The 66,950-nt window shown below is 42.7% G+C and overlaps 1 protein-coding gene across 3 annotated transcripts; it reads left to right on the forward strand.

Annotated features, from left to right (window-relative positions):
* The first annotated feature begins 1,434 nt into the window (after positions 1–1,434).
* On the forward strand, positions 1,435–60,639 carry gli1 (GLI family zinc finger 1). 3 transcript variants are annotated; one of them, XM_061785184.1, is made up of 14 exons: positions 1,435–1,785; positions 38,360–38,625; positions 46,345–46,448; positions 49,156–49,388; positions 49,958–50,050; positions 50,144–50,342; positions 51,555–51,717; positions 51,876–51,983; positions 53,120–53,260; positions 53,342–53,491; positions 54,108–54,272; positions 54,364–54,606; positions 55,005–55,317; positions 55,706–60,639. In XM_061785184.1, the coding sequence occupies exons 3-14, from the start codon at positions 46,387–46,389 to the stop codon at positions 58,234–58,236; spliced, it is 4,401 nt and encodes a 1,466-aa protein (XP_061641168.1). In that variant the 5' UTR covers positions 1,435–1,785; positions 38,360–38,625; positions 46,345–46,386; the 3' UTR covers positions 58,237–60,639. The 3 variants fall into 3 exon arrangements, with proteins under 3 accessions (XP_061641168.1, XP_061641167.1, XP_061641169.1); XM_061785183.1 differs by lacking the exon at positions 38,360–38,625; XM_061785185.1 differs by lacking the exons at positions 1,435–1,785; positions 38,360–38,625; positions 46,345–46,448; positions 49,156–49,388; positions 49,958–50,050 and having other exon boundaries at positions 50,269–50,401.
* Positions 60,640–66,950: the final 6,311 nt, after the last annotated feature.

The raw sequence follows: 66,950 nt of genomic DNA on the forward strand, positions 1-66,950 counted from the left end.
AGACGGAGAGAAAATCATAGCCAATAGAAACAAATAGTTACTTAAGCGGCCGGACACCACAATGGGGCTCTGTCATTCCCTCTTCTATTTTGATTGGTGATACGAGGGTACGTTTGGCTTGTTACATATGCATAAAGCATGCTTAGAGTCATCCCAGCACGCTGCCAAAACAAATAAGACTACCGACAGAATCAACTAGCTGCACTGGCATATAGATGTGTTAGCAATGTTAGCAACACACAATGGTGGCAACTACCCACAGAAAACGACTTACCCTGACAACGAGATGCGCTAGCAATGTTAACAAACCACAATGGCGGCTACTACCCACAGACAGTGACTTATACTGTTAACGAGATGCGCTAGCAATGTTAGCAAACCACAATGGCGGCTACTACCCACAGACAATGACTTATACTGACAACAAGATGCACTAGCAATGTTAGCAAAACACAATGGTGGCGACTACCCACAGACAACGACTTATACTGACAACGAGATGTGCTAGCAATGTTAGCAAAATACAATGGCGGCAACTACCCACAGAAAATGACTTCTACTGACAACGAGATGCGCTAGCAGTGTTAGCGACACACAATGGAGGCAACTACCCACAAAGTCAACTAGCTACACTGACAACTTGATGCGCTAGCAATGTTAGCGACACAAAACGGCGGCAAATACTCACAGACAATGTCTTACACTGACAACGAGATGCGCTAGCAATGTTAGCAACACACAATGGAGTCAGCGCTATCAAATAGCAAATACATAGTATGTCTGAAAAAATGTAAAAAAATTGTGTACTTCAAATCATAGCTTCATTGTTATCATTGTTATCACAGCTGCCGATGCAGCTCATATTATTTTGGTTGTCTTTCGACTGCGCCAATGTGTACAGCACTACGCAAATTTGGTGACACGCGCGCACAAACACACGCGTAAATCAGATCCAGTCCGGGTTTTGCCGTCGATTCTGGAGCAACGTGTGCATGCAGCATCCGCACATACATGCAGGCAGGCAGCCACACACGCTTGAATTTACAACTTTAGAAAACAAAACAAAACAACACAAAAACAAAAAAACACTCACATATTCAAATGCAAATTACTATACGTGCTTGATTTGATTTATGACACGTGTAAAAAATAAAAAAAAAACTTTTATTTTTTTTATTTTGTAAAAGTTATTGAGAAGTTGTGTGTAACTTTTTTACCAGCGTGCATTGCGAACGTTATGGAAGAGTGAAGGAGAGACGCAGCATCGTCTTGTCTGTTCCTTTTCTTTTCTTTTTCTTTTTCCTCCAAGAAAAACAACCCAAAAAAGTGAACTTCCTGTTTCGGGGTGGTCCGCAGAATGTGGAGGCATGGAAGGAGGGAGGGAAGGAGAGCAAGAGAGAAGGAGGGGAGTGGGGTTGGGTTGGGTTGGGTTGGGGGGCGCATTTACGCATTTGGAGGAGCCGAGCGAGGCAACTTGCGGGACTCCCTTGTTGCTGTCGAACATGGGCCGCCGACGTTGTTGCTTCCACTTGGGAAGCCGAGCGACGACGTTAGCCTAAAAAAAAAAAAAAAAAAAAAAAATTAAAAAAAAAAAAAACAAGAGAAAGAAACCAAAGAAAAGAAGAACAAGAAGAAAGACGGGCAAAGTTTTAAACAAAGAGGATAACACCGCGCGTGCGTGGGGAGAAACAATCCGGATTTGTCGCACATCCGAGCGCACAAGGAGCGAAAAGTGGAACTCGCAAAGCTCTTCCAGGGACTTTGGGAAGTTTGATGCAGGCTGAGGTAAGGAAACTTGACTTTTTTTTTTCCCGTCTGCATCACTTCTTCATCTGATGGAGTGACTTCAGTTGGTGCACTTTTTTTTTTTGGGTGGGGGTCCATCAACTGTCGTGTTTTTCTGTGTGTGTGTGTGTGTGTGTGTGTCCAACAGCTGTTCCTTGTAACCTGAAATGCTTGAGGTGCCAATATCATTCCCAAATGTGCCCCCCCCCCCTTGCCTCTCCCCCCTCTGTCTTTTTTTCTTTTTTTTTTCCCACCCCCCTTTAAAAACAACACTCCTGCCTGAAGATGTGCACAACCACTAGGTTGAGGCCTAATCTGAATTCAAGTGGGTTTTTAATCTCATTTGTGGCCAGATTAGGACCCTTACTGGATTTAATAAAGCACGTATTTATTTACTGCAAAAAGTCCTAACACACACACACAAACACACACCACACTTACGCACGCAGACACACGCACACACGCACACACACACACACACACACACACGCATGCATGCGTGGGCTGGATGGTGCGTACACATGCAATAGAGATAACTCAATTGTTTTGCATTCAAACAACAAGGCGATGCATTCGAGGTGCACATTTTTGCAGCGTTAAATACAGCGTCTATTTTAGTCCCCCATAGCAAATAATGGAAATTGAACTAATCTGTCCAGCTGTCACCGTCGTAAAACCTTTTTTTTTTTTTTTTTTTTTTTTTGGAGTTGCGATTTAAGCATTCTTGATTTGTGTGTAAAAATTGTGAAAAAAAAAAAATAACATTACAAAGTGAATGAACCATTGCTAAAATCTCTCACCCCTGGAAAAGATTGTACGGTAACTGTCATACAAAGTGAAGAAGAATCTGTAGAATCAACAAGAAGAATCTGTAAGACCCCTCGCATCAATTTGACAGAGATTTCGCTTTTCCAGTTTCTTCACAGTCAGACACGTGTAAAAACAAGTACAGCACTATGTACACATATCACTTTTCAATATTTGTAACCAATTTTTAATAAATGAGAAACCCACCACACATGAAAAGCTGGGGTGGAAAACAAATCCATGTTTCCTACTGCTTTTATACAGAATGTCAAAGGCATTAGGTATGCCTAATGGAGGTTGGGACTACAACATTTTATGCAAATTTAGTCTCCAAAAAGCCAAGGAAAAAGTATTTTAACAATTTGACTGCAGTTACTGTATCCTCTCTTCATGGTAAAGAGTGAAAACAATAATGCATTCGGTCTTTATGTGAGTCACAGGCGTAAGACACGTAATGGAAAGTTTTAACTGCGACGTTTTATGCAACTTAAGAGTCACCAAAAAGCCAAAGAATTGCATTTTAATATTTTTTACACCCATACAAGTTTACCTGCTGTTTATATGAAAATGTCAAAACAATAACGCACTCAGTCGAAATTTTTAGTCACAGACATTTTAGGTCTTAAAAAATATACTTTTATAATCAACTATTCTATGTATAAGCAGTTGAGAAGAAAGCCCAGCACTATCACACTACAGAGAAATGAATGTGAACAGCAGCAAGAATCGTCAGCGGCATTGTATGCCATCTCTACACTGTAGGAGAAGTTGACAGTCGAAAAAAACACCAGCAATGGAGTGATAACTCTCGATGATGACTAATGTATAAACTGAATTTTATGCAATACGATGAATACCTGGGCAGCAACAACAGTCAGCAGCTTTGTTTTGATTGACGTCATAAGTAACGCTACAAAATGACTTGGAGTTGACGTTATGTGGCCACATGTGAAGAGCTTGGCGGGGTGGGGTGTGTGTGTGTGGGGGCTTCCTCACGCCCCCCGCCCCCCACACGCACCCCTGCTTTTTATCAAGCGTGTTAAGGCCAAAAGGCTCCTTAATGGGAACTTGTCTTCAACAAATAGAGCACACACAGGAAGGAGTCGTCTTCCTATTAGCGGCCACGGGAGAGAGCGAGGCCCACCGCTCGGCTTTTATCAGACGCCAAGATAAGTCGCTTATCAGCATACAGAGCGCTGATTGGAGGGTTCACGTGTGTGTCCAAGGTAGAGGAAGTTATCACGCAAGGTAGGGGGTGGGTGGGGGGGATAGTGCGTCACGTGACACGAGAGAGGCAGACGGCAACAAGCGGTGTGTTTTTGTCCAGATTCCATTTTGGGCCGAAACGTGCCACGTGACGCCTGCGATACTGCCCCGCCACCCCCCAACACACTTCTTCCTCCCACCTTCCAGAGAGAGAGACTAAGGAGGGGGAGGGAGAGAGCGAGAGAGTGAGACCACCCTCACTGGGATCACAGCCCCTCAATCAGGCCCTTTCACACCCTGTGAACCTGAAACAATCAGGCTTTAATAGCCGCTGTCTGTCTGTCCAAAGAAGTACGCGGGGACAGAAGATGACGACGATGCCCGCGAGTTCACTTTTATTCCCGTTCCGCTTTTTGCTCAGCTCGCTCGCTGCCTTCCGCCTTGCCGTCGTCGTGACAGAAAAGCCAGAAAAGCCTCCCTCTGTACTCCCAGACAATGTTAAGTGAATGCAGAGATTCATTTGTCAATACACTACACAGTGAAACCTTCATGATGAACCCATTCCAAAAAGCCAGCCAAAAACCAAATCAGTGGAAAAGCAAACCATAGGAAATAATGTAAATCCAATTAATCTGGTCCAGACACCCACAAATATTAAATAATTAAAAAAAAACACAACACACATGGGGTGTACATCACAATTTTGGTCTGGTTCTCAAAGGAGCACCAGAGATTGTTGCTTGGTACTCGTTTTTTTACACAACCTACCCGACCTCACTGGATGAACTTGAAGACTTACAGTACATGACCACGCGATCATCTTATTTGGCACAATTCTTGAGGTCGGCGGCCAACAATCTTTTTTGCACCATGGACCAGTTTCATGTAAAGCCATAACGCAACGAGACCGAAACGTCTGCCTCATGGTTGCCGCTCCACGCTCAGCCATTGTCACCATCTCGTGAGTGGCACCGTATGTGGGGAGTTTTTTCGTGTAGCACACTCAAAGAAGAAAATGCAAAATGCTTGGTACGCAAATGCACAATGAGACACTTGAATCTACAACCCCAATTCCAATGAAGTTGGGACGTTGCGTTAAACATAAATAAAAACAGAATACAATGATTTGCAAATCATGTTCAACTTATATTTAATTGAATACACTACAAAGACAAGCTATTTAATGTTCAAACTGATAAACATGGTTGTTTTTTAGCAAATAATCATTAATTTAGAATTTTATGGCTGCAACACGTTCCCAAAAAGCTGGGACGGGTGGCAAAAAAGAGTGGGAAAGTTGAGGAATGCTCATCAAACACCTGTTTGGAACATCCCACAGGTGAACAGGCTAATTGGCAACAGGTGGGTGCCATGATTGGGTAGAAAAGGAGCTTCCCTGAATTGCTCAGTCATTCACAAGCAAAGATGGGCCGAGGTTCACCTCTTTGTGAACAAGTGCGTGAACTTAAAAATAGTCGAACAGTTTAAGAACAATGTTCCTCAACATACAATTGCATGGAATTTAGGGATTTCATCATCTACGGTCCATAATATCATCAAAAGGTTCAGATAATCTGGAGAAATCACTGCATGTACGCGGCAAGGCCGAAAACCAACATTGAACGCCCGTGACCTTCGATCCCTCAGGCGGCACTGCATCAAAAACCGACATCGATGTGTAAAGGATATCACCGCATGGGCTCAGGAACACTTCAGAAAACCAATGTCAGTAAATACAGTTCGGCGCTACATCCATAAGTGCAACTTGAAACTCTACTATGCAAAGCAAAAGCCATTTATCAACAACACCCAGAAACGCCGCAGGTTTCTCTGGGCCCGAGCTCATCTAAAATGGACTGATGCAAAGTGGAAAAGTGTTCTGTGGTCCGACGAGTCCACATTTCAAATTGTTATTGGAAATTGTGGACGTCTTGTGCACCCCTGCCTACGACCATTGTCTTAGCACCCTGTCTTGGTAAAACGTTTGTACTGCAGCTAAGCAGTGACGTATGAGTGGCTGTCAAATAGTTACAAACCCAATTTAATTTAACCCACTAATAACAGATTTTTTTTGTTTGTAGTTTAAATACTTGTTTGAAGGTTAATGTGAAAAAAAAAGTTTTGTTTAAGGCTGTCCTCTTCCTGTTAGTCATTTTGGAAATGACATCATTGTTGGCTGGCCAACAGATCCAGAGAGCTGTTATTGAGGCCCCTGCTTTGGAAGGGGAACTATTACTAAATATTTTCAAAACATTGCAAAATAGGTACGGGGATGCTGCAATCGGCTACAGCACAGTCAAAAAAGGGGTGTCCAGGATCAAAGGCGAAGAAGTGACCTCCATGACTAGCAAAGGAGCTCATGAAGTCATCTGTTCCGTTGTTATTATGCTGTTATTAAATCGATCGAGAAGGCGGCGGCGTAGCCTCTATGTGGAACCGGGAGGAAGGCTGATTACATGATCACAGCATGTGACTAAAACGGACCAATCACGAGAGATGATCTCCGCGGCATTGAGCATCCATCCCCCATACTGACCCGATATGGCACTATATGATTGTCACCTTTATGGGAACTTTAAAAGAAGGAGTTTGGGGTCAGCACTTGTCCGATGACGGAGAAGTCAAGCAAGCTGTAAAAATCTGGTTAAAAGCACAGCCTGCTGAATTTTACAGTGTTGAGAAAAAGAGAGATTACTATATATTGAAAAGTAGGGATGAAATCCCCACATTTTAGACTTCATTTCATTGCGGATATTGCCTTCCTATTGCAATAAATAAAGCCATAGGAAAATTGGGCTCATTGCAAAAAAAAAAAAAATCAACGAAAACCAAATCTTAGAAAAACTGCGGCATACGAAAGCCGAGGTTTTCTCAAGCAATGTTTGGATGTGTGTGGGCGTATGGTAGCTGCTGGTGTGTGTCCGTGGTTGATATACATCAAGAGCATATATTTGAAAGCAGGATCCAGGTGGCACGCTCCTCAGACTTGCCAGACTTGGCAGAGTTAGCGGCACAGTTATTTCTTCCCTTCCACTGGACTGGATTTCTCTCTGCATTCAATCAGAGCAATGTGCTTCACAAGAATTGAGTTGGAAATTGTACACCCCAAAAATTACGCACTCCCAACAAAAAAAAAAAGCGAGTGGTGCTGATGGACGTGTTGTAGCAAACATACAATCGCAATCTTTCAATATTTCAAAGCTTGGGCAAACAATGGGTTGAAATGAAAGGATTAAATTTGCAGATCAAATCCACCAAATATGCCCGTTTTGTTTCCGAGGCCATTCCTTTTTTGTATGTAATTCTACAAAATGACCGTGTTGAAACATGACCTGGGGTGTGTGTAGGCAGGATGGAGATAGTTGTGTTATCTTCTTCACAAGAATTTAGTTGGTGTTTTGTGTGAAAACAAAAATAGTGCTGTTAAATCGGAACATGTAGTAAGTCGTTAGACATTAGAGAAAAAAAGAAAACAAAAAAAAAGAGTGAAATTAGAGCAGTTTCGGTTCGGTTTTTCACGGTACAGATCGGCGACTACTGTGTGTAAGCCAAAAATCGTTAAGCACTAGTAATAGTAAACAGCTCAGAAACAGAATCGCAACGGTACTACTAGTTTAGAGCCAAAGTAGATTTGCCACATTTTACTGCTCCAAAATGTGAACGTAAAGGCCTCTTTATACTCCTGCGGTCGTGCGGCCGACAACGCCCCCATTGCATCACGTGACCGACGAATTGGCCCGTGCGGCCCCTCTGCGCTTGACGCGCACACGGCAAAAATTGTTGCTGCGTGTCGAATGCCGCGGAGATCTCTCGTGATTGCTCCGTTTTAGTCACATGCTGTGATGTAATAAGCGCTCCTCCCGGTTCCACATAGCACCTACGCCGCCGCCTTCTCGATCGATTTTGCAGCATAATCAAACGTATCATCTGGTCATGTAGGTCCATTTGTTCGAGCAGACTCTGTTCCGCGGTCGCCATTGTTGTTGGTTTGTTCCTTGTTACAGAGGAAACTCCACCCTGTGGTGTCCTAGCCAATACTAGCCGTAGCGACACCCCCGACTTGGAGGTGAACTGCAGTACATTTTCAAAACTGCGCGCGTGGGTTGCGCTCGAGTATAAAGGCAAACTACGCGCGGGACAGCCGCAGTGAAGTAAGTGCGGTCGCCGCCCGCGCGAGTATAAAGAAGCCTTAAGAAGGCTAACGGAGGCTCGCTCACGTCACGCGTGTCTGGCCATGGAGCTTGCTGACCAATAAACGTGTTATCTGAGTGGAGATATCGTGGACTTGCCAGCTTTCCTCGACATGCCATGCCCCTGGTGGTAATGTAAGACAAACAGACTGATACTGGTGATTGAGAGGTCTCAACTCCCTAAGATCATCAGTTCGGCACTAATATTAGTCCTTCGCAGAGGATAAAGAATATATGACTGAGTACTATTGTCTGTCTACATGTTTCGCTGAAACGTTTGCGTTCAAGCTGTTGCTCAAAGGGTGCACGCACCGCAACATAGATGCTTTTTAGCATTAGCATTCAGCTAGCAGGCTTAAATGCTAAGCTATGTGGTTGTTTTCAATACACATGTTGTACTGTAATTCTCTTTTGTTTAGTTTGACAGTAAACTTCAACTGGGAGTGGCAATAAACAATGTGAAGCCTCTTTTTTTGGAGAATTGTTAATATGTTTAAATATTTATGTTCACATATTTTATTATATTTAAATGTAAATTTTACAGTCCTCCAAACAGTGGATTTTTTTCCTTTTATTTTTCAAATCATTTTGTACTTTTTATCTATGCAATGAAATATACAGTCTGCATAAATCTTAATGCCTCATTGTTTTGACTTAATTTCCTTCTTTAGTTTTATTCTTCTAATCATCAAGTGGTGCGCCAAGGCGGGCCACGTCAAGTAGATCCGATGCCATAACAGGAAGTCTTGGTGAGCGTGACTTACGACCGCAGTCACCGATACGCCGCCACGTCAACCCGCCGCGGGTCAAGCGGCCTGAGATTTATGACCGCGACGCGCTCGCACTGACGTCCATTCTGCAGACTTTCGTTGGCCTCGGGGCTCCACGCGGAATGTCACGGACACGCCGGGATGATTCCGCGGAAAACTTGACACCTTGAGATGACGTGCCAACGATTTATGATGCTCTCAGAGGTTAAGGTCGACGACCATGCCTCAGATTTCGGTTAGACATGAATTAGGGTTTATATTGGATTTTGGGAATGCCTTAAATGATGTTTTTGGAAGATTGCATCCAACTTGGGGGACTCTCCATGGAAGGGGAACTAACTGAAATGAGATGTTGACATCCTACATGAAATTGGGCGGACGTCTATTATAACAGAACGAAGAAAAATGTCTCAAGGACCCATGCGCAAAATTACAGAGGAAGTCGAACATTTAGGTTGGAAGTTGGCATTTTTCCCAAATTCCAGAACTCCTACTATGGGAATTCGTCCAAAGCAGCCCCGATCGGAAGCAGGTATACTAGACATATATTTGAGGCTAAATTCCAAAGCTTTTTTATGTATGCCATTGAATGTGGGTGGATCATGGCCTCAAAGTTTCACGATCATTTTGAGGATTCGCCTTAAAACTGCAGTCCAATGCTTTCTAATGAATGCAGTTTGAATTTCACTCACTCAAAGCAATGTGCTTAGCAAGAATTTACTAGGCATTGTACAAACATTTCTTTCCAGAGTCTTCAGCGGGATTCCAATGTTATTCATACATAGTGCGAGCAATGTGTTTCACAAGAATTTAGTAAGAAATTGTATGAAAAATTAAGCGACACTGTGCCGCTAAATCACAATATATTCCTAGCAGTTGGTGTTTGAAATTAGACCATTAAATCTGAATGTTTTTTTTAACTAAGCTTCGTTGAGCAATCCCCCAAATGCATTACTTTTTGTATGAAATTCTACTAAATAACAGTCGAACCACCATGTTGTGTGTAGGCAGGATGGCGACAACTGCGCTAACTGCGTAAACAGTGTGAGCAATATGCTTAGCAAGAATTTAGCAGGAATTTGTACAGAAAACAAATTGCACGTATGTTAGGGTCCCGAACGCAACCACCCAAAAGTCACTCAGTCGCGCCCCTTGAAATGTTGGAAAAAAACTTGGCCCCAACACCAGTTCCACCGTTCTACACGACAACTGGTGGACATGTCTATTATAGTCTCAAAAACCCATGCGTGCAATTGAACAGAAAGTCGGCCATTTTGGTTCGAATGGGCATTTTGGGAGAATTCCAGGGCTCATACTCCTACGAGGGAATTTTCCCAAATAAATCCCAATCGGCAGCAGGTGTCCCAGACTCAATTGTAAAGCTTTTCTCTGCACTGTCGTCAAAATTTGCTCATTTTGATGATTGGCCAGTGTTCTTTATGTCGAAAAAGAAACTTTTTTTTTTTTTTTTTGGAAGTAAAACGAAACACTATGATTGGCCCCGGATAAGACAAAACTTTCCATTTGTATTAAGCGTGCTATGTTTTGGAAAGGGAAGAAGCATTTGACAGTGAGAGTGAGATGCATGTTGTTTTAAATGTGCAGCCGCTCCAGTGTACGCCCATGGGCCGCCGCTGCTGCTGCTGCTGCTTCTTGGGTGGGCTGCAGGGAGGGAGGGAGGGTAGACGCCGGAGCCAAAAAGCAAGGGGAAAGTTGCCGACTGCTGGCCTGGCTGCTCGGAGAGCACGACTGCTTTTTTTTCCCCTGCTGGAACACATTTCCAACTCAAGCGTTCCTGGCCCCGGCCAGCCCCGCCTGACTGCCGCACACTTGGCTTTCTGACGCTTGTTGACCAAAGATGTTTTTCCGCTGTTGTTTTACACGACTATCTCAACCTTTCTCCCTTCATTATATCTTTCACAGTTAGTGTTTGACTGCCTTGATCCAGCAGTTTATACTGGGGGGGAAAAAAAGAACAGCTCAGAACTTGGATCAGATAGGACATCATTGTGGCTCCTCTCTGTTTTGTTTGTTTGGGGCCCTCATATAGAATTGATGACATGGAAGAACAGCAAACATTAACAACAGTAGGAGATGCACTGAACTTCAATAATGCAAGGAGCAAGCAAGAAGCTAATGTAGCAGTCCTTTCAAGCCAGTGGGGAATGAAAATCAAACGTTGAAACCTACTAAAATAAAACGAGTAATAGTTCTAAAACTGCTCATTCATCTACTTGAATGAAACATAAACCTACCCTTTGTTCACAAGTTACAAGCACACGGCGGCTAACCAGTCGACAGCTAGCTAGCTAGAAGCTAATGTAGCAGTCTGTGTCTTTGCCCTTGTCAAACAGCACAGACATATAGACTCAAATGCAGGGCAACAGTCACAGGATGTCTACATCAAACTCGTTCACAAAAAGTTGGTCAAATCCAACTTGGAGTCCATCGCGCTAATGTGAATGGGGTCGAAAAACCCCCCCAAAAAACAAGAAGTTGAAACACATCAAAATAAAAGCAAGTAACAGTGCTACAGAAGTTCTGCACAGTCATTCATATGACTGACACATAAAACTCTACCTTTTGTGCACAAGTGACAAGCACATGGTAGCTAACAGTCAGCGGTTAAAAAGCGAGAAGCTAACACAGCAGTCTACGTCTTTACACAGTTTTCCTTCTCGTCATACGGCACAGTCAGTTGAGACCAGTCACAAAATATCTAAATCAGTCAGACCCAAAGTCTTTTGTTCACAAAAAGTGGGTCGACTCAGGGTCCTACCAGAGCTACCGAAATAAAAGACCTACTGTTAACACGCTTACGTTTGTTCACGAGTGACATGTACATGTATACTGGTCGGCGGCAAGCTAGCAGGACGTTAACGCAGCAGTCTATGTATGTCTTTACTCAGCGCTCCTACTTGTCAGACAGCACAAAGAGATGGACTCAAATGCGCACACTAGTCAGAGGAAGTCTAACTTGAAATCATTTGTTTACAAAAAGTTGCTCGCTCCCGGCTGGGAGTCCTATCAGGCTAACGGGAAAGGGAGGGAACGTCTTCAGTCGGTGCTTCACCTTGTCAAAAAGCACAAACAGATGAGACCAGTCACAAAATATTCAAATCCAAGTCCTTGGTTCACAAAAACGTGGTCAGTACTTCTGTTTTAAAAACATATAGATCAACAATGACGTTGTGAAGCAGTAATAGCAGTGTGGTATCAAGAGGCCTAAAGGCTGTTAAGTTTACTGCGGTGATTATTTGTCGCGAAATTCAAATTTTGAAGTTACAAACACAACATTTCCATAAAAGTTACACCGCGCACTGGAGTTTCCTCCTCCTTGCAGTCTGCCATCTCGTGCGTCGGGCTGCTAATTGACTCTGAAGGTATTACGGTTATTGGTAGGCTTGTAAAGCGCGTGGCCTTTATTAACAAGACAAGGAATAAAAAGGCCCAAGTGGGGCCAGCACTGGTGCTGACCCCACTGTAAGTGATCGCGGCAAATGAATGAGGGTGTTCCTTTGGAGTGAGGAGGGGGAGAGGGCGCAGGACATCTGGTCCCGTTTGCAGAAAAACGCAGACACTCCCCGATTACATAATTGTGCCTATTAATTACACTGAGGAGGGCCCTCATTTCCTGTTAGCCAAACATGCCAGTAAAGAAGGGGTTTTCATTTGATCACATGCGCTTCAACATAAAACATGGCCATCTGTGAAAAAAAAATCAAACAGACCTGCTTTGGTGCGTAACCGTATGGCAACTTCTCCGCCATATTGAATGTGGAAAAGTGGAACGACCGGTGAAGATGCCACATTCAAGTCCAACTTGGAGACTTTTTCCTCTGTTAACTTGACCTATATATAACCTGTACATCTGAATTGGAAAGAAAACAATAATAATATCGAGAGGGGAAGTAAAAATAGACAACTGAGATCACGTGGTTGCACAAGTGTGCACACCCTCTTACAACTGGGGATGTGGCTGTGTTCAGATCAGAATTAGCCGATCACCTTCAAACTCATGTTAAAGGGGAGTCAGCACACATCTGCCGTCATTTAAAGTGCCTCCTATTAACCCCAAATAAAGTCTGGCTGTTCTAGTGGGCTTTTCCTGACATTTTTGTAGCCATAGCTTACAGCTCAAACTATGGTCCGTAAAGAGCTTCATTTGAAATGATTTATTTTCATCTCATTTTTAAAATTTCAATAAAACCTGGCATTTGGCATGGGGATGTTTAGACTTTTTATATCCACGGCATTAGGAATAAACATTTCGAAACACCATCTATATAGTTACTTATCACTGGTGTCAGGCTGAAATCGCCCATGTCCAAATGTAGTCAATCTCATATTTTTTCACAAATCTATTCTGGTGGTCAGTTCCCATGTGGGTATGTTATTTTTACAAATGATTGACCAATATAAAGTGTTGAAAATGGCTTGCTCTCTTTGATGATGCAATGTTAATGCCTCAAAAACAGGCCGTTTTGTGATTTGTTTCCTGAACTACGGTTTTGGAGATACGAAGATTCTGCCCGACGCCAACGATATGTTGACTTTAGTGCCTATCTGTTCCTCAAATATACAGTATTAATGTTCTATCCACTGACTTGCATTAGCGGTAGTTTATGGGGCAGGTCTGACACATGCAATATGGTGGATGCGCTGACATAATGCAGCAAGCAGCAGGTCAACCTTCTCAATATGGGAGTCTCGGTATATTTGATGTTAATAGCAAACACCAGCTGCGTGTTTTTAACCGGTCGTCGCGGCGGTGTTGCTGGCCACACACAAAGCTTTCCCCAGGTCGTTCCTGCAGGAATATGGCGTACGTGTTGTGACTGGATGGACACAGGTGTGACGGCCGCGGTGGGTTTCACACCGCCGCGCCGCTGAGGAGAGCTAGTGTGCTTGTGGAATGTAAGGGTTAGCGGTTGGCGGGGGGGGGGGGGGGGGGGTAAACCAAACCAAGAACAGCCCTCAGAAGACAGCATACCTCTGGCAAGCCCCCCAAAATAGGAATGTTTATCCTTATCCCCCTTCTGCATATATATTAATTTGCTTTCTAATGAAAATTGCAAAAAACTGCCCATCATGCGACCAAAGAAAACCCAGGACTTGCACTTTAAATCGCTTTGTGTGATAAATATTGATTCTGAACATCCCAATGCAGGGCTCTACACTAACGTTTGCACTAGTAGCACTGGTACGACCACCCTTTTCACTTGGTCGCACCAGCGCATGACTTGGTCGTAGCATTTTTTTGACGAGGTACAGCATGACCATAGCAAACCATTATTTCGTATGAAAAGAAAAAAGAAAACTTCCTTGGTGTCGCTAATCATTTCACATGAATAATAAAAGCGAAATTTGGATTTTGCAGTTTGTTTACAGCATCTTCCTTGGCCCATGTACTACTAAAATTGGAGCACGATCCTTTGGCGTGGCAAATAGTATCGCAACGTGAACGATGTCTCATAGCGATCCAGAGGTTACTCCCATGCCGTGACGCGACCTTCTCCTGCACTCGCGTGAAACAAATGTTGGAATGACAATGTGGCTGTCACAGCTGTTGTTGTTTCAGGTCCTCCTCCTGTACTTCTTGCTCCTCTCGCTGGATTTATACTCAGGGGGAGGTGCACGTGGCGGGGTTGGCCGACACGGCACAGGAGCTCACTCTGTGGTGCACCTGCTAGAAGTCCACGTTTGAGGAGCGTAAGCAGTGGTACTGCTGCTGCTGCTGGTGGTGGTGGTGGTGGTGGGTGATTTGCAAGGAAGCCGCTTGTGAGAGGCTTTTCCCCCACTCTGCTGGTAGCACGCCGGGCATTTTTTATAGCAGCACGCTCAGCTGAATGAGCAGTCGGCCACAGCGGGGATCCGCGCGCACTTTTGCTTTTCACACTGAGGACAGTAGGGAGCTGTCAATCGAGGGGCCCCGCTTTGGGGATTGGCTTGGTCCAGTATTAAACGAGATTTGAATGTTGTTCAGATTACTCCACCGTCCCCCCAACCCCTAAACAAAAAAATAATAAGAAGAATTTTAATGATTGATTATTTAGTAAGAAGGTGTAAATTACATAAGTTGTGTTGAGAGCTCATTGAAAGTTCATATTGAAGCACTTCAACTACTGCTACTACCATTACTTCTACTGCTACTAATTTAAATAATAATACTGCTACTACTACTACTATTTATATTACTACTTACTTCTGCCACTCCTACTCCACTAGTACAAATAAGAATAATAAGAATAATAATGATAACATTACTCCTGCTGCTACTCCAATAACTGCTATTACTGCTTCTATTTAGTTCTACTACTACTACTACTACTACTATTGTTACTACTACTAGTACTGCAATTACCACAACTACTGCTATTGCTACGACCACTATTACTAATGATAATATTAGCAGACAATAATAATGACAATGACAATATTTGCTACTTATAAATATCGCAACTAGTGCTCCTGTTTATAGTAATACTACTATCATTACTACTGTTACTAATACATCTAATTATACCGATACTACATTTATACTTCTACTCCAGATAGAATTGCTAACAGTACTGCCACTGCTTTAAAGAAGTATAACTTCTATTAATCTTGCTCACCTCTACTACTATTACTGAAAATAATAATAATACTGCTGTTAAACTACCACCATCATTTCTACAACTGCTGCCACTACAACCACGACTACTTCCATCAACTGCTACTCCAAAATATACTTCTATTGCAACTACAACTACTGATACTACCATTACTGTTGCTAATACTGCTATCACTACTACGACAACAACTTCTCCTGCAACTACTACTACTACTTCAACTAAAAATAATCATTATACTATTACTATTACCACTATTATTATTTCTACTATGGCTTCTACTGCTATTGACTTCTCTTGCAATTACTATTATTTTCTTAGACCACTAGAATTGCTGCTACTACGACAATTACTACTGCTGCCGCTGCGACTACTACCGAAACTGGGAGTGCGACTTCTTGTTCTGCTACTACAACTGCTGTTACTACCACTACCCAGATTTTTTTCAATGAACATTACTGCGACTACTGCAACTACTTTTACTGCTACTGGTACTGCTACGACGTGTAATGCGACTACTTCGAGAACTGTTACTAAGTTCTGCTCCGATCAATAAAGTACCTACTTCTACTCTTTTCTAGTACCAGTACCACCACAACTGCTATTGACAATGATAAAGACAGAAGTACTGCAGTTTTGCACTTAACACGTGTGTGTGTGTGTGTGTGTGTGTGCGTGTCTCTCACAACAACAAGTGTCTGTGGACCACCATTGTCCTCCAAGCTGATGACAGTGCAGCAGGTTCCCACTTTATTGGACTTTTCCGGACCACTGGTGATTGCCCCAGCAGTCCGACCCCCTCGTCCACCACCACTACATTCCCGTTCTTCCCATTCAGCAAGCGGCACGGCAGTTGCTGCGCCGTGGCACATTTATTGGCCCTTATTAGGCAGCACCTGTAGTCCATTTAAAGGCATACAATAGAGGTTGTGTGTTTGTGGCTTTGTATTCTCGCCGTGGTGACAGAAACACTTCTTTTGACATATTCGGTCAGTGAGAGAGCAATCCATGAATGTTCAAAGTCTACTGAAGGAACTTTTTCATCGGAGCTTTTTGTTGAAGGTTGCCTTCTGACGTGAAAATGGGGTGAGTTTGTGTCATATTGGACAGTTGCGCTGAGCATTGAGGGTCTACCGATCAATGACATCGGTGCAATCAGTTGGCATCAAGCAAGAAAAAAGTCTGACGGCTTTGGTGACAAAAGTGCAGACAATAATGTTTCGGCAATACAATGTTGAGCTTTTGTACATTTAATACAAAGTAAGAGGAAATCCAGTGTTATTGATAAAGAACATATACAGAGCACTTGAACTGCAAACGCTAGCGCAAAAATGAAATGTGCAAGCTTTACAGCTTTTTACTTTCCCTTGTGCCCACAACCTAGTAGCATTTTTAAAATAACATAGGTAAAGATAACAGCAACTCAAAACTAGGACGTTTTTTTTTTTTTTAAGGTCCACTTTGAGACACGTTTTCAAAGTTTGCCTATTCAGTCTAATGTTACATTAATGGTCGTTTTTATATCTGTCTACCAACTAGGGCTGCAGCTATTGAATGTATTAGTATTCGAGTATCCTGCTAAAAATGTTGTTGAATAATGGAGTATTTGGATAAATTAGATTATTGCTAGGTTAAAGACCAATTATGAATCCACAAGAAGAAATAAGACATTTCACTTACAAAATGAACGACCAATTGTTTTTCTTTTTTTTAAATAATCAATCAATAATCTTATTTCTGAAATTCACATTGAGCAGCAAACTATTGTCTAGAAATATTTTCAGTGAGGCAAGAAAACAAATACATTTCAGCATTTTTTCTTCTTAGCATTTCTTGTAAGTATTAAAAAAAAAAAAAACCCACATAAGGCCTTAATTAAAAAAGGCATAAGAAGCCTATTGTGCAACTTCACTTGAGCAACTAGCATTTTAGGATGTGACATAATACAATTCGTGGCTGTGCGTTAATGAGCTTAGATCAGACTAACTCAATTAAAATGAAGATGCAAAAGAAGACACCTCGATAGGAAACAAATGTTACCATCATCATTTTTGTTTGTTTGTCACTCGCAATCTTTTTGGTTTTCTTTTTCTTTTCGACCAACCGTACTTGACTCAAAATGTAGCCCCTTGCTTGTTAAGCACTGTGAGATGTGTCGCAGCTTGACAATGAACTCTTTCCCGCCATGAACAGGCAGCTACTGTATATGCAGACAGCATTGGAAGGCCCTGGGAAGCGGTCAAGGAGAAAGCAACTCGCAGCAACACAAGAACATCACAAACTTACGAGCTGCTGTCGACCACATCTCATGCCAACGGCGTCTTCCCGGACAAACTTTTCCTTTACGCTTAGGTCACACTACTCACCCCCCCGCCTGCCCTCTTGAAGTCGTATACACAGACTGTATTTAGAGAAACAGTATCCTACTCGATCAAACTAAGAGGGCTGGCAGTAACTACGATAAATAAGCGGGTCCCCAAGGCAGAGAAAAAGTACTCGAAACATTCGAGTAGTCATTGTAGCCCTCCTACCAACTGCTCGGTTGTAAAGCTCACTGTGCCTCAGCCATCTTTACAGAAGGCCCATGTTTCAGCACATTTTGTTACTCGGTCTGAGTTGTGGGCGTGGACTGTATTCTGTTGAGAAAGTGTTGTCAATTGAACATCTCGCGGGCACCACGCTACTTGGATGTATTGAAAGGAAACGAGAAACACACAACTGAACAAAAATATCAACGCAAAACTTTGGTATTTGCCCCAATTTTTAATGAGCTGAATTCAAAGAGCTAAGACATTTTCTATGTACACAAAATGCCCATTTCTCTCAAATAGTGTTCAAAAATCTGTCTAACGCTGTGTCAAGAAGCACTTCTCCTTTGCCGTCATAGTTTAACCACATCACAAGATGCTGATTTGACAGCATGATTACTGCACAGGTGTGCCTTGGGCTGCCTGCAATAAAAGGCCACTCTAAAATGCACAGTTTGACTGGAGGCTCAGAAAAGCAGCCAGCAACTGCTGTGACGCATCTCCTTCGCATAGAGTAGATCAGGTTATTGATTGTGCCCTGCGGAACTCCACCGCAGTGACCGGGCGCAGTTATCGGCAGGAACTGGACCACGCTGTGGTGTACGCCGATCCAAAGCATCCCAAACATGCTCAATGGCTAACATGTCCGGCGAGTACGCTGGCCAGGCAAGAACTGGGATGTTTTCAGCTCTCGTGAAATGCGTACAGATCCTTGCAGCGTAGGGCTGTGCATTATCATGAGGTGATGCTCACAGATAAATGGTCCAAAAATGGGCCTCAGTGTATCTTCGCGGTATCTTAACATTTGAGAGAAACTGTGTACATCGAAAAAGTCTCAGCTCATGAAAAATGGGAGCAAAAACAAGTGTTGCATTTATGTTTTTGTTCAATGTAGTTACATCCAGGGTAGCCGCAGATCTTGTGTGTGTGTGTGTATATATATATATATATATATATATATATACACACACACACACTTCTTATACCAGGATTCAGTAAGTTGCTGTAATACTAGTCATTTTTCATAGAGGATAAAGAGTATATCCCTGTGAATATTGTTAAATCTATTGTTGATTCATGTTAAATCTAATTCTGTTGTTTCACCATTTGTGTTCAAATATCCGTTGCTGGAAGGCAGCGGTGTCAAAGCTTTTGTCGTGGGCCACTTTGTACTTATGGTTTCCCTCAGGGGGCTGTGTTAAATGTTCAATCTTCAATTGCAGTCATTTAATTGCCTCATCATATTATTTCATTTACACAATACATAAGTTGATGGGTAAGTAGTTTTGAAATCAGAAGTGAAGGATAATAGCTTGACTATTGTTCAAGTTACTGTATTTTCCAATATCTAAAAATTTACAACATCACAATTTGAAATTTTAGTATGGATTTTAGAAAGGAAATCGTGGAAGTTGACACACTTTGATTTGCTTTTGCGGGCCACATAAAATGAGGTGGCGGGCCGGATCTGGCCCCTGGGCCAAAGGCTGTGAGAGCATCGTAAATACGCAATTATCTATGCTAACAGTTAGCATGCCAATGCGATTTTCCAATATATGTTAGCATTAAGCTAGTGGGGTGGTGGGGGGGGGGCGCTCTTAAGTAAACGTAGTTTGTTTTAAAAACGTGTAATTTTCTTTGTTTTATGTTTAGTTGAACAGTAATTGACACAACTTGAAGTCTGTTCTTTGATCAATTGTACACTTTTTTCCCAAACTGCCGCTGATTATGAAGTGACTTTGATTGCGTTTACTGCCACCAAACAGAGCTCGCATTTAAGGTTTGCACTCGCGAGTCAAAGCAAACCAAATTGGCCGAATGACAGTTCGTAGAAGTCGAGTCACTCGTGTGTCAAGGCACCACTGTTCTTTTTAACGGCAAGGCTACAAGGTAACTGAGAAGTTGACGAGATTCCTTCTCATGTAGTCAGTGGAGAGTCAGTTGCTCTCAAAAGCCCTCGCTGCCAAACCCCATCCCACCCCACCCCAGCCCCACCCCAGCCCACCGCCGCTCGTCTTGTGTGTCCTGGCTCACACTCGGGCTTCCTGTGGGATCGAGACAGAGCCTGAGGGGCAAGGGGACGCTCTGTTTGCAAGCAGCTCGCTCGCATGCCGCAGCTTGTCGGAGACGTTTGGCGTTGAAGAGCCCGGCGCGTTTGTGTTCCTGCGACGCGTTGTGTCTGTCAGACGGGGGATTTTCTGATGAAAAGTTTGCAGGACTTTGCTGAAGTTGCCTCAACACAACTTTTCCACTCAGGGGAAGCGGTGCCTATGAAACTTTTAGTAGACCCTAAAATATTGACCTTCTCCTATTGCAATGGAAAATAAACAATAGGAACTGGCTCATTCCCAATTGTCTGCTCACTCACTGCGACAGACAAGAAAGTCTCTCATTAGCATGTCGTCGAAAGCGCTCGCCTTCCAAGTGGCTTTACTTTAGCGTCCTGCTGGTCGGCCATTGGGGCGGACTGTTGATGCGTCTGCGGTGTGTGGCTTACCACTAGTCATTGCCTGGAGGGCCCTTCTTGTCCCACACACACACACACACACACACAAACTAGTACATAGCTAAACATCTTAACAAGATAAACAGCAAAATAACCATTATTGATTCTTATATATGAACTTCAGGCAGCACGGTGTACCCAGTGGTTACAACATCTGACTCACAGTTCTGAGGTTGTGGGTTTGAATCTACGCTCCGGCCTGTCTCGGTGGAATTTGCAAATTCTTGGGTTTTCTTCGGGTAATCCGACTAAGCTCGCACATTTCGAAACCATGCATGTTAGCTTCATTGACCACTTAAAATTGGCCATGGGTGTGAATATTTTTATTTCTTTATTTTTTTCATCCAGACGAGAGCCTTGTGACTGATTGGTGGCTCCGCCTCTCTCCCAAAGACTGCCGGTATCGGCCCCAGGTCACCTGCGACCCTAGTGAGGATAATTGGTATAGAAAATGGACGGATGGATCGACTTCAAGATAGCAGTAGCCTACATTTACATATCGGCATGTTAGCCGTGCACACTAATGAGACACGTTTTATCCAAGAGGAGATTAATGCTGCAGCAAAGTGGAGAGTGCAGAGAGTAATACAGCAGCGGCGTACTGTATGTGTATGTTGTGTGTTTATTTTTGTCATTTCCAGCCGTGTACAGTGAATCCCAGCTTATTCAAATTCACATTGACTGAAAGCAACCCTTAAATGCTGAAAAACAGAATAATTGAACACCATCAATTGGCATTCCCTGCACTAAATCCATTTCCTGTACTTTTGTTACAAGCAAACAAGTGGAGGCCTCACAAATCCAAGCCACAATACGTCTCCGGGTCAACAAGGATCTTGTTTTAACCTGTCAAGTGGTGCTTTTTTTTTTTTTTTTTTTTTTTTTTTTGCGAGCTGAGGGGGAAGTGAAATTAACGGCGAGCAGATAATTCACTGGGCTTTACGTGTCCTCTCCTCTCAGCAAACACTGTGGAGAGGAAGCGTTCTCAACTTGGAGTGCTAGCGCCAGAGCTCTTCTGCTAACTGACCCAGGGCTGTGAAGAGCGCCACATAACAGGCGCCCACACTGGCTTTTGTGTGCACGAGGGTCTTTACATAACCCACATAACCAAGCACATTGTCTAGCAACCAGTTGGCTGCTGAAGGGTCTTGTAAATGGGGGAAGGGGGGACCCGCTAGAGCCTGGGGCCCAGAGGCTAGTGGCTCTAAAGCTAGGCCTTGAGAGCTATCACATTGGAAGATTTACCTGATCTCATCCGACACGTTTTGTTTGTCTACACCAGAGGTGGCAGACGTAAGTAGAAGTAAAGATCGGTAAAAGTAGAAGTACTGATTAGACAGTAAGGACATTTTGGGTTTGGTTGTAACAATACTTCTTAGCAATAAATGTTGGAAAGCCTTTTTATCACCCTTTTTAAATGGTGGCCCATTTGTATTTGTGGGATGAGGAGCAGAGCTGAGTATGTGGCTTACACCCTTGAAAAATTTGCCAAACAGCTCTGCTCCTCATCCCACAAACGCGTTTATTACAAACGTGGAACCATTAAACAGGGTACTAGACAGGCTTTCTAGCAGTAGAAGAGTTTTTGCCAAGAAGCATTCCTACAACACAAATATTCTACCAAGCACAAATGTCCTACTTTTTGTGCAATGTTTCATAAAAATGAATTTTTCACTCTCAATTGTCCATTGTCCGACCGCTATTCACAAGGATAGGAAACCAGCCCTGGCCCGAATTGCAAAAATCCGTGAGTAATTCACGCCCATGCACAAAAGATAATTGCCTCTTGATGCAAAGCACTTTTTTCCCTTATTAGACAAGGCTATGACCTGACTAAATTAAGCTCCCAAATATGTGGGGGTTCACTGTATACAATACCTATTTTGATGACTTGGCACAACAGCCTTAAAAATGCGATTCCATCGTTCATTAGCTTTCATAGTGTTCAGATTTGTTAACGTAAACTGACTAAAAACAATACGGTAAATTAGCCTCTGATAACAACGAAAAACATATTTTGTTACCTGCGTGTTTTTTCAGATTACAGGTAGTTGCAGATTTTTTTTAAAAGACAGGAGCTTGTGGTTTTTTAGGTAATGAGCCTAGTTTGACAAAGTAAGGAGTATAAAGTATTGATATGTTTTAAAATGTAGGGAGCAAAAGTAAGAAGTCCTCGGAAAAATAAACTTTCCACTTAAGTACAGATACCTGAAAAATCGACTTAAGTATTTGCACTTCCCACCACTGATCTACGCTGATGGAAAAACGGCCCTTTGGCCAACGTAAATTGTTCCTGTTAAAGAACCGCCAACTCGCTTAAGGCCACAAAGCCCGGCCTTCTTCACCCTGCCTTCAGCACCTTTGGGCTGCCGCCAGAAATCCCTTGGAGCGCCCCAGGTCGTTGAGGTACAATTTTCCTTCCCGGCTCCCAAAGATTCTTTGTCGATAGAAGTTTTCTTTTGGGGGAGAAAAAGGAATGTTTGCAAGTCTCTCTCATTACACACAAACACACACACATCTTTAATGAATCCAATCTGACATGTCAAGACTGAAATATTTCACCGGTCACAACGATTTTGGGCCCAGTCATTTCTAAGATGTTAATTTGTGGATGCTGATTTATTACTCAACAGATTTTCGACCCCGAGTGTCCTCAATCAATTAGAACATGTGAATGTTATGGAAAGGTTCATTTATTTCAGTAGTCCAATTCAAACTGGGACTAAACACATGGGAAAATATTTTCAGAAGAATTCAGAAGAACTCCTACCTAATTTCTATATTTAAAAATATTTTTCAGTTTCCTATGTAATATGAAAAATTCTGGGTTTTCCTTAGTTAGCTATAATCATCAAAATGATAAAAAATGAAATCATTAAATATTTCACTCCGTGTACTGAATCTACAAAAATGTCCAACTTTATTGTTGTAATATTTTGATTTGAATGTGAAAATACAACATTTTACCTGGAAAACAACTTTGATCTAAAAAATAAAGTTTTTATTTATTTATTTTATTGTTTTTTTTGGTTACAAAAAATACACAATTTTGGCATAAATTGTGACTTTGATCCCAAAATATACCAAAAAAAATGTTCTCGCGCCATGTCGGCTGATATAAGCTCCATTTTACCCGTCACCCTAATGAAGACAAGTGGGTATGGAAAATGAATGGATTCATAAAACCATTGATCAATTGTGTTCCGAGTGACAGACTCTCACCGCTGTGCTGTGATTTCGATACAGAGGCTCATTACCAGCCCCACACTTCGCCTCCGATCACATGCTAATGACCCATTTATCACTGACATTTGATGCCGCCGTCATTCTTAGCAGCTCCCTGCCAGGACAGAGGAAGCTTTTACAGCTCCGTCCTGAGTTTTCGCCATTGTCCGCTAATACACAAAGACAAGGTGTCCTGATGGCCACCGGTGGCCACCGTGTAGGTCCCCGCAAGGCCCCTCGTTGGAACACGCAGGATTTCTCGCTATTGTCAGTGTGGCTAGAGTATCAAGGCTGCGGAGAGGGGTGGGGGGGGGGGGGGGGGGGGGGGGGGGGGGGGGGGGGGCTGAGATGGGCTAGTGGATTGGGGTTGTAGGAGTGCTTTGAAAAGATGTGTGAAATCACAGTATGGGTATTAAGGGTCTTGGCTCAGTTGGGGGTTTATTGTGTCAAAGGCTGAGCCCCCTACCGGCATCCATGATCTCCTCCATTGACACACAAGCGCTGCTCCGCTCCTTTTGCGTCCCCCCGCCTTTGTCACATCTTCTTTTTCCCTCTCACTTTTTTTTCCTCGCCGTTGACGGCTGCCCCCTTCACTGTGAGCGGCTGTCAGAGGATTCTGGAGAGTCCTACCGTCTTCTAGTCGTCCCCCCCCCAAAAAAAACAAAAACTTAGATACCAAGCAATAAATACAGTGCAGCTCTATTCAGTTAAGTACGCTACACATTTTTAAAACGAAGGGTCCCAAATATCTGGCCTACATGTGTTAGTCTGATTTGTTTGATTGGTTGATCGACATCCAATATGCCGTAGATACTGTATAGTCACCCCATCTAACGCTACTGCCTTTAGTTTTCAACGTTTCAGTCCCTACAGTAATAAAATACAAAAGGATATTCAGCAAATGAAAGTCTAAGGTTGGAGGAGACTGTTTCCGTAGATTTTAAATGACTATGTCCGGACTTCATCATATTATCGGTGCCTAGAAATGTGACATTTGTAGCCCTTTCCCTCCAAAGTGTAAGAGACACTGTGCAATCTCGCTAATGGAGCCCTCTCCCCTTTGGGGTGATTCAGACGTGAAGTAGTGAGAGTGTTTGAGAGCGGTCGGTGAATTGTGTGTACATTCACCTATTTGCTTAGTGTTATCCAGCGTGTGTGCGAGGCCATCGGGAGTCGCGCGATTGTCAATAGTAGAAGTCTATAAAAAGCCGTCGTTGACAAAGTGAGGACAAACAGCCGCAGTTTGTTCAGGATTTCCTAACAAACACTCGACAAGGAGGACCGGAGAGGAGCCCAGCGAGGCAGTGAGGATGTGGATCAAGTCGTTGACGGCTTTCTTTCATCCAGACTTTAACAAGAAAAATACCCTTGTGATTTGCAAATCGGTCTTGGAATTACTTGGAATTTTGAAGGATTTTACACAAAAAGTAGACTGACATCTTTTTATGGCTTTACTTTATCCATGTCAAACCGCTTTATACGTGTCACATTTTATTTGACGTTTCATAACGATTTCAGTCCGATAAACACTTCGACAGACGTCCTCCGTGAGCGCAGGCCACAGTGCGCCAAATGTGCGGCAGGCAGGAAGCGAGGCAAAGCTTGTTCTAACCTAAAAAAACTACCACGCTTGCATCGCACTTTAGCTCGTCCTTGTCAGGACGTTTGCCCTTTTCACTCCACTCCATTGTTGCGGGAATCATCGTTTTCTCTTTGTCACTCATTCCTGCGGCACTGTGTCATGCTTTAGTCCCCAGGGCAATTGTCTTTAAGAGCACCTGTTATGTAGTCGGTGAATGAGAACGGTGTCCCTCGGGAGGGGGGAAGACGCCACGGTAGGGGCGCCGCACTAGAGCCCTTGCGCAAACAAAGTTCTTAAATGAAGGAGGGAGTCATTTCAAAATGATGGCTCTCCACTAGTACAATGTGAATCCCTCCCCCCACCCTCAAACTTAAACTGTTTTCACCAGTACCCTTGGCTGTTCCATTATGTGGCCTGTGCTAAATAATACCCTGGTCTCGCCGTCAAACGCACTAGATTTGGGACTAGATTTCCACTGGGGGCTACATACGGAGAAAATGAAAGCAGGACGGGGGCCGTCTTTCACCTCGTCTTTAGGAAACTTACTAAAACAAAGTGACGAGTTCAAACGGCGTCGTTCCACGTTACATTTCCTGACCCAGAAAAACCGAGGTCATGAAACTCATCAGTGAGATTGGTGTTAGTGATCAGGGTCGCAGATTTTACAAGGAAGCCTGTAAAGCCGATGTTGGTCACAATCAAGCGGGTCGACAGAATCTTGAGAATCTCTCCCTTTATTAACGAGGAGGATTAAGAGCTGATATAGGGTTAAGAGTTCGTTCGAGAGACTGTAGTCCTCGTACACTCAACTGTTATTCATTTTCATTCACGAGGCATAATCCCTCCTATTTACTACAAGAAAAAAAGCAGTCAAAATGGAACAATACCCGCAATGGGTACAGTACGGTGTACTTATTTTGGTCCAGTTACAACAAAATATCCAGACTGCACTACATTTGGGAGAATTTTGGGCTTCCAACATAGTAAGAAGAGTTTGGGGAAAGCCTTTTAGTTGCCGTGCCACTGTGATTATTACCCAACTGAACTGTGCCTAAAATTGGGACAGTACAGAACAGTTAGTATTTTGGTACACTTCACAAAAAATATCTCAAACGTACTACATTTTGGACAATCCTATGCTTCCAACTTTGTGGGAACAATTTGGAGAAAGGCCTTTAGTCACTGTACCAAAGTACAACACAACAGTACCCAAAACTGGTACAGTACGATGGAGTTGTATTTTGGAACCCCTCGCAACAAAATATTTAAACAGTACCACTATTTTGGACAATTGCATGTTTCCACCGCAGCACGCGACCCGAGTGAGGAGAAGCGGTGCGGAAAATGGATGGATGGATGTTTCCCCCTTTTTGGAAATAGTTTGCAGAAAGCCTTTGAGGTTGCCGTACTACTGTACTTGGTACCCAAACTGAACACCGCCCAAAATTGGTGCTGGTACTTATTTGGTACTCTTCACAACTTTGCACCACAGAAATGCAAAAAAAAATATATCAATTTAATGCTTCTAACTTTGTGGAAACAGTATGGAAAAGGCCCTTTTCCCCCTTGAGTTCCAGTGCACAAATCGAATGTGTAAAGGTGCACTTGGCTGAGTTTGGTGTAGAAGTACCTGCACAGAACCTCAAACTCGAATGATCAGATGCACTCTTACATCTTTTCATAAACTCTTCACATTTCCAAAGTCTTGTGTTTGTGCAGTTGCCACATACTTTGGTTCATATAGTTTGAGTGGTAAACCGGGAAGGAGAAGGTGGGGGGGGGGGATTTGAAGGTGGAGAGTGATTAAAATTCATCCCACGGTGCAAACAAAAGGAGGAATGAAGACGAAGGAGGAGAATGCAGGAGAGAGCGATGAAGGGGTGGTGGTGTGGTGGCGGTTGGGGTTTGTAAAAAGATTTGGGGGTGATCTCCCTCCCAAATGGCCACCTTTGACTCAGCGCACAATTATCCTGGGAGACAACGGAAAAGATGTAGAAGAAAAAAAAAGACTGGGAGAAGGAGGGGAGGACGGGGGATGAAGAGGAGAAGGAGACGGATGGATGGCGAGAGAGAGAGAGAGAGAGAGAGAGAGAGCATTAATTATTCGTCCGGCTTTTAAAGCAAGATTTGCTGAGGCAGCTTGGACAGGGAAAGGAGGAGGATAGTGGGGGGCGCTCAACAATTGACTCAATTACAAGACAAACCCTCTAAGGGTCCTACAACGCGGACCCCGCGGCTTAATGTTTGGCCCTCTTCAGGTACCCCCTTGGCAGACGCAGGAACTTCTTCAGCCGGGCGCTACTCTACGCTTGAAGCTCGCCAAAGCACTCCAACGCTCCCCTCTTCTCTCTTCTCGACGACATACGAGCCTTCTCTTTGTCAGCCTTCATGGCCGGTAATGAATACCAAACGTCTGCTCGCCCTTAAAGGGGACATGCTTTGGCCTTTTATTATTCTTTTCCATAGCTGAGGTGGAATTTCGTTTGTAGTGTAGGACAGTGGAACTTCTTCTACAGTTCAATCCAGCATCCAGAAGTCATGTTCGCTAATCTGTTTTTGAATATTCCTGTGATACATGTTTTATCACTGGAATCTTCGTAAAATAGCAGTTTGTGTGTGTGTGTGTGGGGGGGGGGGGGGGGGGGGGTAAGGTACCACTTTTGTAAAACGGCAACATTCACAACAGGTGTTTGCTCCGTGAATGGCTCAATACATTTTCCGACCCGTTAAAATTGGTATTTAATCAGTCGCAGTCATCATTTTGATCATTACGAGACCAAGACGCCGCCTAACAATGGGTCAAGAGTACCTCGCCATTGCCAGACTTCAAATAGGGGGGAGTGGCCACTGAGCCTGGAGTGTCACGGAGTAATATCAGAGAGACTGGAAGAGTCACAGAAAGGCATCAAAGTAGACGTCCTTGGAAATGTTGTCGTTCAACTCCTTGCTAGGGAACAATAAGTTGTGCATAAGCGACTGCAACATTGACAGTTGGAAATCTGTATTCAAAAGTTTAGAAAGTTTAGAAAAAGGTCCAATTGAATTCACCTGAAATATCAGCTGAAAGCCCGGGGTCCCTAACTTTCTGTGTGTAGTCTACGTACAGTATTTTAACCCCCAAAATATTTTATTACATTTATTGTAGAATTTTATTGTGGAATGTTAAAGTTCATCAACCACAAATGGACAAAATAAAATATTTATGATTACTTTTAATAATATTTTTTAAACAAGCGTTCTAAATTTTGTGTTTTTATTTTTCCGGGAAAAAAAACAAAAATAAATATGCTTTGAGTAGTATATTTTAGGTTTTTTTAGATTTGCATTTTAGGGGGAAAGTTATTTGATATCTACAATCAAGAAAAAAAAAAGTATAAATAATGTATATTACAGGTAAAATAATTATAGCTTTATTTAGGATTTTTACATAAGTACAAATTTGGAGATAAGCATTTCGTTGAACAATATGCAAATAAAGATTGATTCAAGTACTCAAGTCGCTGAGTCCAAACAATGTTCATGAGAGGCTAAATTTATGATAAAACACTGAAAATGACGAGGCAGCAAATGAGCAAAAGTCAGCTGTATGAGGCTCACAGGCTCCTGAGAAGAAGTGCTTGAGAAAATGGCTGGCTGAATGGACGAATAACAAGATACAGTGGATATCGTATACACACCCCTATTCAAATGTAAAAAAATGAGACCAAAAGAAATCATCCATTTTGAACATACCACAAAACAAAGTAAATATGGCACACAAAAGCCTACTGGAACATCTGAACTTTATTTGTGGTTAATCAGAGGCACTTTAAATGGTGACACCCATTTAAAATTAGTTGAAACATGATCGGCTAATTCTGAATACAGCCACACCCCAAGTTAGAGGCTGTGTACACTTATGCAACAACATTATCTCAGTTGTTTATTTTGAAAAAGATTTCATTGTATTTCAGTTGAGTTGCACACGTTAAAGGTCACATTCATTGTGGAAAAAAGTTGGAAAAAGATCGATTTGGGTCTAATAGTTTGAGATTTTTGAAAAAATCTGGCATTTGAACAGGGGTGTGTAGACTTTCTATATCCACTGTATATACACTATAGTCTATGGTGTCAATAGCAATCATTGGACCTTAACGGATGCAACAAAATGAGGGCCTGTGAGTATTTGTTGGCACTGACTCTGCGATGATCAGGTGGGACAACACTGTGCGAAACGGGACGCTGCCAATGCTTCCCTTGTCAGTCAAAAGATCTGCTCAAGCATAGTATCTCGCTCCTCTCTCTCTCTCTCTCTCTCTCTCTCTCTGTTCATCTGCGGGCATCAGCTCCTTTTTCTTCCTCTTTGTCACTCTCTCTTTCTCCCCCCCCCCCTTTTGGATCCCCTCCGATTCCCTCCATCCCGCCATAGAAAGGAGCCCATGAATACCACACACAGACTCGGTGAGTCATCCGCTCCAAAACAACGTGACGGAAGCCAGATTTCGTTTTTTTTCTTTCCTTTATCCAGAGATTCACTCTTACTCGTTTTTCTTACATGCAAACCGCTTTTAGTGCTATTGTGCTATCTGAGCGCATCATGCCATTGACAACTTTTCCTGGAACACTTAAATGTCTCTAAAGACAAACACAAAGTTTCTATTCTGTTACTGTTAATGCAAAAAAATATTTATATATTTTATACACTTTCAGAATGTCATGCTAGTTACTACTCTTTGAATAAAAATATATATTTTTAATACAGATATTTTAGTGATTGTTTTATTTACATTTTTAAATTAGACATTTTACAGTTACTGCAATATCTATTTAAAAATCTATGTACAGTACTTTTAGAATTTTTAGTAGCGAAACGATTTGCTGTTATTTTAATACACACACACACATTCTATAGATACTAGTATTTTTAAGAAGACGAAATAAATTATATTCTTTTCAATAGACATTTCACATAAAGCGTGTGGAAAATGGATGGATGGATAGATAGACAGATAGAACACATTTTTAGAAAAATATTACACAGTTTTAAAACTCGAGCATTTTACGTTAACTACTATTTTAATTAAAACGTTTTTTAATGGACAGACACTTTACAGTCAGTAATTTATAAAAAGACGTTTTAGATATTTTTTAATATGGACATTTTTGAGACTTGATAAAGTTAACAATACATGTAATGCAGTTTTAAAATTCTATTTTGTAAAACAACAACACGAGTCCTTTCTTTAACATACATACATGATCATAAACTGTAAATATGCATATGGTGTCATTTTTAGATTTTTTTTTCACTTTTGACAGAGATGAACATCAATAAAATCCCAATATAATCTAATTGTTTGCAAAAATCATGTAATTAACAGACATTTGCGGCTCTCTTGACAGAAAGAAAGAACACTGAAAGAAAAAAAAAGAATCATAAAATGATATAATATACAGACGTTTGTAGCTGAGGATAAAGGGTATTGTTTGTAGCATTAGCATTAGCGTCCTGCCCTTTCCTAATGAGTCATTTGTTGCCTTTTAGTAATGTTAATGTATCTTGATTACACTCCTGGTGGGACATCATAAGGTGGTGCGCATGCATACAGTAGAGTACACTTGTGTGTGTGTGTGTTATTTGTATCCGTGCCAGTGAGACAGAAAGGCACTAAAATGTGTGTGTGTGTGTGTGTGGAAATAATTGGTGGTGATTAATGAGCAAGGCCCTTTGATGGACCACACATGTTGTGTATGGAGAGCGAGCACAGTGCATCATGCATGAGACTACTGCATCCTTATAGTAAAATGCGACTGGCAGAGGCGTAGCCCCAGATTATGGGCCCCCATAAAGAAACTTCATGGAGGGCCGCCTCTGGAAAACCTGCTGTATGTGCCTTGGCCATCTGGAGACAGTATAATACAGACATACGCATATACAGTCCATGAAGCTGCAGCAATATTAGTTTTTCTTCACAGAGGATAAAGAATATTTGCCTGTGAGTATTGTTATATTATCTGTCTACATGTGTGGCTCCACTGTTTGTGTTCAAAGCCATTGCTTAAAGGGTTATTATAACATCAATGCTAGTTTTGCTAACCCATCCATGGCGTTTTACATTGTGTGTTAGCATTAAGCTAGCTGAGTTTAACCCCAAACTGTGATTGTCGAAAAGACAACGTGAAATTCTCTTTGTTTAAACAGTAAACTTCAGCTGGGAAACAGCTCAAAGCTCCTTTTTGAAGAATTGTTCACAATCTGCTAAACTGCTGCTTGTTGTCAAGTCAGTCAAGTTCACTCTTATCTCAAGGCACCTCTGTATGTGAATTCGTGAATGCCGAAAACTTGAATATTCACTGAAACACGGACGCGACAATTCTGTCGACCAATCAATGGACAGCAATACGTTTATCTCCACCCTACACTCCGATTGTAGGGATGTATAACCTAACTGAAGTGAACCAAACCGTACCGCTTGATGGAAACTCTGCTGCGGTTCTGCCGCGTTCGAAACGCAGGCCAGATCGGGAATTACCACTTTCAAACTCGTCGGAACTGTACCGTACCGCTCGGTGGAAACGCGTCATGATGACGTGAGGAATTCCTTCGGAGCCCTAAAAGGAAACCACATCACAAAGATCAGCCATTTTGTGTCCATTCATCTCTCTGGACGCATTTCATAATATAACTAAACTGACTAAACCATGGACGCGCAATAAAATCCACATGAGGCATCGATGCCTGCTACTCCTCCGTGTTGTCGTCATGCATGTCCGGCGGTTTCCTCCCACACACACACACACACACGCATGCACACACTCGCTCCAGTAGTGTATGCCGACTCTCCTGTCTTGGTCTTCCCCCCGCTTTCTGCCGCACACATGCGCCGGGAATCCACCCACGCACGCACTCTCATTCCCATCGCCTGGTGCCCTTCTGTCTCTCTTCCTCCAGCTGTTGCACAGCGAACGAATATATAAGTAGCAGCGGCAGCATGCCTATAAATATGGCCTGCCCACCCAAGACTGTTAGGATTATTATTTTTCTTATAATCACTGCGGTGCTTGTGTCAACCCAGTGGATAATGATCTGGTTTGAGGTTTGGAGTGAGCCGCTGGTGTCAGGGGGGGAAAAAAGGCTTGGTGGTGACAGGGATGAGCCTGGACGACCAAAGCAGGAGGAAGAGTAGAACGTAGTAGTCACACTTTTTCCACTACGAGTGCCACTTTTGACCTACCCGTACGGACCATGAGATGGACATCGAATAAATGCTGGTGCAAAAAAATGTGATCGCGACATCCCTAATTTGTAGTTTGTTCATAGTAGTAGGCCAAAAGTAGCACTAGTTGTGGATAAAACATTACCAGTAGGACACAGTTGTTTTACCAGGGCTCTAAATTGTCTTCCTAGTGAGAACAAAGAGCGTACTGGCGCATGGACCTTAAGCTGGATATCGAAGAAATGCTCAAATGGCTTCCCATAGAAGAGTGCTAATTAATTAGTGGTATTGGAGGATTTATGATTTTTTTTCCCTCCGTTCTTCCTTTGTTGTTTATAGATTTGCATTACCGCAAGCTGCCGGCTACAGCTGCGAGCCAGCTGTGTGAATCCACCTCTCCTCATCTGCTTTATCCATCTATCATTCCCGCCCCCCTCCGCCGTTGTTTCTTTTTTTCTCAGCCCCGTTTCCCCCGGCGCCTCTCCTTAAAAGGAGTTCAAAGAAATACTCATAATACCTAGCTGCTACACGGCTAATACACGGAAGAGGAGGAGGAAGAAGAAGAAGAAGAAGAAGAAGAAGAAGAAGGAGAGGGAGAGGCAAGGGAGAAGATGAGACAGCAGCCAACGTTGCTGATACATGTTGGACATGTTGGGGAAGAAAATGTGTGTGCCTGTATGTGGTTGGCGTGGGGGTGGTTGAAGCACGAGGTAAAAAGGGGCAATGGAGAGGGAAATGTCATATCCCAAATAATATTTTCCCACTGAAACGGATGGAAATGCCATGAATCTGTTCCAGTGCCCCCCAAAACACCAACAAACATTTTGGTAGAGCGTTTTTTAAAAGTATTTTTTTTTTTTTAAATTGCACTGTACTGTATTGTACTTTATATAAATATCCAGTTGTAACATAATTTCATAGCATGTATAGAGTTAAACGGTTTGTGCATCAGGACAATTCAATGGGCAACAGGGGCAGTATAATACATACCGCCCTGTATCGTACAAACAAACATACTACAGGTAGTATTTGATGATGAAACACCGTTGCAGCCGAGCTGCATTGATATCAGTTATTTTTCGCAAAGGATAAATAATTCATGCCTGTGAGTACAACGGAGATACGAGTCACACGAATAATTGGGAGTCACAAAAAAATCCTGAAAAAAAAGGCTCAAAATCCGCACAGCTGGTTCTCTTCCAAAGTCATACAACTTCAACAAAAAAATGACACAAATCTTTTTGTTTGTTTGTTTTAAAGACAATCCTTGAGATAAATACTGGTAGGCGCTACCGATCAATGCAAACTAGAACTAGTAGACATTCCAACAGCTTCTTCCCTCTTGCGATCAACTTCTTAAACAGCTAACCTATAATTCCATTACAACAAGCTGGCAATTTTTTTGACTTGAGTTCGTCGTTCCAATTCTGTATTACTCGTGCACTCACTGTAGTTGTCTCGCCATGCTGCACTATTTGCATATACTGGCCACTCATGCCAGAGTAGCATCTGCTCCATTTGCACACTGATTGAGGAGTATCTGTAACATTTGCACAACCAACATTGTCGCAGATTATCGCACTACTCGTCACTTTAAACCGCATCCACTCCTTGAAGTCTCAGCGCCCTTTGCACAATGGCCATTGCACCGGACTATTGCGATATTAGTCATTCGAACTGCTCTAAGTGCTAGAGGACTCTTCATCTTTTTGCACAATTGTTTTTTGTCAATGTCTTTATGTCTCCAAAGTGTTCTGTAAATTGACTGTCTGTTGTACTACGACCGGAGACAAATTCCTTGTGTGTTTTGGACATACTTGGCAAATAAAGATGATTCTGATTCTGAAAAATTGGCCAAAATATTAATAACAGAGGGGAAAACACTCAAAAGTCGGCCTAATCTTTTAAATTCCAAATAAAATCTGGTAAAAATGTGCTTCAATAGTCATGAGAAATTTGAGCAAAACTTCAGCGTTGCAAATGTGGGAATTTGTTAAAAAGAAAGAAACATCTGGAATAATAAACATGAATAGTTTCATTTTTTTAGTTTTGAAAAAAAATCAACTGGGAAGACAAGATGTGGGCCAACGTTGCCGATACATGTTGGACACGTCAGGGAAGAAAGTTTGTGCGTGTGTGCGCGCGTGTCTGTGCTTGTGTGTGCGTTCATGTCTGTGTCAGGGGGAGGCGGAGGAGTGGGGTGCAGGAAACCGCAGGTATGTGCAGCTCGACGGCCGGGTGGCCTGCAGAGAAGCATTGAAGTCGTGCAGAAGGAAAAGCTACAATGAAAAATACACAAACTATTTTTTTTCACAGCAAACGTTGGAGTTCAGGAAAAAAAAAATGGTGTTTAAATCTATAACCCACAACTATTTTTTTTTGTTAAAAAAAGAAAGTCATTTTCACCATAGCCACTACAAGAGTAGATGGCAGAATGCTGATTAAGCCTATCGACTTCTGACACATCTTGCTATATTTTTCAGTATTTCTTTTTATTATATATAGTGGCTGTCCTACACATTCCTACACTGGATCACTCGGTGGCGCACTAAAATGACGTAGCGGAAAAGACGTATTTTACCTACGAACAGGCAGGCCCAAATATGGACAGCGCGCAGTTCGACTGAGCCATAGAGAAAGGAGAAAGCATCCGGAGTTGGAAGGAGGCCGGACAAGCATTTAGCCGACGTCATCTCGAAGCGACGAAGGCTTTGTTGTAATGTTGAATTCCAGAGTTAGGGGGCGCCAGAAATCGCAGTTTATAGCTTTAATGTACTTCAAATCGTTTACAGAAATTCAGAGTTAGAAAACAAATCTTGGAACTAAATCAAAGTTGTACAAATCGTTGAAATTCAGTAGTATAAAATCTTGGGAAAGTACACCTCAAACGTCAGAAAAATCTTTGGATTGGGAAAGAAAAAAAAAAAGACAAAAATCTGGGAAAATGTTGTCCTCAACAGTCACATAAAATTTGGCAATAGAAAACAAATCCAGGAAATACACACCTCAAAAGCAGCAAAAAAGGGGGGGAAAATACAGGAAGAGTACACCTCAAAAGTTTTAAAATTGAAGAACCCTCATACCGTCAATGATGTCACAGTGTTATTACCATGTTGTAACAATGTTATAACAAAACATGCATACTGAAAATAAAGCTTGCCCTCCCTTTGCTACTGTTGGATTGTCGCAATGAACAAAGTCTTCCGGTGCCGTCGCAATGTCTGTCATCAGTCACTCTGGCCGTGTAGCAACAAGGTATCAACGCTTCCTTTTGACAGTGTGAGAACGCCAACAGCGACAAATCAGCACCCGCTGTTTACAATACTTAAACAGCCGAGGTGTGAATTAGCCCATCTGATGACTGGGCTAAGCCACAAAGCCAGTATAGTAAACATAAGTGTTTACTATTTTGTCTTTTTTTTTTTTTCCAACACAGGATGATTTGCGGTGTTCTTTAACCTGAGGGAGCAAAGCTAAGAAAAGACACTGATTATGACAACACTTTCACCAACTCTTATTTGTTACAAAATAATTTAATTACATGCGAATGTGTTTCCATTTAAAAAATAAAAATGTTTGTGTTCGTCATTGATGGTGTAGTGGTGCACTTGCCTGACTTTGGTGCGGGCAGCGTGGGTTCAGTTCCCACTCAGTGACGGTGTAAACGTGACTGCGAATGGTTGTCCGTGTCTATATGTGCCGTGCGACTGACTGGCGACCAGTTCAGGGTGTAGTCCGCCTTTCGCCCGAGGTCAGCTGGGATAGGCTCCAGCGCCCCGTGACCCTAACCAGTATAAGCGGTTTTGAAAATGGATGGATGGATGTATGTTTGTGTTCATGGAGAGGAACACTTCAAAAACAAATCCCACAAAAAAATTCCCTCAAAATTCTGTTCAGTGGTGCTTTGACTAACGAGTTGAAGGTTTTCCGTGACCACACTCATAACTCAAACCAGTTGTATCTCAGATCATCATACTACTTTTTTTTTTTTTTTTTTTTACTGATTTTACTGCTGAAATCCATTCCAACCCCACATAAAACACCAACAAAAAATGTTGTAATATGTGTTTTAATTACAAAAACTGCACCCTACAGTATTGTACTTTATAAAAACAAACAGAAATAACAGGTAAATAGAATGTAAAGAACTTGTGCATCATGATTTCATAATTCAATGCCCATTGACATTGTGGTCCCTCTGGTGCACTTGGCCACCAGGGGGCAATATAATACTTTCACAACTCAGTGACTCAGTAAGCTAGAGTGTAATTAGTCGTTTTTCACGGAAGATAAAGAATATATGGCTGTGAGTATTATTATAGGCTGTTTCTGCATGTAGTGCTACCATTTATGTTCAAATATTCATTCCTGACAGGGTTACAACACTGACATTGACGGTAATTTTGTTAGGCCATCTATAGAGTTTTGCATTGTGTGTTAGCATTAAGCTATCTGACTTTCTTAAGTTATATGATCTGGTTGAATACACAAACTTTATCTTTAAAGTTGTTAGTTGTTAGCTTTTCATTAAGCTTCAGTTAGGAGTGGCAATAAGGAGCTTGAAGCAGCTTGACTTATTTTTTGAAGAATTGTTGACTATCTGCCCAAACTACTGCATGCATGTTGTAAAATTAGCTGCCACCATCTCGTGTTCATGACACCAATTTTTGTTATCAATTCAAAACAGAAAAATATTGGCCCAGTGACGGTTCATTTGTTCAAATAACGAAGTTGGGTGGGAGATACCACTGGGTTGGAAAAAATGTTGGTGAAAATTACACCTCACACATGCATAAACGTTTGGAGTTGGAAGGTTTATTAGGAAAATATGCATTTCAAAAGTCACACACATTTTTGGAATTTGAAAACGAACCTGGGAAAAATGTCCCTCAAAAGTTGCACAAACTTTCAGGGTTCACTCGTTTCAGGGTACCAAAATCCAAAACAAAGCAATTTTTTCAAATCTATTTTCACAATGATGTTTACTTTTGTTTGATATCTTTTGAGTGTCACGCTAAAGCAGAAAAGGGAATTAAAGTCCTTTCCATGACGCTCAACAATGGAAGTCGATCCGATGCTAATCTGGCCCGCTGCAGGTCAGTGAGTCGAGGCTTATTGTACATTACGGTGATGTCTCCAGCCCGGTGGCCTTTGCGGTGGTCACACCGTGACCCCCACCACCACCAGCAGCCCGCCCTCCCCTCTGCCGTCCCATCACATTACAGCAACTGTGAGGAATTCACTGAGTAAAAGGGGTAGAAACAGAGAGGAGGGTGAACAGGGAAAGTGGGCAAGGAGGCAAGGGGGGCGAGCCCTTGAGAGTCCGTGTCGGGTGGGGTGGGGTTAGCAAAACAAAACCAGAATTTAAAAACAAAGTTTACCACTGAAGGAAAACAAGAGGGCCGCAAAATGTCAGTGGGTTGGAGGGCGGAGAAGAGTAAGGGAACGCGAGGGCAGGGTCTTCTGGCCCCCGTGGTTGGCTGAGGCTTCCCCCGCCCCCCAGCCTTAACACAACACCATCCTCCGCAAGGCCGGCCACATCAGGAACGGCTGGCTACATTATAGCTACCATTATCGTCTCTCTAAGTCATAACAGCCCTGAGAACACCCACCTCGACTGCACTGCTGCCAGGAGGGGGGAGCGAGGGAATGAGGGAGTGAGAGTAGGAATGAGCCCAGAGAGGGAGAGAGAGAGAGAGGAGGAATGAGGGTGGAGGCAGCAGGAGATAGTAGACAGAGATACACAGTCAAGAAAAGATGGCAGCCAGGGAACACAGTCATTGACGTTTAATCTGGAGAGAACTTGAACTTGTAGCCTGCACAATCACAACCATCATTTTCCACTTGTTGACGTGTCGGGCCAAACCGCAGACGACTTTTGGTGAACTGCTTTATGATGCAAATAACCCACCGAACAGCTACCATTTTCAATACCATGCTTCCTGTTCAGGGTCAGCCAAGACAAGTTGACGAAAGTGGGACAACACCCTGGACTGGTCAACAACGTCCACCAATCACCTGCAGGACGGGGAATCCATTCCACGGCTTATGCATGAAAGGCTATCTGAAGTACTACACCAATGGTCCTGATACAAATGACCATCCACCCATACATCCATCTATCCATAAATTATTTTACACGAAGTATCCTGTTCAGTGTGAGTTTAGCCTGTCGACGAAAGGTGGATTATACCCTGGACTGGTTCCCAGTCAAAGGTAGGTCGGGGAATCCCTCCCACGGTATTTGGCAACAGCTCTGACACAAATAATCACTCATTTATCTACCAATTTCTAGACTGTTCTTCCTGTTCAGGTTGAGTCTACCTCAGTTGACCTCGGGTAAAATGTGGACTATACTGCGAATTGGTCACTAATCAATGGCACATCAGGAATTCATCCCATATCCTCTGCATTTGACTGAACCACATTTGACTCTCATCTCAGGTTTGACAAAAACAAAGTCACTTGTCTCCAGGCAGTTGCAGGTCAGAGATTCATCCCATAGCCTCTGCATGGAAGTTGGCTATATGAACCACTAAGAATGGCCCTCGTACAAATAACCTCTCATACGGCACAATTTTCTCCACAATTTATCCTGTTCAGGGTAAACCCAGCGCACTTACCTTAGATGGACTACACCCTAGACTGCTCACCAGCCAATGACAGTTCGGGTAATCCCTCCCACGGTATTTGCCAATAGCTCTGACACGAATAAACACCAACATTATCACTTTCTCGACCATTCACCCTGTTTAGGGTGAGCATATCCCTGTTGACTTTGGTGAAATGTGAACTGCACTGCGAACTGGCCACCAGTGAATGGCACAAAAGGAATTCATACAGTATCCTCTGCATGAAAATGGGCTACGTGATCCACGAGACTACCAAATGCCCTTTTGGTCAACTGATAGCTGATACAAATAACCAGCCATCCAGCCACCATTTTCTATATGCTGTTTTCTGTCCAGGGTCAGTAATTTACCATTTACTGGACTCAGACCCTGGACTGGTTGCCAGTCAATGGCAGGTTGGGGAACCCTTCCCACAGCATCTGAATCAAAGCGGGCTATGTAAATCACTACACTACCAATGCCTCTGAGACAATGTTCTTGAGTGAACTGACGTTTTACATCCAGTATGTTCCCATTTGGAACCAGACTGCCCCATTTCCATGGAGCCTATCCCAGCTATCTACGGGTGAGAGGCGGGCTACACTCTGAACTGGTGGCTCGCCAATCACAGGGCACATTTAAACAAACAACCATTCGCGCACACATTCACACCCAAGGGCAATTTAGAGTTTTCAATCAACCTACCATCCATGTTTTTGGGATGTGGGAGGAAACCGGAGTGCCTGGAGAAAACCCACGTAGGCACGGGGAGAACATGCAAACTCCACACAGGCGGGGCCAGGATTTGAACCCCGTTCCTCAGAACTGTGCGGCAGACGTGCTAACCAGTCGCCCACCGTGTTCCATAAAGTACAAATGCGTAATTAACTGCTCCCACTGGTGGAAACGTACACCCGACAGACCACTGCACAAAGATCTTGCATTGCATGTTTTCTCTGCAAAGTCCACGGCTGTAATTTTGTGATAACCATTTTGTGTAAAGGACACTCAAGTTTTAAGAATCAGGGACTCCTGAGAGAACGACGATCTGGTAAACACATGTAAACACACATGCGGTGTATTTACATTTCCCAACTGGGAGATGGAAAAAAAACAGATCTTCCGCAAAGTGTGCAAGGAAATATGAGGGCCAGATCCGTGCCACACCCCACAAAAAGGAAGGGTTAGGTGGGGGAAAAGAGCTGGGTCAGGCCATTTTGTCCCATGTGACCGGCGACCTGAGGAAATGTCTGTCCTCTCTGGAGGCCACCTAACAGGAAGGAGGATCTGATGATTTCGGGGAAATGTCACCCCACATGAATTATGCCAACACACTCCTTGCATTTTTCGATTTAGCCATGGACACGGTCTTTTGCTACCCTTAAAGGAGACATATTTAGGATTTTTTCCCATTTGTCTTCATAAGGTACAAAATATCTCAAGGATCAGGAATAATAGCACAGTTTTAATCCTAATTTTCTAGCCTCCCGGGAATACACCTGATTTTGAGGGGGCGGTCCTGTCGCATGCAAATGAGCCAATGCTCGGCCTGCCTCACTACAGACCGGCCAAAGCCAAGTACACCTTTACGTTACTATGATGACAGGGGTGGAGCTAGGGTGTTGCGGCCAGCGACTTCTTCTCAAGCAGCTCACAGTCTGAAGAGAAAAGCAAGCCACCATAAAAACAAAGTACAATTTGTATTTTCACTTGTATCGGCAGCACTTCATCACCAATCCGCAATTTGGAGCATATAGCGGACACACTGCCAAACTCAAAAAAACGGCAGCTCTTTGCTAAGCCTCGCTACCAAATTATGGGCGGAGAAAAATTCAGCGTAGGGGCGGTATTATGTAAATTTGCCAAATTATGCAAATATCGCAATTCGGGAAAACAAATCTGAACAGCCTGCTCTCAAAAATAGGCAGCTCACAACAGATTTACTTGGTTGTTTAATTTCACACGATGCGTGGGCAGGCACACCAGAGATCCAACCATTTACTGTAAATTCAAGCAATTAAACAGTCCATCTTCCATAATATGCGCCTTATAGTCATGGCCTGTCATTCTACTATTCTAATCACACATCTTGAAGAAGGTCTGCTAAACTCAGAATGTCTAACAGAACGCTGAGAAACGATGGTTGTTGTGCTAAAATAAACAAGCGTTGACTTGGAGCTCAACAATTCTCACCCCCCTTGTGTGCGCTTAATTTGGAACTAGGGTCAAGCTTCAAGTGTTGGCTCGAAAGGCCAACGTGTGAACCTCATCCAACCTGCACATAACTGCAAAATATGGTTCCAAAATGTTGCAAAATCGGGGCGACATCTGGGGTGGTTTGTACCCGATTCCCTCGCTTGCTTTAGTCAGTCGTTTGATTTATGTTGCGGCGGTTTTAATTTGCTGCTGCCCCATCCTTCTCAAAGCCAATGCCACAAAATTCCACTGGGCAAACTCGCACTGAGATTCTCATGAGTAATTGGCCAAAAATAGGACAATGCTGTTAGAAAGTTGTGTCACTGCAGGACAACAGGCAATTGTGGAGGACTAAAATTTGTATAACATGGCTATTCATATTCTACATGAGAAAGTAATTTCTCTTTAAACATTTTTTGTTTTGTTTCTGTGTGTGTGTGTCTGTCTATGTTTAATTTATGTAAGAATTTAGTAGATTTACATACAAAAAAACAACTCATTTGTGGATATAAATATTATGAGTACAGATGAATATAAATTAAAATAAGGCAATAAACTGAAAAATTAACAAAACATTTTGAAAAATAAAATTAAACAACATTTCCAGCTTCATAAATTATGTCAAAATATTTGTCTTTTTTATATCAGACATTTTTTCAAAAGTAGGGATTTTAGCAAAGCCTGTCCATGGCATGTCTTCCATGTTTGTCCAGTGTTTTAAACTAATGTACTTTTATTTTATTAACTTTATGAGGTTTACTGGTATTTCCCACATGTATTAATTGTTAACATTAAAACCGGAAAATAAAATAGGCATTAGAGTAGATCAACATATATATAACAGATAATTAATGATAACAATAGTAATAATAATCCTAATCATCAACAGCAGCAGCACCACCACCGAATTTTATGCACACAGAAATTATTAAGACTACATCTGAAAATGTAATCATTAAAAATAATTTGAGTATTAATGAACACAAAGTAATGAAAAATAAAAAGTGAATACAAATATTTTAAAAATACAACAAAATAATATCCTCTAAGTCCTTAAAATATTATGAAATAGTATTTTGTATTTTAACTCACGGTGTGTAACAATCCACATCATGTCAACCATTGAGTGTATTTCCATCTAAGTGGGCTAACTCCATTGTTGTCATTTATAAGGCATATCTTTCAGATGAATACTGGTCGAAATCAAGGTTTCGGTCCAATTTTATTGCACTTATCCTGATTCATCGGTGCAACGCTGCTCCAACTCCCATTATCTAGATACAGTGATCGGGCCTCACGTCGTGGAAAAACAGTCAAGAAAGTGAGGTTCAGACATTGATAGAAGATACAGAAAGTAGTGCTCTTGTTAGATAGGATTGAGACCTTTTTTTTTTTTTTTTTTTTAAATAAATGAAATCATACAGTATATAGAGTTAGCCCACTTTGGTTCTCAGTGACTCAATTTATGTGCAGGTAGTTTTATACATTACTGAGGTTCATTGATCTTCCCAAACACACACACACACACACACACACACACACTTGACTTGCACCTGCCACCTCACTTACATACTTGTACAGTAGAGTCGCAGCCTCTCCAGACTTGTTGAACACTCTAATATTGTGATAGCCCCTTGGCGAGACTGACAGGTGTGTGTGTGTGTGTGTGTGTGTGTGTGTAAGCGCCCTTTCGTAGCATTTACGAGCTCTGGACAGCTGAAGTGCAAGGCGAGATCTCTATTTTGCACTTGCAGCTAATTATCATACATACATGCCAAGCCAGCAGCGAATACATGCAATTAGCACCAGCGGGCCGCCCATGTCATTTAGCCACTTGCTAACTTTACATTCCAAATCCCCAAAGGTGACTTGGGGGCTTAAACAGCTCCCTGCTACCCTTTTAACACTTACACGGCCACATAACGCTCCTGGCAACAGCAGACGGAGGCTTTCATCTCGGAGCCAGCGCGACTTTTTTTCTACGCTCGTCACATGAACGGCAGCAACATGATCGTCTGGCTCCATGAGAAGCCGGGTCATAAGTGTTGAGTGGAAGAATTAGCTTCAGCAGATTCTGATTTCTCTTACTGAAACACCCCAAGATGCCGCAAGATGCCACCAAAGGCCTATGAGTCTAAATAGCAAAGTGCATTGGTATCAAGGAAGTATGTCGAATTGCTGCATCTCAACTGAGACACAAGCATTGCATGTCAGGGAGGAGCTAATTTGAGTCTGGGTTGTTAGTGAAAGAAAGGGAGAGCGAGAGATTTGATTTCTGAAATCAAATCTGTAAGTTATTTATTATTAAGTGTAATGTAAGATTACCCTAATTTCTTGTGTATAATGCGCATATTTCCCCCCCAAAAAATTGTCAACCGTGAATAGTGTGCATTATACATAGGTATAGGGGCAAATGGAAACATATAAATGTATGCCGCCATCGAGTGGTTATGAAAAAGCTGTACCCTTTCACTCCAAAATGCCACCCCCACCTAGAGGTTATGAGAAAGGCGTACACTTTCATTCTAATATGCCACCTAGTGGTTATAAAAAAGGTGTAGCCTACACTTTCGTTCCAATACGACAGGGGTACGTATGGCTGCATATATGTACAGTTGTGCTCATAAGTTTACATACCCTGGCAGAATCTTTGAAATATTATATATATATATATATATATATATATATATATATATATATGTATATATATGTATATATATATATATATATATATATATATATATATATATATATGTATATATATATATATATATATATATATATATATATATATATATATAACTCAGAATTTTATGGCTGCAACACGTTCCTGGGACAGGTGGCAAAAAAGACTGAGAAAGTTGAGGAATGCTCATCAAACGCCTGTTTGGAACATCCTACAGGTGAACAGGCTAATTGGGAAAAGGTGGGTGCCATGATTGGGTATAAAAGGAGCTTCCCTGAATTGCTCAGTCATTCACAAGCAAAGATGGGGCGAGGTTCACCTCTTTGTGAACAAGTGCGTGAGAAAATAGTCGAACAGTTTAAGGACAATGTTCCTCAACGTACAATTGCAAGGAATTTAGGGATTTCATCATCTACAGTCCATAATATCATCAAAAGGTTCAGAGAATCTGGAGAAATCACTGCATGTAAGCGGCAAGGCCGAAAACCAACATTGAATGCCTGTGACCTTCGATCCCTCAGGCGACACTGCATCAAAAACCAACATCAATGTGTAAAGGATATCACCGCATGGGCTCAGGAACACTTCAGAAAACCAATGTCAGTAAATACAGTTCGGCGCTACATCCGTAAGTGCAACTTGAAACTCTACTATGCAAAGCAAAAGCCATTTATTAACAACACCCAGAAACGCCGCAGGTTTCTCTGGGCCCGAGCTCATCTAAAATGGACTGATGCAAAGTGGAAAAGTGTTCTGTGGTCCGACGAGTCCACATTTCAAATTGTTTTTGGAAATTGTGGACGTCGTGTCCTCCGGGCCAAAGAGGAAAAGAACCATCCGGAGTGTTATGGACGCAAAGTTCAAAAGCCAGCACCTGTGATGGTATGGGGCTGTGTTAGTGCCAATGGCATAGGTAACTTACACATCTGTGAAGGCAACCATTAATGCCGAAAGGTACATACAGGTTTTGGAGAAACATATGCTGCCATCCAAGCAACGTCTTTTTCATGGACCCCCCTGCTTATTTCAGCAAGACAATGCCAAACCACATTGTGCACGTTTTACAACAGCGTGGCTTCATAGTAAAAGAGTGCGGGTACTAGACTGGCCTGCCTGCGGTCCAGACCTGTCTCCCATTGAAAATGTGTGGCCCATTATGAAGCGTAAAATACGACAACGGAGACCCCGGATTGTTGAACAGCTGAAGCTGTACATCAAGCAAGAATGGGAAAGAATTCCACCTCCAACGCTTCAACAATTAGTATCCTCAGTTCCCAAACATTTATTGAATGTTGTTGAAAGAAAAGGTGATGTAACACAGTGGTAAACATGACCCTGTTCCAGCTTTTTTGGAACGTGTTGCAGCCATAAAATTCCAAGTTAATGATTATTTGCTAAAAACAATAACGTTTATCAGTTTGAACATTGAATATATTGTCTTTGTAGTGTATTCAATTAAATATAGGTAGAACATGAGTTGCAAATCATTGTATTCTGTTTTTATTTATGTTTAACACAACGTCCAAACATTCATTGTAATTGGGGGTTGTATATTAAATATACTGTATCAACCTAGCAGTGATACAAAGGACTAAAAGGAGGGCCAAATATTTTTACAATATATGAATATATTTTTAATATTTCAATTTACAATTTTTGAAATTATCCTATTGAATTAATTTACACATTGCTGTCAAACATCTTATACTCATTCACAAATAGAACAAAAAAACAAGGAAAATGTACAAATTGGAAAACTTTGTATTACTTAGTATGTATGTACAGTATATATGAATGTACTGTATCTACCTGTATGTATAGATTCGATAAGGTGTATCTAGACTTTATTTTTCATTGTATATTAAATACATACAGTATATTGCTTTTAGTCACAAAGGGGGCTAAAAGAGGGTCAGAAATGTCTAACATACAGTATACACCTTTTTCAAATGTTATACACTTGCACATTGCAATGGTTCCTACAAGCCTGCGTGCTGGTCAACTACAATTAAAGGAGGGAAATAAAAAAAAAAAAAAAAGTATTTGCATCCAAGTGATTCAAATGGTTTGTTATCAGAGAATGAGATCAAATACAGATTTTAAAATGCACTCCTGTATATAAAGTATACTGTATACAGCATACATAGGGGTTCCTTTGCGTTCCAGTAAGTTTGTGTGGCTTTGAATGTCAGTTATTCCCGCTATAATTTCTACTTGTACTTATAATGTAATGTATTTTCTAACCAGCGCTGCTTTAAAAATAAACTCCACCTTTCTCCGAAGGCCTTCTCTTGTTTGCTTTGCTCTGTTATTAACGTCCTACGCGTCCGCAATTGTTTTTGTCCTTCTGGGGTATTTCGGTTCACTTTGGTTCACTTTGGTTTGGCGCCGGGCCGGTTCTTAACTAACCCGCGCGTGTCCTTGTATTTGGGCTGCCGGCAGGTCGTTGGCATAAGGGGAGCAGTCGGCCGTCTCTGAGCTCCGATGCCAGTGGACATGCAGCCACACCAGGGGCTGTATCACTATGACACCTCGCCCTCCAGAGGGTAAGAAGCACTGCACACGAATATTTCATACTTTGGTTCATTTTACCATGGATTTTTAATGTCATCTTCAAAATGAGATAACTTCTATCCACATACGTTTCCTTAAATTTGCCATTGTTGTTATCGTGCCTTTTCCACAAATGACTTTCTGCGTGTCTCTGACTGGCTAAAATGGCTTTAGAGTTAGGGAGATCATATATCGGTGTAAAAACAATAATTCATTGTAATTGTTTTCACTTTATTAGAAAATACTAAGGGAAATGTAATGGCACTAATATTTTCCCCCCACAGTTTTCTAACCATTTTAATCCAAAATTTGTCCATGTTGTTTTTATGCGTTTTCCAACAAATGAATTTCTTCAGGTTTTTGATTAGATAAAAAAAGGCCTTTGGATTATGGTTAATATTATTAATTGACTTCCTTAATCAATTATGGGGAGGGGAAAAAGCAACAATAATTTGATTGTTTTAAAGGTCCCGTATTTTATTTAAGTAACAGTAACATGGACTTAGTATAAAACTGTTAATTGAATTTAAAAAACACCTCGGTTTTGTCATGAGTGACCAGAAAAGGTCCCTCTGACAGTTACTTCTGTTTGACCCAGTTTTGTATCCGCTTTGTCCATATTTGGCTAAGACCGCCCGCTTTCCTCTCATTGGTTACCTCCATGTAGAAGACCCACTTGTGAGATCACAAGTGTTAGTAATGTTGACAGCACTGGCTCAGGGGCAGAAAGGGAAGGCGGAGGTCTTCGCTAGTGACGTAGATAAGAAATAAGAATCACCTGATTTCAGGCCTATTGACAGAAAAACATCTGCAACTCAGGATTGCATGGACAATTTTAATTCATATTTCACATTGGTTGTTTTTTTTTTTTACATTTTGCTATCAAATTTGTCATTATTGATTTCATTCCTTTTCTGGAAATGACTTTCTTCAGGTTTCTGATGGGCTAAAAGGCTCACTGGGTTTGGATTTCTAGGGGTAGAGATGGCATTTGTCAATTGATGTCATTTTAGATTACATGACCATGAAATAAGGCCTTCAGTTGGAAAACTCTAATTTAAGGTTTTTAAGGAAAGAGGAACAGAATACATGTACAGGATACAACTAATCCAACCAAAACCCAACTAAACCAAAAGGACGTTAAAATGACAACTGATCTTTTGCAGCGGGAATGTGTTCTCCCCAAAACTCAAGTAGCATTTAAGTCACATTTTAAAACAGAATATCATCTCTTTACTGCTTTAGCCCAAAATAATTACTCCTCATGCCATCATAGCATCGCATTGGTGATAGCGACACCTTAGCAGACGCTTAGAACCTGCTTCTATTTTCATCCTGCTTTTTACTCTGAGGCTGCTGCAGCAATTGTTGTGGAGCAAGCTCAGCCTTCACACCCCCCGCTTTTCACTGTCTGCACCAACTCTCTTTCCCCTCCCTTCGTTCCCCATGCCACCCAGGTTGCAGGGCGGACTCTGCCTCTCTGACAGCTGCTAATTACAGGCTGACCGGCCCCCGCTGCGCTCTGCATGACTGCCCCGTGGCCCCGCTGCTCTGCTCAGGTTACCGTATTGAGGCAACGGGCCGGGCCGTAGAGGAAGGTGGAGGAGATAGAAGAAGATAGGCAAAGAGGGAGATTGGAGGGGCCAGAGGGAGAAACCGTGAAACTGAACAGATTGAATGGCAGAAGAGAAAAGGGGAGCTGGGTTGCATTCTGGGGTAGGGTGGGGTTGGGGGGGGCAGTAGTGAATTAGAGAGCGCAGATTAAGCTCCAGTAGGGTATACAAGATTTGAAGAGCTGAAAGGGAGAATTAGGACAAGGTAGGTGGATGGATGGATGGATGGATGGATGGAGGAGGATGGAGGCCTCCTTTTGGAGGGACAAAAAAACGTTTTTTTTGGAATGATGTTCAACTTCAAGAGAGACTGGAAAGTTCCCTTCTCCAATTTGGGAACTTGGGATCCGAAACACCCAGAGGACTTCTTTTCCATCAGCTACAAGCAAAACAATGACAAGCTGCCCTCTGGTGGGAGGGAGGAGACATCACAGCCGAGCCCATGCCGGACCAGGACGGTCATGCTTTTTCAACCTCGTGGTTGAACGCCGTTCATCCATCTTTTTTCTATAGCACTTGTCCTCATTAGAGTTGAGGGCCAGTTGGAGCCTGTCCAAGGTGACAATAGAAGGGTGTTCCACCACGGACTGATCGCCAGCCAATTGCAGGTTCTCACCTATGGATAATTTCTAGTCTTCATTGCTGGCTGACTTTTAATGAAAGAAGCGGGGTACACCCTGGAATGGTTGCCATTGGTGACTTTTGGTGAGAGAAGTGGGTTACATACTAGATTGATTTCCCCAACTGCCCAAATGCAATTCACATTTATCAAAATGAGATTTAAATACATTTCGGTTGACGAATAGACTCGATCAAACTGCTGCCGACTGTCAAAACAAATCAAGAAGAAGCAATCTGTGGGCTGCGAATGCCTGTTTGGTGACACGCAACTGTCATGTGGAGTGTAAAAATAGAGGGGGGAAAGTGTGAGGTTTTTTTGGTTTTTTTTTTTTAAACTGGTACTTATACTTAAGGACAGAGTGTGAGTACTTTTGCCACTTCTGAATTTACTGACAGTTTCGCCTTGCAAGTTGGATTGACTTTGTCCATTGAACTGATTCTATGCTTGTTCTGGATTCTTCCACAGCTTACTGCCACCGGACCAGTCTCCGTACAGCGATGTCCCCTCGCTGCGAGCCCCGCTCCTCAACGGCCCTCCTCAGGACTGCAGAGCCATGTACAATCCCGTGACTCCCGGTATGGGTCACGGATCGGGACCGGCCCAGAGCATCGGCCACTGCTTGGATCAATACATGAGGCCTCCCCAGGCCCCGCTACCCCTCGGCATGATGGGCCACCGGAGTATGGCGCCCACGGAAGGTCAGTGAGTGAGTTTGCAAATAGGGAGTTTTTCCAATCGCCACCAAATTTGAACTGAGTATACTAGACAGATGGGCAATGTTTCAGTTTCAAAATGGTGAGTTTTCACTGCAGGGTGCAGGCGAAGCTTGGTGGAAAATCTTGATGATTCTCCATGCAATGCAATATGGCCCCTGGGGTATTAGAAATGATCGTCTCCCACCACCAGAGCTTCCAATTGACTGGAAATCAGGTCACGCATGTTCATCTTGTCAGGACAGATCAAAATCAAGAAGAAGTTAAACTGTAGGTAGTCGTCCATTTTGGTTTAAAAGTGTCAGTTTTCCGGGATTTTGCTTATTTCCTGGGGTCGTACATGAACGCACTCCTCCAAGGGAATTCACCCGATCACCACCAAAATGGAACCAGGCATACAAGGTGTGTCAGAAACGTTCCACGACTGATATCACAAAAGATATCATTCAAATTCAAACCACAAGCTACGATTTTAAGATTTTCCCTTTGAAGAAATCCCCCTTTCCCACTTCTGTTTCAGTGCTAGTAACCAAGGGCCCTGACTCTTTTCACAGGCAACAGCGCCCCCTACTGTACACAGAACAACATGATGTCCTCCCATCACAACTTCTGCCAGTCGGCCTCGGATCAGATTGGCTCAGGTGACGGTAAGAAACCAAAAATAATGACAATAATAAATACGGCCATTAGCAGCACATTTGTTGTTCATTTTTATTTTTCCCGTTGCCACTTTGGAGCAGGCTCGAGGTTTTCCACGCCGCGCTCCATCCTGAAGCTGAGTAAAAAGCGAGCGTTGTCCATCTCACCGCTCTCCGACCCCAGCGTGGACCTGCAGACGGTCATCCGAACGTCGCCCAACTCCCTGGTGGCCTTCGTCAACGCTCGCTGCACGCCCAACGGGGCCGGCTCGTACGGCCATCTGTCCGTCAGCGCCATGAGGTCACATCTTTTATACAGCATACGCCGTATTCCTTTATGATATAGCTTGCACTCTCTTAGTAAGTCATTCATTTTATTAGCTTTTTTTTTCCTGGCATTTTTTTCCTTGCTGACCTTTTTCCGTCCTTCCTTTGTATTACTTACTGTACTTACTTTTTTAATTCTTGCATGCTTGTGTCATCCTCCCGTCACTGAGACCTGCTTTTCTGCCTTCCGTTGGTACATTCCCTCCTTCCTTTCGGACCTCTTTGCCGCCTTCCTACCTTCGGACCCGTTGTTTAACCTGCTTTTCTGCCTTTTCTTACCTCCATACCTCTACCACAGACCCACTTCTTATTTTGCAGCAACTACTCTTCTACCCTCCCTCCTTTAGCACTTATTCAACACTGCTTTAGGATCCACTTCCTTTGTTCCTGACTCAACTTATTTGCTAATTATTGCTAGGGAGTGGGGATAATTCTGCTTAAAAAAAAAAGAAAGAAAAGAAAAACAAGCACCATAAATCGAGAGGTATTGTTCTGATTTCTGCTTGTTGGTTTGTTAGCAGGCTGATGCAAAAACTACAAAGTAAATTTGTCAAGGGGAGACACAAGTACCATCGAAGAACCCCTTTTTAAAATACTGGTAAAATTCTGGACAGGTAGTGAATGGTTGATGACAGGGTAAATGACCAACTTTTCCACTTAGTGGCGCTACAGTACTGTAATTCAGCCTTTCCCAAACTTTTTAGTTCAAATACCCTTTCAACGCCCATTTTATTTTTAAATGTTTTTTTTTTTTTTTTTAGATGAATATTAAGTCAACATTTTAAATAAAAAAATAAAAAATAAAAAAAACTTTGTAACCAATATTTTATTTTTATTATTACAATAATTAATAATTCATACTTGACGATATGTAGAAATTACCCTTCGAACCACTGTTTCTTGTTTTCATGAAATGAACAGTTTTATTTTGAGAAACAAATGTGTCAATTTATCATGAACAATTCCTGCTATTCATATTTATTATGATACAAGACTGCCATTGGCCTGGAGTGGTGCAGTACCGCGGTTTTGGTATTTCATGGTCTTGCTGTGCAATTGGAACGCCTTCATCGTGGTGGTCCCAAACCATGCATTTTTCGTTTTACCATCTAGTCCCAAATCAAAAATTGGCACTATTATTTTTATTGTAAATATATTTTAACCATCATTCCGTGTCCCCCTGCAGTCCATCAATGGGCTATTCTGGCAACATGCACTGCCAATCCAGACCTCAGGGCTCCATGTACGCAGGAGTAGGCGGGGGAACACCTCACGCATCGGGCCCGTGCCAGGCTTCCCGACTCCCCGCCCACAACCCTCGTCTCCACGCGCCGCCCAAACACGGACAAGTACGACTTCCCTTATTACTGTCTCTTTTTCAGCTCGATGCGTTATCTATGTGCGGTCTGGTCTGTTTCTGACAGCTGAGGGGAAGCTTGATGCTACAAAAGCGAAATGACAAGAGTCTAGAAAGAGTTTAAATATGTGTACATTATGTACATTGTAGCTAAAGACCGAGCCCGGGTTGGGAGTGGTGATGGATGGCATGAATGTGAAGAGCCTGGAGGAGAGGTCTGAGGGAGATGTGGCCAGCCCTTCGTCCACCGGTACTCAGGTACGATAACATTTGTACATCCTTGACTGTAATATACAGTCGGCGGTCAGAATAATTAGGTACATCAGCAAAGCCCAATACAAGAGCTGCAGCCAAACATTCAGCCAGGGTTGTTACTAGTTTTCGGTTATAAAGCCACACAAGCACAAAATACAGTATGTGCGTTAGTACAAAAGAACCCTCTGGATGCTCAAGTGTGGTTCTCCAACAACCACTTTAACAAAGTAATTGTGGAATGTCAATGGTAGTGTCAACTAAATATGAACATTATTCTTTTATAGACATTTTTTTAAAGCTGCTGTAGTAATTGCCATTTTTTAATTGTTTAATCTCTCTTAATGCTTGTAATCCTTATGAATCGTTTTTATTATTCTTTTCAAATCATTTGGAATGTTTGATATTTTTTACATATTTAACATTTATAATAGATTTCATACTTGTAGATATTTGAATATGAGTTAATGATTTTTATATATTGAAAATTAATGATTTCACTGATTGTTGTAATTGGTTATGTGTAATAATTGTGTTTTAATTGTATATTTATAAATATTTAGTGCATTTTAATGTTTTAAAATATTTGTAATAATTTGTCATTTGTAATTATTTTGTAATAGTTTTGATAACATGCTAATTGTTTTGGTTTTCCTATATTTTTGATCACGTTTCTATATTTTTTAGAACATTTTGAGTACAATTTTACATATTTAAAAATGATTTTAATCATAACTTGTGCCTTTAAAAACACCCATACAAAGATATATCAAGTACCAGCAGGTGAAAATTACTAACAAAAGGAAACATAAATGTACACAAATAAGCCACTGTTAAAAGATGGTTTTGAGGTATGATAAAAAATTCTAAAAAAATATATATCCTCTACCATTGCAGTTAAAATAATGCAACAGTATAAAATATGTATATTTAAATATTTTTTATTTGTATTTGCTGATGATAGTTAAGTTGACTTTACCAATAAAGGGCTAAATTATAAGTAACATATAGTGAGAGCATTACTGTAGCTTGGATGTAAACTTGTTGTGGTACATCAAGGACCGTGAATCATATTTCCTTAGTAGGGGGAAAAGAGAATCATTCTAATATTTGTGTTGTCTGGTTTTCATGTGTTTCATCAGGACCCCCTCTTAGGTCTCCTGGACGGCCGAGACGACTTGGACAAGGAGGACGGCAAGCCCGAACCGGAGGCCGTCTACGAAACCAACTGCCACTGGGAGAGCTGTAACAAGGAGTTTGACACGCAGGACCAACTCGTTCACGTAAGAACCAACGCAGCAAAAAAAAAAAAAAGAACATCGAATGCATCCGAGATTAAAAAACATAGATTTTTTTGTTTGCAGCACATCAACAATGAGCACATCCACGGCGAGAAGAAGGAGTTTGTGTGCCACTGGCAGGAGTGTTCTCGCGAGCAGCGGCCATTCAAGGCCCAGTACATGCTGGTGGTCCACATGCGCAGGCACACTGGGGAGAAGCCGCACAAGTGCACTGTGAGTAAACACAATTCTTCGTCTTCGAGTTTCTTGATGACACAGGAGGTGTACTTCATTTTGCAACCTTTGAGTCTTGTATATTCTGTTTTTTTTCACCATATAAAACAGTTTCATCTTTATAACATGTACCCCAAGGATCGAGAATTCCATCTTACACTTTTCACACTCGATTTGTTGTCTTGCTGAAATTAGCCCGTTTTGAGGGGGTGGTCCTGTCTCATGAAGAAGAAAAAAAAAAAAAAAAAGCTACAAGTCACCCCTACACCACCATATACTGTTGGGCCAAAGGAGAGTACAGATTTTTTTTTTTTTTAAATGAAGACGAGGTGGCGGAGATTGGGGGGTGAGTGAAGCAAGCGGCTTTTACTTGTGGAAGCAGAGCCAAGAGTGTGAGCGCCCAAAAGGACAATACAAGTATTTTCACTCTGGGAAGCAGCACTTCATGCACGACACTTCAGGCACTTGTCATTAAGTCTGCCGATAAGTGCATGTCGCGTATGCAGCAGACATCACCAAACATGAATAGTCCCCGTCCCCACCTCATCGACAACTTCACAGTTCTCCTTGTATGAAATAACATCTACTAACAATAGTATCTGCATTTTTATTTCAGTTTGAAGGCTGCAACAAAGCATACTCCCGTCTGGAAAACCTGAAGACGCACCTGCGCTCTCACACTGGGGAGAAACCCTACGTGTGTGAACACGAGGGCTGCAACAAGGCCTTCTCAAACGCCTCCGATCGGGCTAAACACCAGAACAGAACCCACTCCAATGAGGTAGTGTACCACAAAATTCTCCAAACCTATTGTACAAGACTCTGGCTTTTTGAGACTGTTCTGTACTGACTTGGACTTTACCGTGGTCCAGAAACCCTACGTTTGCAAGATTCCCGGCTGTACCAAACGGTACACGGACCCGAGCTCGTTACGTAAACACGTGAAGACGGTGCACGGCCCCGAAGCCCACATCACCAAGAAGCACCGAGGCGACACGGGCCCTAGGCAGCCCGGCTCAGCCATAACCCCCGGAGGTCCGGGCGCCGAATTGCTGCTGGAAAAGGAGGAGAAACGCCGGGAGGACTGCAAACTGATGGCTCCTGATACCACTCTGGTGAGTGTCTTCATCTAAAATACAAGATACACAGTATATTAAGTTGCAAGAAATTTTAGATTGTATCTTTTATGCGACGCATAGTTGACAGCATGTAATAATGCTTCTTGAGAATTGAGGAATCAAACCAAAAGCATTTTTTTTTCTATTAAACAGGGCTTTGGCCTGAGTACAGAAAATAGACGGAGGATTACAAAAAAAAAAAAATCAACAAAGGAGCAAGGAGCAAATCGGGAATATGCACTGGAACACTCTACCATCATTTTTTTGTGTGCTATTAGTTTAAGTAGATTCGGTTTATCTAAATTATTGTGATTTATATAACCAATTTATGCAGAAATCGAGGCTTCGCATATTTTTTCTTGCAACTGTAAGTCAAACAACTCAACCTGTTGCAGAAATCTCAGCCAAGCCCTGGCGGCCAGTCGTCCTGCAGCAGCGAACGCTCCCCGCTGGGCAGCACCAACAACAACGACAGCGGTGTGGAGATGAACCTGAACGCGGCGGGCAGCCTGGAAGACCTCACGGCCCTGGAGGACGGCGGAACGGCCGGGGGAGGCGGAGGGGAACCGGGAAGCACGGGAGCGACGATGGGAATGTCGGCGCAGGCTCTCAAGAGGCTGGAGAACCTCAAGATTGACAAGCTGAAGCAAATCCGCCGACCGACGCCCCCTAGCCGTTGCCTCCCCAACAAGCTACCCGTGCTTCCTTGTACGTGCCGTGTACCCTTTATATTGGAATGTAAATACAGTAAATGTTTATTGCTACCTTCACAAAAGTGAGAAAATTCGATATTGTCTTTTGTTGGCCTGTTGATTGGTTTGTTTGTTTGTTTGTTTGTTTGTTAGCAAGGTTACGCAAAAGCTACATAACCAATTTCCTCACTCGAGGAAGACCAAAGAAGGTTGCTAGATGTAGTGAGCGAAGACATGAGGGCAGTTGGTGTTAGAGAGGAGGCTACAGCAGATAGGCTTATATGGAAAAGGATGACACGCTGTCGAGACCCCGAATGGGACAAGCCGAAAGGAAAAGAAGATCAATATGTATTGTTGTGTACTTGTAATATTTCTGAACAGTTTTTTTATGTGTACATTTTCAGGTTCGGGTGATACAATGGGAATGTGCACCCCATCTCCACTCTCAAATCGGCGTGTCATGGAGCTATCCAACCATGAGCTCGGAGGCGGGACTTCCATCGGTGCCAATGCCAACGACCGGAGAGGAAGCGGGACGAGCAGCCTGAGCTCCGCCTACACCGTCAGCCGCCGCTCCTCCATGGCGTCACCCTACTTGTCCAGCCGCCGCTCCAGTGACGTCTCTCAGATGGGGGCAGCAGCTGGGGGTGGGTGCCACCTTCTGGGCCAAGATCAGAGCGGTGGGGATCCCCTCTCCCCCAAGACCAGTCGTAGGGAAGTTCCCTGTACAGGAAGTGGCGGGCTGCCAGCTCTTTCGAACCTGACTCCGGCGCAGCAGTACAGTCTAAAAGCTAAGTATGCCGCCGCCACTGGTGGCCCACCACCTACTCCCTTACCCGGGATGGATCAGCCAGCCACTCCCGGCAGAAGAGGAGGTGTTTTGGGCGATTACCAGGGTCAACCGCTGCCTCCTTTCCTTCAGCAAGGTGGTACCAACACAGAGTACGGCACAGGTGTGATCTACCCTCACCAGGCTCCTGGCAACACCAATAGGAGAGCTAGCGATCCGGTAAGATCAGCAGCAGCAAACCCCCTAGCCCTCCCGAAACGGTTCAACAGCCTCAATAATGTGTCTATGATGGGCCGGAGAAATGCCCTGCAACACCAAGACCACCGCAGCACCAGCATCACTCGCCACATGTATTCCCCTCGGCCCCCTAGCATTACAGAGAATGTCATGATGGAGTCCATGGGTATGGAGCCCCAGCTACCCCCTTTGGATGTCAGAGACCGTTCCATGATGATCCCACCTGGCGAACGGGGCTTTATGGGGTACCAGCAGCAGCAGACGCTTGGAGGAGGTGGCGGACCACTTTCAAATCAAGTATCTCCAAGCCATGACCCCCTGGGCTGCCCAGACCAAAGTTACTTGAAAGGGAATTACCAGAACCAAGGAGGGGAAGTTACTCCCAGGGTTGGTGGAAATCCAATGGGTCAACCAAGGCCTGCTCACCGAGAGGGTATGTCTCGTACACTTCTTCAACAGGCCGAGTTCAGTATGAGCAACTGTCAGCTCAGCCCGTCAGGCCACCATTACCCGACCTTGGGACAGGGGGGCGAGGCCGGAACTGGTCAATGGCGTGACGGTCACAACCAGATCCAAAGTTCTCTCCAGGACCAACGCAGCTTGCAATATTCAGACGCAACTATGCAGCCTCAACAGACACAAGTCCACTTCAACAATCAGAGGGCTCTTTACAACAATCCAGAGGGAGTACATAAACTCACCATTAAGCCTGAGCAGCAGTTCCACCCCGGCATGGGAAGTGCTAATGCCTGTCAAAGTGCTAAGCTTCAGCAGCAGCAGCAGCTACTCCTCCAGCAGGTTCAGGGTTATACCCCACAGACAGGGAGTCGAGCTATGATGAGGAACTCAAACAGCATGAGCTGTGACTTTCAAGGACAGACCCAGAACTCCTTCCCCAATGGTGGGAGCTTGAGTTTGGGTTGCGCTGGTACCTCTCTTTCTGAGGGCCAGAGGCCCGAAACCCCCATGATACAGGTAAAGGAGATGATGGTGAGGAATTATGTGCAGTCCCAACAAGCGCTCATGTGGGAGCAATCACAAGAACAGCAGCAGAGCCCAATAAAACCACCTCCACTTTCAGACAACATGGATCTGGCTGGCCAGGCCTCGATGATGCAACATAGCCCTCAGCACCAAAACCATAACATGTACTCAAACCATTCATACGCTTCCTACCCCAACCACAACCTTGTCATAAGCCCTCCGACACACAGCCGAGGTTCCAGCTCGGCCGCACCTAAAGAGCAGCAGATGATGGGGCTCCAAGGCGCTTGCTACGGCCAGGAGATGGTGGTCCCAAGGCCTCCTCCTCAAGGACGGAAACCTTTGAGTCGCCAGAACAGCTTGTCACAAGTCGGAGGAGGCTACATGGGAAGTCCACAACAGCTCAGCCCTGCCCACTCCACTGCCAGCCCGAGAAGAGCCGTCCGGTTGCCTCCGGTCCAGCACCCGCAGCAACCACAGCATGAAATATTCTCCCCTTCCAATAATAATGTTTACTACTCGGGTGATATCCATATGGACATGGTGAAACACATGGATACCCAGAATGGGCATCGTCTCCCACAGCAACACAGCATGGGAGCCAACCTAGAGCCAACAGCTGGTACAAAATCCGCTCCCATGGCTCCCTATACTGATTCCGGCCCCATCCCCAACGCCTTAGAAAACCTGGACCTGGACAACGCTCGCATAGACTTCACTTCGATCATTGACGACGCCGAGCCCTCTTCCTTTAGTCCGCTTAACCATCCTAATCAGGGTGAGCCGGGGTCTTCCTCGCAGACATCGTCACGTCTCACCACCCCGCAGACCTCTGTCACCCTGTCCAACATGGCGGTGGGTGACATGACGTCCATGCTCACCTCGCTGGCTGGGGAGAATAAGTACCTAAACACTTTGTCGTAGAAGACGACACCAGGACAACAATCAAAGAACCTTGTTTTTATGTTGCCCAATAGAAACATCTCACCAGCACATACTAGTCCAGTTCGGGGAAAAATGCTTTTTTTTTTTCAGTTTTGTTTCATGGATTATTCATCAAGGACAAAAGGCCTTAATTCTTCTAATTATGTTTCTCATAAAGGAAGGACATGGGACTGACAAAGATTATTTTACCAACTGGATCCCTTTGCTACACAGACAATAATACGGACTTGAACGACAATCCACGCTATCAAAACTTTCAAACCAAAGGTGCCTATTTGCTCCCTTGCCGCCTTTCTATGGAAGTATGTCCGAGCAGTCTTGAGTTTGAATTTCTCAGTTAAAATTGGAATTTCTCTGGGTTGCAATTTAAATTTTTGACATTGAATTTGAATATAGATTTATTATTATTTTTTTTTTCAATTTAGCATAAAAGAATTCGACATCTCAACATCGCTGCTGAATTTTTGGAGGTGTAGAATTTTTTTTACAATTAAAAAAACGTATACAAAAAAAAAAATTTGCGTCTCAATTTAATTTCAAATTCAGAAATTCTAATTCAAAATCAGATGGCACATATATTCTTCAATTCCTTTCTCCTTTTCAGTGTTGGAAACAGAGCTGTTTGCATTCCCCCCCCCCCCCCCCCCCCCAAAAAAAAATGGGGCATTCCAGTGGCAACCAGAAGGATGCGATGTACATAACTTATACATACATTTATGCTGTAATATGTTGTGTATATGGTAATAAGACGGCGGGCAAATCTTTTGTCTCGTGATGACGTTTTTTTGTTTTTCAGCGTTCATGTGGTTGTTAATATGATGAAGTTGTTTTAGTGGTCAGGGGGATAACAAATGTGTACTATTAACCTTAGTAGTCTGTACAAGTGGCCCAGCAGTATTTCCACACAGTGTATTGTACGCGCATAGCCTATCACACAGACACTCAGGTTGCTGTTTTAAAATTACTTGGAATTGCCTTTCCTAAAACATAGTTTGCACTCCACTCGTTTACTGTTTAGCTTTCCAAGAGCAGCTGTATTGCATCAACCGTATTGCGTGTGTGCAACTATTCCCTCTGCAGTTGGTTTTGTATCAGGGGACAGGGATTTGACAACATTTCAATTGATTGTCATGCCCCAAAATATTTTGAATTGGAAGGGAGAAATGCTCCGTGAATGAGGTCGGCATACATGTGGAGTTGAGTCATATTTCGTCTTCGGACGGCAATTGACAGCCGGTTGCAGGCAAGTTGTGCACTCCATTCTTGCCTCATTTGCTTTCGTTAATCAACAATGAATGAACAGTCAATCAGTTGATACATATGAACTCAAGGAGGCTCAGGATGAAGGCCATTTTAAGGAAAGCATATCTCTTGATACATGCCAACCGTTTCATGAGAAAACAAATACTGTATGGTAAATGACATCACGGGCAGCACGCTGGCCAAGTGGTTAGCACACCTGCCTCACACTTCTGAGGTTCGGGGTTCGAATCCGTCTCCATGTACCGGTACTCCCTGTGCTCGCGTCGGTTTTCTCCAGCTACTCTGGCTTCTTCCCACATTCCAAAAACATGTATTTTAGGTTAATTGAAGATTCTAAATTGTCTAAAGATATGAATGGGAATGGTTTGTTTGTCTTTTTGTTCCTTGCGATTGGCCGGGTGGACCAGTCAAGGGTGGACCACGCTTGCCTCGCCAAAAGTCAGCTGGGATAGGCTCCAGTTTACCAGTGGTAAAGAAAATGGATGGCTGGATGAACACTACAATTGTAATGAAAGCACGGTGCATTGAGGTACGCCTCTGCCAGTAGGGAAATGAATCACTCACACTTTGGCTTTGCACTGACCGCAGACTGTTTGCATTACCGTCACTGCAATAACATAAAATGCTATCACTTTTTAAGTCATGCAACAAGGCAGCTGGACTTTGAAGGCCACGTATGAACGCTTTGCAGAAAATAAGAGAACTACCAAAGACACACCTGAAAGAACGCATCACTTAAAACACTAACCAATAATAAAGCATGGACCCATAGTGTTGTTTATTAGAATGTACAAGACGTTTTGTATAATTTTATTATTATTATTTTTTTTTTTTAATGAATGAATTTTATGGATGCTGCCTTCGACGTGTGCATGTGTGTTTTGTTTTCATCTTTTCTTTGGGACTTTTTTGCTGGCAAAAGAATATCACCTTTAGCAAACGTAAAAGCTATCAGAGTACGTAGCAATAACTCTATAATAGATACAAAGCCAAGTTTTATATTTTCTGTACAATTTTTCTGCACTTTTTTTTTTATTGTTTTTTTTTTTGTTTTGTTTTTTTTTATACAAATGTTCTATATTTTACCGGTATGAATAAAGATGTTCAGTTTGCAATGAATGCAGAATGCGTGGGCAACTCTATGAGTATCTTAAATGGTACCTGTTGTGAAAAATAGTTGGGTCTCCAGAGTGCTTGCCCACCCATCAAATGTGAAATTAAACAATAAGTGAGGCTTTGTACATAACCACGCTCATATTGAGCTTAAAAAAAAAAAAAAAAAAAAATCTGAAAAAACCCATTTAGGGTCCAATAAAGGAAGAAACCTTGAGCTAATTTCCACAGGTAGGGCATTCCAGAGTACTGAAGCTTGAATCGAGATAGGACCTGCGGACTTCTTTTTAGCTCTCGAAGTCACCAAAAGACCAGCACGCTGAATTTAACATTTTTCAATTCAGGGCATGCTTGCCGTCGTTGGGCCACGGTAGCAAACGCCCACCTTCGCGCCGCCACACGGGGCAGCACGGCGCAACAGCGTGTTCTCAATAGGTTGCTTGGTGTTGCAGTTCGCTCTGTTAAGTGCAGTGTGAAAAGGACTTCACGCATACACTTGCTGACAAGATGACGACGGGCAGCCTGCAAATCTTCTCGCCCCCAAGCTCAGGGTTCATCCCCAGTTATCATGGAAACGAAAGCCAGACTCACCATTGGTCCAGTACTACATATGTGGTGTTATGATCGCTGGCTCACTTGCATGAGCCTAAAAACAGGTTGATTTCAGGAAGGCAAGCAAGAATTAGGGTGTGTAAAGAGAGCTGTAATTCTTGATCATTGGGGTATTTTGACAAAATACTTTCTCAAAATTGTAGATTTTTGCATCGTTTCCCCACTTTAATGGTTAAGATCATCAACAAATGTAAATGTCAGACAAATATAACCCAAGTGAACTCAAAATGCTGTTTTTAAATGGTGATTTCATTTATTAAGGAAAAAAACAATTCAAAGTGAGAAAAAGTAATTACCCCCCTTGTTGAATCATGAATTAATTGTGGCTAATCACAATTTTTGGTTAGTTGTCACTGATCACACCCAAGTCTGATTACCTCCAGACCTGTTCCATCAAGAAACCACTTCAACAAAATCTGTCCCAACAAAATCAAGTCTAAAAAAAAAGGTCTAAAAAAGCTGCAACAAAATGACACAATCCAAAGAAATTCCAGAACAGTTGAGAAATAAAGTTATTGACATCTATCAGTCTGGAAAGAGTTACAAAGCCGTTTCAGGATTTAGGAGCCATTATCCTCACATGGAGAAAACACTGAACACTGGTGAACCTTTCCAGGAGTGGCCGGCCTACAAAGATTACCCCAAGAGAACAGCAATGACTCATCCAGGAGGTCACTAAGGAACCCAGGACAAAATCTGAAGAAGTGCCGTCCTTCCATCCCTCAGTTAAGGTCAGTGTTCATGACACAACAATAAGGAAGAGACTGGGCAAAAATTGCATCCATGACAAAGTTCCAAGGCGAAAACCACTGGTGATCAAAAAGAACAAAGGCTTGTCTTACTTTTGCAAAAAAAAAAACATTGAATGATTTCCAAAACTTTTGGGAGAGTATTATATGGATTGACGAGATGAAAGTTGAGCTTTTTGGAAGGTGTGTGTCTCCTTACATCTGGTGGACTTCAGGAGGCATCCTTCGCCACAGCTGCCCCTCACGTTGTCCAGCCGCCTTGTGTCAACCGTCGAGACCTTCAAGTTCCTGGGAATTACAATCTCTCAGGACCTGAAGCGGGCGACTAACAAAAAGGCCCAGCAGAGGATGCACTTCCTGCGGCTTCTGAGAAAGCACGGCCTGCCACCGGAGCTGCTGAGACAGTTCTACACAGCGGTCATCGAACCGGTCCTGTGTTCTTCCATCACAGTCTGCTTTGGTGCTGCTACAAAAAAGGACAAACTCCGACTGCAACGGACAATCAAAACCGCTGAAAGGATTGTCCACCCTCGAGGACTTGCACGCTGCCAGAACTAAGACAAGGGCGTGCAAAATCCTCTCGGACCCTCCGCACCCCGGTCACCAGCTCTTCCAGCTACCTTCCCTCAGGTAGGCGCTACCGATCAATGCAAACTAGAACTAGTAGACATTCCAACAGCTTCTTCCCTCTTGCGATCAACTTCTTAAACACCTGACCTATAATTCCATTACAACAAGCTGGCAATTTTTTGGACTTGAGTTCGTCGTTCCAATTCTGTATTACTCGTGCACTCACTGTAGTTGTCTCGCCATGCTGCACTATTTGCATATACTGGCCACTCATGCCAGAGTAGCATCTGCTCCATTTGCACACTGATTGAGGAGTATCTGTAACATTTGCACAACCAACATTGTGCCAGATTATCGCACTACTCGTCACTTTAAACCGCATCCACTCCTTGAAGTCTCAGCGCCCTTTGCACAATGGCCATTGCACCGGACTATTGCGATATTAGTCATTCGAACTGCTCCAAGTGCTAGAGGACTCTGCATCTTTTTGCACAATTGTTTTTTGTCAATGTCTCCAAAGTGTTCTGTAAATTGACTGTCTGTTGTACTAGAGCGGCTCCAACTACCGGAGACAAATTCCTTGTGTGTTTTGGACATACTTGGCAAATAAAGATGATTCTGATTCTGATTCTGATAATACCAACAGTCAAATGGTCTTGGGCTGCTTTGTCTCATTGTCAGTTATGGAAAACGCTTGATATCAGTTGTTGCTGCTGTGGATAGCCCAACCAGTTATTAGGTTTAAGAGGGCCATTACTTTTTCAAACAGGGCCAGGTTAATTTGAAAAGGTATTTTTTTCCTTAATAAATGGAATCATTCAAAAACAGCATTTTAAATTCACTTGGATTATATTTGTCTTATATTTACATTTGTTTGATGATCTCAAACAAAGTGGGGAAACGATGGAAAAATCTAAGAATTTGAGAAGGGGGCCAATAGTTTTTCACGGCACAGTATGTTGTTAAAACCTGGGAACTAAAAAAAATAATAATTCCATCCCCTTTTAATGATACTCGCTTCAGTGCCTGGTCATTGAACGCAATGCCAATGACATTTATCCACCACTAGAGGGAAGTATAACATGCGCCTACTCTATTTCTGTTATTCTAAGCCAATTCTGCACACTCACCATCAAGTTATTAATTTACATCCTGTACAACTGGGCTCCCAGTATGTTCAAAGCGCAAACGAAAACCACGTGACTGAAACAACTAAATATGGCGGTGACGTAAGGGCCGAGACGGACTTTGTGTGGTCACAACTGGCTGAGTGCTTCAAGAAGAGAGAGGAGGGGGGGGGGGAAAAACAGTTTTTACAAATCGAGCTTGTACAGTATTATATCGACATCTCTGCTATAAAAAGCGCGGCTGGGCAGTCGCGAGTGGAAACGGGAGTAATGTTCGCAGAGGCTCCCAGAGCCTCGCGAGGCCCGTCCAAGTGAAGTCATGTTTTCAGTATTCGAGACCACATCATCATATCCTATGATTAGCGCGAGAGCTATTTGAGCTCTCAAGTGTTTTCACTTCACTTTGACGTGATGACAAATTACATACAAGTCTTACGGATTAAAACAACAACAACATTGTAGTCCTCCTACAAAGGGTTTTGCTCTGGTTCTTAGAGGTCAATTGAAATTGCACACCGAGGAAGAACCCCATTGATTGTGAATGGCAAAAGAAACTTGCATCCATCCATGTTCTGAGCCACTTCTCCTCACAAGGGTCGCGGGCGTGCTGGAGCCTATTCAGCCTCAATTAACCTACCGTGCATGTTTTTGGGATGTGGGAGGAAACCGGAGTCCCCGGAGAAAACCCACGCAGGCACGGGGAGAACATGCAAACTTCCACACAGGCGGGGCCGGGGATTGAACAATGGTCCTCAGAACTGTGAGGCAGACGCTCTAACCAGTCGCTCACCGTGCCGCCGGCAAAAAAAAACTGTGATATTTTTATTTATTAAAAACGGGTAACTGAAAAAAAGTCTTAGGAGGGCTGGAACAGACTAATGGCATTTCAATTAATTTCAATGTCGAAAATTAAGTTGATGTACTGCACGAGAAAATTGAGTTGCGAACTTGGTCAAGGAATAGATTAAACGGTTAAGCTAACAATGTAGCTCAAAACCCATTTGACAATACCATTAACTTGTCACAAAGTTAACAATGCGACTGCTTGCAGACATCCGGACGCAGAAAACTAACAAGTATTTTTGAAAAAAGTCAAACAGTCTGCTGGGTTTTGATGTGCTATTCTCACACAGCGAACTAACCTTAGATTCTTTTTTTTTTTTTTACAGTGCAGCAGCGTGCATTATTATTGGCATTGTGGCATGGCACGCTTGCCTCCATGCAGCCACCAAGGCCTGGCAGGCCTCGCCAAGGTTGACTCATTTGCTCCGAGGCGAGTGGGGGGAACAAGAGAGGGGGGGGGGGGCATAGATCACATATGAGATGTGCAACAATTGCAAATAAGTGAACTCGGGAGGAAAGGCTGATTGACCACATTAAGACAAATTATATACACAGCCCGTTTGATATACGACTACTTGAAGTTTTCCCTCATGCTCCCAAACAGTGATGGGAAAAGACAACAGTTTACCCTGGGCCCAAACGAGATAATGAACGTGTTTGTGTCAGTTTCGTGTTACTTGCCGCGCCGTTAAAAAGCCAAGGCGGCGTTAATGGAAAGTTGTCGACGCTCGATCTCTTCGGAGTTACAAATGGAAATGGCCCCCAAATAAGAAGGGAGGTTTTCAAATGCAAAGAAGTGGGCAGCATAATGACTTTTCTCTTTTCTTGTTCCGCCATTCAGAGGGAGGCTTTTCTTTCCCTTTGTCACTTAGCTTTGGCATATAATTAACTCCTGCTTAATATGCTGTTTAAAGGCTTTCCCTCCCCGGGCTGGAAAGCTTTGAACCCGTAGACCACAGGCTGGGACAAAACCCCAGTGGGACTGCTTCCTTCCATGCTCCTCCTCGTGCATGCAGGCATTCGTGTGTGTGTGTGTGTGTGTAACATTTTTGCATTGTTGTCTTAGCACAGCACAACATTGAAACCAGAGTTGGGATTTAACCAATAACGTGTGTGCTCGAGTGCGATATATACGTCCTCCATTTTGTGTTTGTACAACTTTGCGGATCATTTTGCGCAGTTTGGATCAGGGACAAATTGAGGATCTTAAAGACCCTGTGAAGTAAATGGAATGATACGAGCGCATGTATGGTGGCAGTAAAGTAAACTCAATTCGACTCACCTTACAATCAGCAACACATTGGCAAATACATGTAAGTGAACAATTCATCAAAAAAGCAGCTTCAAGATGTTTTTATTTATTGCCACTCCCAGTTGAAGTTGACTGTCAAACTAAACATCACACTAAGACGATCACAAGCTGTGTATTTCAAACAACAAAACAACGTTGCCATTAGAATGGCCCGCGAGCTTAATGCTATGATGGAAAACACCATTGACATGCTAACGCTTAGCATCGAGAGTTACGGATTTAGAACCTCATAAGCAACGGATATTTGAAAACAAACAGTGGCACAACACATGCAGACAGATAATATGACAATACTCATGGGCATATATTCTTTATCCTCGACAAGAAAATGACTATTATTACAACATCTTATTGGATCACTTACAGTACTAATAGAAGGACTATTCATCTTTGTTTGTGTCTGCATGACTGTATTATACTGGTGTCCAAGGTGTGCACACCAGAAGGAGCTGCACAACTAATTGAATTGCAGCATTACGATGCACTCACCGTTTAATTCTTTACATTCCATTTAATTATGTCATGACTCTGTTTCTTGTTTGATAACTCAGAACAGTTGGATCTGCAATCGTCTTTCCCCATTTAAATGAATGGAAATGCCAATAATCCATTTCAGCCTCGCCAAAATAAGGTAAAAAAAAAAAAAATTGTAATGCGTTTTTAATAAGAAAACCAGCACTCTGTAATATTGTAATTCCAAAAAAACAAGTAATGACATAATTAACTAGAAGATAAAGAATTAAACAGTTTTTGCCACATATTTCAATTCAATGGACATTGTGCTGCTCCTTCTGGTGTGCATGTCTTGGCCACCAGAAGGAGCTGTATCATAAAGACAAAGAAACGCACACACGAAGAAGACTTTCACAACTGAGTCTGTAAGCTGCAGTATATTAGTCATTTTTCACAAAGGATAAAGAACAAGCCTGAGAGTATTGTTATACTGTCTGTCTATTTGGGTCGCTCCATCGTTTGTGTTCAAATATCTGACACTTAGAGGGTGATTACATCGCGACACAGATGCCATTCGCAAGCCTGTCTGTGGCATTTTGTATTGTTTGGTAGCATTAAGCTAAGCAGACTTTCCTAAGGCAAAGTTTTGTG

Source organism: Phyllopteryx taeniolatus, chromosome 9 (genome assembly GCF_024500385.1).
Source record: "Phyllopteryx taeniolatus isolate TA_2022b chromosome 9, UOR_Ptae_1.2, whole genome shotgun sequence".
Lineage (NCBI taxonomy): Eukaryota > Metazoa > Chordata > Actinopteri > Syngnathiformes > Syngnathidae > Phyllopteryx > Phyllopteryx taeniolatus.

Bases quoted from the DNA above. Each gene is read 5' to 3' on its own strand.
- gli1 (XM_061785184.1), top strand. From the start codon at position 46,387: ATGCCAGTGGACATGCAGCCACACCAGGGGCTGTATCACTATGACACC. The intron at 50,051-50,143 runs GTAAGAAACCAA...ACTTTGGAGCAG, and splicing joins TCAGATTGGCTCAGGTGACG to GCTCGAGGTTTTCCACGCCG. The intron at 53,261-53,341 runs GTAAGAACCAAC...TTTTGTTTGCAG, and splicing joins CGCAGGACCAACTCGTTCAC to CACATCAACAATGAGCACAT.